The sequence below is a fragment of the Acanthochromis polyacanthus genome, chromosome 18 (assembly GCF_021347895.1).
Source record: "Acanthochromis polyacanthus isolate Apoly-LR-REF ecotype Palm Island chromosome 18, KAUST_Apoly_ChrSc, whole genome shotgun sequence".
Taxonomy (NCBI): Eukaryota; Metazoa; Chordata; class Actinopteri; family Pomacentridae; genus Acanthochromis; species Acanthochromis polyacanthus.
Window position 1 is genome coordinate 35,140,305 of NC_067130.1, and position 71,800 is coordinate 35,212,104.

At 40.8% G+C, this 71,800-nt stretch overlaps 3 protein-coding genes and 1 long non-coding RNA gene across 4 annotated transcripts; 3 read left to right on the top strand and 1 right to left on the bottom strand.

Annotated features, from left to right (window-relative positions):
• Positions 1–9,016: 9,016 nt before the first annotated feature.
• LOC110972519 (uncharacterized) lies at positions 9,017–10,485 on the bottom strand. The gene is made up of 4 exons (XR_002597344.2): positions 10,205–10,485; positions 9,843–9,979; positions 9,514–9,640; positions 9,017–9,425 (listed from the first exon to the last, which is right to left on the bottom strand). It is a non-coding gene; the product is annotated as an uncharacterized LOC110972519 (long non-coding RNA).
• A 19,960-nt stretch (positions 10,486–30,445) lies between these two features.
• On the top strand, positions 30,446–32,666 carry atp6v1g1 (ATPase H+ transporting V1 subunit G1). The gene is made up of 3 exons (XM_022186951.2): positions 30,446–30,646; positions 31,540–31,640; positions 32,073–32,666. The coding sequence occupies exons 1-3, from the start codon at positions 30,565–30,567 to the stop codon at positions 32,244–32,246; spliced, it is 357 nt and encodes a 118-aa protein (XP_022042643.1). The 5' UTR covers positions 30,446–30,564; the 3' UTR covers positions 32,247–32,666.
• Positions 32,667–43,521: 10,855 nt separating this feature from the next.
• LOC127530969 (uncharacterized) lies at positions 43,522–48,612 on the top strand. Its single transcript, XM_051938975.1, has 4 exons — positions 43,522–44,640; positions 44,779–44,883; positions 45,362–45,471; positions 48,325–48,612. Exons 1-4 carry the CDS (start codon positions 44,433–44,435, stop codon positions 48,610–48,612), a joined length of 711 nt encoding a protein of 236 aa, XP_051794935.1. The 5' UTR covers positions 43,522–44,432.
• A 30-nt stretch (positions 48,613–48,642) lies between these two features.
• Positions 48,643–50,138, top strand: LOC127530924 (nucleolin-like). The gene is made up of 2 exons (XM_051938844.1): positions 48,643–48,833; positions 48,915–50,138. The coding sequence occupies exons 1-2, from the start codon at positions 48,711–48,713 to the stop codon at positions 50,007–50,009; spliced, it is 1,218 nt and encodes a 405-aa protein (XP_051794804.1). The 5' UTR covers positions 48,643–48,710; the 3' UTR covers positions 50,010–50,138.
• The last annotated feature ends 21,662 nt before the right edge of the window (positions 50,139–71,800 follow it).

Consider the following 71,800-nt stretch of genomic DNA (forward strand, 5'->3'; position numbering starts at 1 on the left):
GTTCAATCAAGATGGTGGTCATTATCACCCGATAAAGATTACTAAAGCAATCGAGGATGAGATTGGCAAAATCAAGTTCGCGAGGTTCATGAAAAACAAACAAGTTATGATTCATGCAGACAGTAAGCAACAACAAGAGAAAATCCTCGGCATGAACACCTTACTTGGGGAGAGAATGAAAACTCACGTTCCTGGGGTTTTGGCGAGTGCTCGAGGTGTCATTACGGGAGTACCGTTAAGTATGACGGCGGAAGACATTAAAAAAGAAATTAGAGGAGGCAAGGTGGTTCAGGTAACAAGAATAAAAAATAAAAGGGATGGAGTATTGAAAGATACCACAGCTGTGATTCTTCAGTTTGAGAAAGAGTTACCCGGATCAGTGCAAATGGGGTACATAAATTTCAGTGTAAGGGAATTTATTCCAAAACCTCTCAGGTGTTTTGCTTGTCAAAGAATGGGGCATATAGCCAAACACTGTAATGGTAAACTTAGATGTGCTAGGTGTGGAGGACAGCATGAGTATGGGAAATGTGAAAAAGAAGCTAAAGTTAAATGTTGCAATTGTGGTGGGGATCACAGCGCAGCTTATGAAGGCTGTATAGTTCAAAAAGAAGCCAGAGAAGTTCAGAGGGTTAAAATAACAGAAAAGCTGTCATACTCAGAAGCACTCAAGAAAGTCAGAGTGAAGGGAACTAATCAAAACATTGTAAGTGAGCAGGTCCAAAGGAAAACATGGCAAGACAAGACCCATACAAGAATGAGCCAAATTCAGAATCCTGTACAGAGTGACTGTAGTCATAAATGCAATATTGGAGAAAATAACATAGTTGTCAATAAAATCCAGTTTGTGGCCTTTATCTGCCATACCATTAATGTTGCCACACAAATGACGAGGAAAAGTGATAAAATCAAAACTATTGTGGAAGCAGCAGGAAAGTTCTTGGAAATGAAAGATCTAAGAGCTGACCAAATACATGCGTTATTATCAGCAGAGGAAGCAATTGGAAATGGACAAACAGTTGAGTAAAACATCAATTATGGTTCTCTTTATTCTCCAGTGGAATGCGAGGAGTCTTATAGCTAATGGACAAGAACTCAAAAGTTATATTTATTCACTAGAGACTGTCCCAGATATTATATGTATTCAGGAAACTTGGCTGAGACCCCATTTAGATTTTATAATTCCTGGATTTAGTTCAATTAGACAAGATAGGACTAGAAATCAGAGTGGTGGAGGGTGTGCTACTTTTGTTAAAGAGGGATTAGCTTACAGGAGGATACCAACAGCTAGTGATATTGAGGGTGTGAGCCTTGAAGTATGCAGTGGAAGAACTGAAGGAAATATTAAGATAATAAATTTCTACAACCCGTGTAAAAATCTGGAGGTAGAAGTGTTAGAACAATTAGCTGGTAATCCACACAGAGGAGAAATATGGTGTGGTGATTTCAATGCTCATAATACCTTATGGGGTAGTAATCATACGGATAGAAATGGTTCAATAATAGAAGAAATTTTAGATGAAAGGTCACTGGTTTGTCTTAATGATGGACAAGGGACTAGAATTGATGTAAATAGAGGTGCCCTTTCATGTATAGATCTCACAATAGTGTCTGAATCGTTAGCTAATTGTTGTGAATGGAGAGTTAGGAATGAGTCTCTGGTAGGTAGTGATCATTTTCCAATACTAATTAAAATTAATAAAGAGGTATCCAAACAGATGGGCTGCACCTTTATGAGATGGTGCTTTGATAAAGCTGACTGGAAGAAATTTAAACATAGGTGTGAAGTCACAGTAGGCCTCATCAGTCTAGAAGGTGATATAGAGGATAATGCTAAACAGGTTGCAGAACATATTATAGATGCTGCAAACTTGAATGTTGGTAAGAAAACAACAGGGAGTAGGAGAAGGGTAGTTCCATGGTGGAATGAGGAATGCACTAAAGCAATTAAAGAAAGAAACAGGGCTTTTAGAAAGCTAATGAAAAATATGATACAAGAGAATTTAATAGAGTTCAAAAGAAAAAGGGCGTGTGTTCGGAAAATAATTAAAGAGGCAAAGAAGAGATCATGGAGAAATTTCTGTTCCACCATTGGGAGAGAAACCAAGTTAGATCAGGTGTGGTCCATGTTTAGGAAAATGAATGGTAACAGGAACTCAGGTAAATCCTCAGTACTGATTCATGAAGATGAGGTGATTACTTCAGATAAAGGAAAAGCAGAATTACTTGGGAAAACCTTTGCTGCCATTCATAGTGGTGATCATCTAGATGATTTACACAGGGAAAGGAGAGAATTGGTTCTTAGGGAACATGGAAACATCTGGGAAATAAAAGAAAATTGTAGCTCACCATTAGATATGGAGTTCACAATGAAAGAGCTAAAAACAGCCTTGCAAGGCACAGGTAACACGGCTCCAGGACAAGATCAACTATGTTATGCAATGTTCCGTCAGCTTCCTGAAGTAACAATGCAAATAATATTGAATCTTTTCAATAAAATATGGAGAGAGGGACAGATACCTAGGAGTTGGAAGGAGGCAGTTATTCTGCCTTTTAGCAAGCCAGGAAAAGATCCTGGAAATCCAATCAATTACAGACCTATTGCATTAACATCACATATTTGCAAATGGATGGAGAGAATCATAGTAAATAGATTAGCTTTTTATTTAGAGCAGAAAGGATTGTTGAATGTTAGGCAGTATGGGTTCAGGAAAGGGCGATCAACAGTGGATGCTTTAGTTAGAGTGAGTAATGAGATTGAAAAGACTTTAAAAATGAAAGAGGTTATGATTATTGTTTTTTTTGATATTGAGAAAGCATATGATTCAGTGTGGAGAGATGGTCTGCTCATTAAACTTAACCAAATGGGTATTGGTGGAAGAGTTTATAACTGGATAATAAATTTCTTAACGGATAGAAAAATTAAGGTAAAAGTAGGAACAACGCTGTCTCAGGATTTTGAGGTAGAAAATGGTATTCCTCAGGGAAGTGCCATTAGTCCAATATTGTTTAATGTCATGATTAATGATATTTTTTCAAATCTAAACTGGAATGTTAAATCAGCCCTCTATGCAGATGATGGTGCTATATGGATGAGAAGCAGAAATGTGGCTCATGTAACCAAAAATGTGATGAATGCGATTCAGGAGGTAGAGAGGTGGTCATATGAGTGGGGGTTCAAACTTTCAGTCAGTAAATCTTGTTACATGATAATAACAAATAAAAGGGAGATTAATAATATAAATCTAACGTTGTATGGGCAACCTTTGCAGAAAGTGACTGAGTTTAAGTACCTAGGTCTATGGCTGGACAATAAATATACATGGAAAACTCATATTCAACATTTAGAAGCAAAATGTAAAAAATCAATAAACCTTTTACGAGCTGTTGCTGGGTGTAATTGGGGAGCAGATAAACAAGCATTACTGGACATATATAAAGCATTGATGAGGTCAGCCATAGATTATGGTTGTATAATATATGGAGCGGCAGCAGTAACTACTCTCAAAAAAATAGACAGGTTACAATATAGGGCTTTGAGAATCTGTACAGGACTCATTAAAACAACACCAACTAATGCAGTCATAATAGAGGCAGGAGAAGTACCACTGGAGATAAGAAGAGATATATTTGCATTAAATTACTGGGTAAAATTAAAAGGGTATGGAGGTGAGAATCCCGTGACTAATACATTAAAACAGTGCTGGGAGTATTCCACATTTAAAAGGAGAGGCTTTGGATGGGAGATAAATAATAAGGTGAAACAGCTTAACATGGAGAATTTGGATTTTGCAATAGCTAATCCAATAAGTAATGTTCCTCCATGGTTGTACCCAGAAATAAAAGTGGATATGTGCATTTTAGAAAAGAAAAGAGAATGGTGTAGGGCAGAAACTGGGATAAAAGTAAATACATATGTGAGGCAAAATTATTACAGCCACCTTAAAATATTTACAGATGGATCAAAAAATGAACATGAATATGTGGGTGTTGGTATTTTTATCCCAGATTTCAATATATGTATATCTAAAAGAATTTCGAATCAGTTATCAGTTTACACAGCAGAGGTGGTGGCCATTATTGTATGCTTGCAGTGGGTGGAGGAAGTCAGACCAGAACGGGTGGTGGTGTGCACTGACTCTGCAGCAGCTTTACAAAGTATACAGACAACTAATTCAGACAGAGAAGATCTTCTAATGGAAATACAGCATAGCCTATTTAGACTACATCGGGGTGGTGTGGATGTACAGTTTTGTTGGGTACCAGCACATGAGGGGGTGAAAGGGAATGAGATGGCAGACAAATTAGCCAAAGCATCACTTAAGGGAGAAATAGCACTGCATATTCAATTAGGCAGAGGAGAAGGGGAAACAATAATTAAAAGGAAAGGACTGGAAAAATGGCAGAAAAAGTGGGATGAAGATAAGAAGGGTAGGGGATTTCATAAAATTCAAAAATCAGTGAAAGTTAATAGCTACGAAGAAAGGAGCAGGAGGGAAGAAATTGTCATCTCACGTTTACGAGTAGGACACACTGGGCTTAACAATATCATGTATCTGTTAGGGAAACGAGGAGATGATCTATGTGAAACATGCAGAGTTAAAGAAACCGTGGAACATGTGGTGATGCAGTGTAGGAAATTTTCAGTGGAAAGGGAAATGTTGGAGAGGAAAGTTAAGGAGTCGGGTAGGAAGTGGAGTTTAGTTGGAATGTTGGGAACAGAAGGAGAGGGGGAAGAGATAAGGAAAGGGAGGAGGGCGCTACTTGTGTTCCTGAGGGACACAGGGTTATTAAATAAGATATAAATAGGTAAATAGAAATGACTGAATGATGATACACACTCTTGTGCAGTAGGTGGCGGTATGCACCTTAAGTTGTTTGCGACCCGCCATTTAAAAAGAGAGAAGAAGAAGAAGAAGCAGCTGCCCTGTGCTGGCTAACGCCAGTAAGACTGTTTGACCAGGCATGGATGAGAGTTCACCTGGACCCGGGACTTCGAAAACGCCAGTAAGTCCGTTTCTCTTTGTACGTATTATCATATAATATTTTTCCACACAGAACCTTGTGGCGTTAAAACCACTTTAGGCTTCATATTATGCTAATTTAGCAAACATGCTAATGTTCTCTAAGCTAGCTACTGTAAAAGGGCTTTGAGTCGTTTCTACAGACACATTTCCACTTACAGGAGGGATTCTTCAAATATTATTTCACCACAACTTAATAAGGCTGCACAATATATTGATTTTCAAGCAATTATTACAGGAACTCAAAATAACGGATTGACTGCAGTCAGAGCAAACATTTGACCACAAAGTGCCAAATGTGCGTCTAATGACAATAATAATGTTTTCTAGGAATTTGAAGGGTCATAAATGAATGAGTGGAGAGAGATGGCGGACTCACAATCTGAACCGACAACAGTAAGTTCATGAAATTGTTTAGATTGCCTCCATATGTATCTTTACATGTATTTGTTTTTATTACATACTGGTGTGGCTGCCTTTCGAAAAAGCATGCAAACTTGAAGACTATATTATATATTTATTTTGTTCAAATTTTGTTCACATGTTCTAGGTTAATGATTAATCAAATCTGTGCAATGAGCACTCATTAATTTCATTACTGTGTTTCACTGCTGCCTGTAACTGTTTTTAATTACAGGCACCTTCAGTTGGGAGGCAGTTTATGGAGAGACTGCTGACAAGGCTGCAGGAAGTGCTGCAACGTCAGCCTTTGGATTTGGATTGTTTATGCTTTGTTTTGAGCCATGAAATGAGACTCTTCCAATCTTTTGCTGCTATAGTAGAGCTCCCACAAAATGTTGTTCAGTCTTTATCTGAAGTTTTGAGACTACTTCATCTCCAAGAGGAGGAGAGACTTCCAGCATCTACTTGTGTAGAGGTGCAGGGTGGTGGGAGGGGGTAACAGTTTGTTATATCCAAAGAATATCTGCAAAATCTAATTGACATGCAGCTGTCTATCCCCTCTGTAGCTAAGCTTCTTGGTGTCTCTGAAAGGACAGTGTTTCGTCGGATGAATGAATACGGTCTGTCAGTTAAGGGATCATACAGCAATCTAACAGATGAGGAGCTTGACAGTCTTGTACGTTCAGTTAAATTGAGGATGCCACACATAGGCTGTAGAATGATGAAAGGTGAACTGCAGGCTATGGGACACCGTGTCAGCTGGGCGCAGGTTTCATCATCCGTGCACCGGTGGACTCTGCAGGAATCTTGGAGAGAACGGCATCTTTGGGCTGTGTTGCCAGAAGAGTATATTCTGTCAAGGGTCCCCACTCGCTGGTTCATGTGGACACAAACCACAAACTGATCAGGTAAACTGTCATTGTACATATCTAAAAAGTTGCATTTAGTAAAAAAGGCTTTTCAATGTGAATATCTGAAATGAAGATTAGACTTTTTCTCATCGCCTTTTCTTGCCAGATATGGTATTGTTATCTTTGCCGGGATTGATGGCTATTCACGAAAGGTAAACCTTTAACATTTATTTATTATTGATTATTATGTGTTGCACAGTGACTGAGGTATTTTGTCACTGCACTTCAGATAATGTACCTGAGTGCAGCTGACAATAACAAGGCATCAGCTGCTCTTGACTTCTTCATGGGCTCAGTTGAAAGATTTGGTTTCCCATTAAGGTAAGAAAAGAGCAGTGCCTTTGCTTTTTTCATTTCTTCACCACATTTTATAAACTGAAAACATTTTATGTTGTCTGCTTATTGTGTCATAATTTAGGGTTCGAGGTGACCAAGGGGTCGAAAACGTTGGCATCGCACCCTGCATGTTCACTGTTCGTGGTTGTGGAAGAGCAAGCTACATATCTGGAAAAAGTGTGCATAATCGGAGGTAAATATTAAGAGTAACACTGATTAAGAACGTCATCAGGAAATGCAGCAATCGGCACCATCTGAAACATCCCTCTTCCTCTGTAGATCTGCTGAATTGTCAATCAACAAAGACAAAAGGAATTTAAGTCAAAAGGAGTTAAAACTGAAAGAGCGGCGCTTTTACTGGTGATTTAAGGCTGAAACTTATAACCTGGTCCTGACCTGGTCCCCTAAGTGTTTTATTATATTCCTATGACTCCAAAGGCTTTTCTTCTGTCGACCCACAACTTGAGAAGAGAGCCTGAAATACGGGTGGCACACTTTAATAATTGAGACTTAAGGTGGCTTTCTTCTTTTAATGGCAATAAAAGACATCGTAGTACATAAGCATCTGCGTTTTCACAGCATATCAGGGTTTCTCCCTCTTGTGGCGAAACAGAGGGACTACACTCTGCTTCTACTGCATGTCTGTTCAGACTACCACAGCACAGTACTATGATTTTAACATTATTTAAATACATTTTATGTAAAGAAAAGTAGCTACAGAAATTACATTAAGTAAATATTACAGGGGTGGCCCTTTTTAAATGACAATAATCATCTACGAATAGGATATCTCTCATCATTAACTCTATTCCCACATTATGTTGGGCCTGTTTCACAGCCTTGTCTGCCATGAGTTGGTCATGACACCTGCTGACCAACTGCTTATAGCAATAAACACAAACTCACGTCAGACATGCTTTACTGTCACCATGGTAACAGTCTTACGGTTTAATGTGCTGTTAGTCATCCTCCTCGCTGTCTGCTCGCACAACATTGGCTAGTAACTAATGCAATTTGCATGAACGTCACAGCATTCATAAAAGTTCAGTGTAGATATTCAGATGACGTTCATTTGCGGCTATGTCGGGTAATATGTGTTGTTTTTAATGTCACGAACAAATGACAGATATAAACACATTCACTGAAGAGCCATCGCTCCAGTTTGTTGACATCATTGTGTTGCATCTTCCATGGTTGGTGTCACATGACCAATGAGACATAATTTGATTGGCTGAACACTGGATAATTTAGTCAGGGATCGATTGCTCCTCCCTGGTTACCCGGATGTTGTCTTTGACTCTTTTTACGCTGAATTTTTTGATGTTTAATTTTTTCACACTGAATTTTCTGACACTGATTTTTTTTTTATGTTGAATTTTTATGATTTTCATGCTAAAAAAATTCCACCATAAAAATTCAAATTCAAACTGAACATTTACTTCCATAAATGTGACTATTTTTTATGCTGAACATTTCAACATTATGTTAAAAAATCTCAGTGGTGACGTTTACATAATCCAGACTCAGTATAAACAGTCTTGTTGGATGAAATAGTACAGCTTCCATCATCACACAAACGTCTTTTGTGTTTTGTCTATTTCTGTGTGATTCTTTTTCTTCTCGGGTTGAGCGTTTGTGGCGTGACGTGTGGATGGCATTAACAAGTGGTTGCTATGAGTTGCTTCATGGTCTTGAAGAGGATGGCCTGCTAGATCCCTCCAACAGTCTGCACTTATTCTGTGCTCAATACATATTTGTACCACGTCTCCGAGTGGACCTTGACACTTTCAAGGATGGGTGGGACAACCGTCCTCTGCGAACTGAACAAAATCTGACTCCCAATCAGCTCTGGACGATTGGGCTTCTCCAGAGTCCCGTGGCTGCCCCAGAGAATCTGGAGGTAAAGCTTGAAAATATTAAATCAAATAAGTGATTTAAAACTAAAAATGATGAAATATCGCTGAAGTGGCTGAAAGCACAAAGAACTGCGATCATAAAATTGTGTGTATCCTCTTAACATAAGATTTAAATCACATCTAGTGTTTCAATTTGAATGTTCTTTGACGATTACAAACAAAATGTCATTTTCAGAGTGTGCAAAATGTCTTGGATGGCGACCTGGACGACAGTGCTGGTGTAGTTCTACCACCAGTCCATTGCCCTTTGGATCCGCAGGCTATGGTAGAACTGATGACAACCATCAATCCTTTGGCACCCTTTACACAGCGGCACTGGACTTTGTAATAGCTCACTCTTGAATTGTGAATGAACTGTTTACTGTAGATGTTTGAAATAAAACATTCACACAGACTTGGGTGACAGTTCCGTTGTGACTTCCATTATTTATTGTAGGGTGACTGCTGCCTTTTGCAAACATGCAGGCCAAGGAGAAAACTGAACAGTATCTTCTAATCTAACAGATTAGAAAAACATGGCTCCTACACCCTACTAAAAACTCTGCCCATTCTAATTGCCATTGTCAGTACATGTCGAAACTGAGCAGATGTTTGCATGTGTTCAACAGGAAATGTAACAGTGTTCGTGCTGACAACAGGGAAACAGATGCTATGACCAGGCATTCTTTCATTACAGTGGTGGTCAAACTCTACATTTATTTTGAAAGTTGCCCGATCTGATGGAAGAAGAGGCTTGTGCCTTTGACCAGTCAACCATTGCAGTATTGACGGGACAGACAATCTTGACTCCTGTTGTTCCAGACTCCAGTTCCCCTCATCATGTTCTTCATCCAAACCTTAATAAGGGATATATCAGGGTTAAATAAGAAAAAACCATGACATTTATATAAATATGTTGCAAAACCTTTGATAGAGCCAACAAACCTGTGACTTCAAGGTCCTGCAGAAAGTCCTGGAAGAAGTTGATGATGGAATTCTCTTTTGCTCGTTTTGGACTTCCCTTCTCACTTAGCACAGGTGCCAGGATATTCATTATGTAATCAGAATCCGGCTTGCAATGAAAAGGAAAATGTAAATTCACGGAGTAAGAGATAGATACTAAAACAAAAGGCTCCAAGTAATACTCTTATAAAACACACTGAAGCATATACCTACGTAATTTAAAGAGATGGGCCATACAACATGCTGTATGATGTCAGAGAATATAATTTGTAACAGTTAAGCAAATGTAGTGAGATGTGCAGTGGTCTTACTCTGTCATCCTCTTTTGGGACATAAAGGTGTGAGCAGAGAGTTGGATGCATCCCAATCACCTCCAGAAGATTGTAAACCCTCATGCCATCTCTGATTTGTTGAAGCATAGGAGTCTGTAGCATGTAGCACTATGGCTCTATAGAGAAAAGGGATTTACAATAACGATTTAACAGACGATAAAATGTTTAGATATCTGAATGAAGACCAAAACCTGAAATTATGCATTTATCTTTTAATTACATTTTAATTTCAGATATACAATGTGCCTAAAATCATGACTCAATATCTAAATTATTACATCAGCGAACAGAAGAGCTGTGTAACAGTGTACTAAATACAGAAATGTAACTGTTGTACGTACCTTATGATACTGTCCTTCCTGTCAGACTTTAAAAGCTCTGTGTAACCACAACTCACGATTTCATCTGTCAGCTCTGTCAGATCGGTTGCTGCTTCCTCCTAATATTACATCACCAGCTCAGGAACCAGATAGCAATTAAATACTGTACACCATGAAAAGCATTTCACTTGTTACAGCTAGTCATAGCAGATAAACTCACCTTGTCAATGAGTGAAGCATATTCAAAATCATCCACATCATCTTTGGTTAACTGCAGAGTATCAGAGTCTCCTCTTGCAAGGAACTGGTAACAGCAGTTTCTGAAGAAACATGGCGCCGGCCCACCCTGAGCAAGGCTGACGGAAAAAACTTCTCCTGCAGTTCTGTATGTTAACAAACTCAAAGTATTACTTTTACACACTTACACAATAATGCATAAATAGTACAATGGAGAACAACTACAAAATAATGCATACCTGTAGAAGCCATTTTCTAGGTCGCTAATGGAATAGATTGGACTCTTTCCTTTCTTGCCACTGCCCTGGAAAAGCCGGTTCTCAATGCCAAGCATCATTTCTACATAGAAAGAAAAACAATTAAAGGCACTTATCTAAGAGCCTGTTTCGGTACAGTATCATCTACTGTGTAAGAAGTTTCAGAAGGAAACATCACTTCCACACTCATTTAGAAGGATAACTTCAAAGAAAATGAGGAAGTAAAAAAACTACAAAACAAATTTTAAACTAACTAGAAAATCCTACAACTCAACAACAGACACTAAAGCCTGACCATGACAGAATACCTGTCAAGAATTCTTTGCTTAATGCACCAGTATCAACTCCTGCTTCTCCAATGAAAGTCACGTTGAGTTGATTGACCGGGGAGCCCTTCTTCTGTCTTTGCCATTGAATGAAGCCTCTTTGGACAAGGTCTTCCCGGTTGACACAGATCTTAAAATCTCTGCTTGCATCTACTTGACTTGCAAGCCACAGAAGGACATCGTCTTCACTATTAAAAGCCAAAAAAATCCACTATGAATTACCTCTTAAAATGACAAAAGAGTAAGTGAATGAGAGCAATGCAAGCGTAAATGAATTACCTAGATACAGCAGCCACTGGTGCACTTCCCTCTTGTTGTGTGCTACTCTCCTGGTCAACACTGCCGCTGAAGTCAGTCATGCATTTGACACTGTCCTGTGGACTGAAAAAGATCGCCAGTATGATAAATCAATACACAGTTTTCATCCATTTAAAAACATTGTTGTGCTTGGCAGGGACATTAAACTCCATACCTTAGATTTTATAGAACAAAGAAGCAAATGGGTAAAATGCTGAGCTGAAATAAAGGCTACAATAATAACATAATGGCAAACCTTTCACCACACTGGCTTGCATGCAGAGCAATGTCTTCTGATGGAAAGTAGCCACAACATATCGGGCATTTCTTCCTACCCTGTAAACATCAGCTGTTTAAACCATCTTTCTAACATAACTTGAACTATATGCAAAATTGCTGACAGAGCTCACTTAAACATGACCCGTGCCACATTTCTGTCCTCTGTGTTGGGCTGTGTAAGGGCTGTACTTGTGACAGAAACAATCTCAACCTCACTCTCATTCTGCCAGTCCTGTAATTAATGTTACAAAATATGGTGATGGTGCCAAAACATATGATACTCTTTACTGTGCTGTTGGGACATTAGATATTGTGTTACCATGGGCAAAATGTTAATAGTTACAACTAGAGGTGTCCCCAAATATTCAACGATTCGTTGGAAGGAGCCTGATTCGACGGCCAATCACATAGTCGAAGCGTCACAAAATGTGGTTTATGAAACAAGGCTTCTTGTATTCGGATTTAATTCTAAATTTTAAGCCATTTGTTATGCACCTTCTGATGAGCCCTAATCAAGCTGACTTTTATTTTGTTTTATTGTAATATTTTCGGTTATTATTATATTATTTATTACTATATTACTTATTCTATTCTAATTCAATTATTTGTTTTTGGATGGGTGTTGCTCAAGGAAAAAAAAAGTGTTGTTTTTCCTGCCAGATTCAACTATGTAAATTCTTAGTCGGGGACACGCCTCGTTACAACATTAGCTCTATGGAGAGTTAATGGAGAGCAACTCTGGAGTATAACACAACAACAAGCAGATTCCTGTGTACTCGCAATACTGGAAATGATTGTTATGAAGAATGGAAGCTCTCAGGGGACAAACAAGGACCCCCCACCCCACACGACAGATACAAAGTAGATCTAGGAAAAAAAAAATGTTTGGAACTATGGAAACCTTCGCACTAGAGTGCCTATATAATGAGAGTGGCGACATGACGGGTCCAAAAAATCTTGGTCACGTGATCTATAGGAGCCATTTTGTTTCCAATTCATGAACGCCGGTTATGCCTGTTAACATTGTTTACAACGCAGAGAGTAATTCTAGGTCCTTTTTGGCTTCATAAATACCTGAAAAATGACGGGCTGTTGTGCTTTTGGGTGCACAAATCGATCAGAGAAGGGATTACACATGTTTAGATTTCCCAGGAGTAGTGAAAGAATGAAACTGTGGGAAAATAAAGTCCAGAGAGTGGGATGGAAACCGACTTCATGGTTTTTGTGCCAGGTTAGTCCATGTATGTACTTTCATGTTATGATGTATGGGTGAATGACAGATAGAAAAGTTTGATGTGATTTTAGGCAGTTGTGGTTATTTTGACTTTGACCATTTTCATGCATGGAGATGCATGAAATACGGGCCGCTGAAGTTTAACGGGGTAACCCGTTAAACTTCAGCGGCCCATCTGAGCTTCGACAACAGCCTCCCTGTTCATTCACATGATTTCCAATTCAACAAACAGCTGACAGTTTTCTGTTTCCTATTTTCTGTTTTCCGTCCAACCTGCAGTCACTTATCAGCCTCATATGACCCGAACAGGCTCCGTGTTGTTCACCTGTTTCTGGGCTGTTAGCCGCCGTTAGCATGAGGATGCTGTTAGCCATATGCTAACAGCTGCAGCAGCGTACAGGCGGACGGGAAAACGTATTTTACTAAATTGACCGAAGCTGCAAGCTCGATGATAGAAACATTATACACCCATGGAAAGCTTAGATTCTCATGAATCCGCCGGTATAAACCACTTTCAGATGTGATTACCACAGCGGGTAATATAAACACATTTGTCCAACAAACAGCAAATAACGTAAACAGCAGAACTCACCTTTGGAGGCTCAAAACTAGTCACAGATGAAAATATTCCACAAAACGGCCATAATCCAACCTTGGACATCCAGACAAAACAAGCCAGTAAATTATTTTTGTCCAAAACATGTCTTGAAATCAGTAAACAATCCATAGTTTTCGTGAATGTGCACCTCGCGCTGCGCGTCCCATATTGAGTGAATGGAAACAAAATGGCGTCAAATCCCCAGTTGTCGCCACTCTCATTATACAGGCACTCTACTTCGCACTAGAAAGAAGTCAGCTGTTACTACATCGTGACTCCCAGTCTCTGCATTCAAACGTATAGTGTATTTCACAATGTAATCTTAGATATACTCATTCACCTCATTCTCATGTTCTGTAGATCGACATATGACATTAAATTATTAATTAGTATTATGAACCACCATTTCGAATCACATAACTACAATATAAAATCATAATCAAGACCTGGTCATCTCCTGCTGCACAGTTTGTCTTGAATGGTCAGAATGAATGCGCCCCCCAGTTGGGGTCTGTTGAAGATTTTGAGTGAGCACATTTATAAGGCCTTGTGCTGCTGCAATGACATTTGCTTCATATTCCTAAAAAAGAGCACACATTAGTGAGAAGAAGTCTGAAGAAAAATACCATACAAAAAGCTAAAATACCAACAACAGATTGGGACTATTATATAGTAATATACTTTATTAACTTCCAGCAGTCTGTGGTCACGTTTGCTATGAATACCTAGACCCTCCAGAAAAATGCGATTATGTGATTGCATGAATTCACGCATAAATCACCTTTCTGCCGTTGCTTATGCGTGGGTCAATTATTTTCCAAAAGGGCGCATAAGCCCCACAATAATCTGACATTAACCGTGGAAAAAAATATGCGGGTCTCGCTTGATTTCATAATTTCCGCGTAAAATGAGGAAAGTATAACTGAAAGAAAAAGATGTGATGTATGTAAAGAGAGGATGCAAAAAGACAAGACAAAATTGTCACTCTTTTTCAGGTGGTATAGTCTAGTAACAGGGTGTGGGACAAGAATCAACTTTTTCCCCGGTTACATATTCTGCATCTTTTTGCATATTTCACAACTACTCACATACTTGGGAACTTCCCGCAATTTCATCGCATAAAATGATATAAAACCCCACATATTTATGTGCATAATCAAGGATTTAGCCCGCAGAATCAAGGTTTTTTACTCGCAGAATCAAGGTTTTTTGCTCGCAGAATCAAGGTTTTTTGCTCGCAGAATCAAGGTTTTTTGCTCGCAGAATCAAGGATTTTTACTCGCAGAATCAAGGATTTTTACTCGCAGAATCAAGGTTTTTTGCTCGCAGAATCAAGGTTTTTTGCTCGCAGAATCAAGGATTTTTACTCGCAGAATCAAGGTTTTTTGCTCGCAGAATCAAGGTTTTTTGCTCGCAGAATCAAGGATTTTTACTCGCAGAATCAAGGTTTTTTGCTCGCAGAATCAAGGTTTTTTGCTCGCAGAATCAAGGATTTTTACTCGCAGAATCAAGGATTTTTACTCGCAGAATCAAGGTTTTTTACTCGCAGAATCAAGGATTTTTACTCGCAGAATCAAGGTTTTTTACTCGCAGAATCAAGGATTTTTACTCGCAGAATCAAGGTTTTTTGCCCGCAGAATCAAGGATTTTTGCCTGCGTTTTTTCTGGAGGGGCTAAGTTGTGGCGAAATAATATTTAAGTTATTTAATAAATAATATTGAATAATAATATTATTAATATTTAAGTTGATGAAGAATCCCTCCTGTAAGTGGAAATGTGTCTGTAGAAACGACTCAAAGCCCTTTTACAGTAGCTAGCTTAGAGAACATTAGCATGTTTGCTAAATTAGCATAATATGAAGCCTAAAGTGGTTTTAACGCTACAAGGTTCTGTGTGGAAAAATATTATATACTAATACGTACAAAGAGAAACAGACTTACTGGCGTTTTCGAAGTCCCGGGTCCAGGTGAACTCTCATCCATGCCTGGTCAAACAGTCTTACTGGCGTTAGCCAGCACAGGGCAAATCTGTCCCCTTTCCTCAAAACCAAGAAGCCCGTTCTCGTGCTTTAAGCCCCGCCCCCCAGCCCCCGCCCCTCACGCGAAAACACTGCCAGTAAGATTGAAACTTCAATGTTTGTATTTTCACTTTTAATTTACTTTCAATTCAACATTTTTCAATGCCAAAACTTACTGTCAGCATTATAGCTCCATACTTTTTCCCCACACTGACCGGCTCAGATAGTCTCAACGAGTGTCCCACAACATACTAGAGATGAGAAGTGAATGAAAACCTCCACATTACTTGGCGATCGCTATTTGTTGTGGTCTGTATCCAAATCTCAGGACGCTAGAAAGCAAATCTCGTTCCGAAATCGCACGATAGCTCGCACCAAAACTCCGGTTTTGGCGCGAGTCCATTAAAAGGTTTCTCAGTAGAGAAGTTATCATCAGCCAACATTATTTTAGAATAGAATAGAATAGAACTTTATTTGCCCTTGCAACAAGTACAACAAAATTGCAAAAGCCCTTCAGTCAGTGCAAAACAGTGTGAAGAAATACAATAAAAGGTGCAAAATAGCTGCCAATAGCTGCCATATTAGGTGCATTGAATGACATGAGGTAGTTATATTATAACAGAGGTAGGGCTATTAGCCTTTGTTCAGAACCCTTACTGCTGTTGGGTAGAAACTGTCTCTAAGGTCCTTGCAGTGACTGACCTGTACCGCCTGCCTGACGGTAACAGATTAAACATGTGGTGTCCTGGGTGAGAGGGGTCCTGGGTTATTTTTCCTGCCTTTTTGAGGCAACGGGAGCAGTGCAGCTCTTCAAGAGTGAGGAGAGGGCAGTCTGTGATTTTTTGGGCTGTGTCGATGATCCTATGCAGTGAGGCCCTCTGCATAGGTGTACCACACGCACAGACAGAATACTAGGATGCTCTCCATGGGGAACCTGTAGAAAGACACCAGCAGTCTCTGGGAGATGTTGTTCTTCATGAGCACCCTCAGGAAGTGCAGTCTCTGCTGGGCCTTCTTCAGTAGCTCGGAGGTGTTCACAGTCCAGGTCAGGTCCTTCTCTAAGTGGACTCACAGAAAGCAGAAGTCCTCTACCCTCTGCACACAGTCCCCGTTGATGATCAGAGGTGGAATGTCTGTTTTAGTCCTCCGAAAGTCGATAATGAGCTCCTTGGTCTTGGCTGTGTTGAGGAGCAGGTTATTAACCACGCCTGATGTACGTCAGTGGGGTTATTGCATTCGCATCAGTATCTGGCTGGCTGGCTGGGTAAGTATGTATCTATGTATGTGTGTGGCTATGTCCGGTCAGATATCTCTGCAAGTGCTGAAGTCAGGATAATCAAACTCTGCACTGAAGATCAGTCTAAGGTCCCCTGCTCAGTTGTGGAGTTAGAGGTCAGCAGATCTAGTAGGAAGGGATATACGTAGGATGATCAAAACTGATACAGAGTATCATGCATGGGCGTGGTTCTGCCCTCTACTCAGGGCTCGTCTAGTTGTCTCTGCACCACCCAGTCAGCTGCTCCACCTCAGCCCTGTATGCGGACTCATCCCCCCCAGAGTTGAGCCTCACAACTGTGGTGTCGCTGGCGAACTTGATGATGGTGTTACTGGGGTGCGTAGAGGTACAGTCCGATGTGTAGAGGGTGTAGAGCAGAGGGCTCAGCACGGAGCCCTGGGGGGAGCGATGCTGAGGCTGATGGTCCCAGATGTGTGTTCTCCCACCCTCACCCTCTGCCTGCGGTCCGACAGGAAGCTGTAGATCCACATGCAGATGGAATGTGGAAGTCCAAGGTTTTCCAGTTTACCCACCATTTTGTGAGGAAGGATGGTGTTAAACGCGGAGCTGTAGTCCACAAAGAGCATCTCTCTCAGATCCCTTCATCTATAAATACTTTCTCTGCAGCATCTGGACTTCACTTGAACATGTAGAAATGTGAATTGCTTGCTCTCAGATATTGTGACATTCCTTCTATATGCAATATACCAGTAAAGACACTATAACGTACTTGGGAATCGTCATTACTAAAGATAGAGAAGCTAGATGTAATCTGAACTTTCACTTGACAAAATCCAGAAAAAATTGGACCAGTAGTTACAAAGAGATTTGTCATTGAAAGGCAGCATTTTGCAAACCAAAGCTGAGGGAACATCCCGTCTAACATATGCTGCTTAATCTGTCCATGTCAACAAAAAGGTCCGAAAAGATATCGACCAGATGATATATCACTTTATATGGAGGAACAAAAACCACTTTATTAAAAAATCAGTAATAATGAACTCATATGATGAGGGTGGCCTTAACTTTTTAGACTTTTACACTTTAAACAATACTTTCAAAATAAATTGGCTGAAACAATTCATTAAAAACCCACTGTCAATCTGGAACTTCATACCAAATTTTATTTTCTCTAAATTAGGAGGCCTAAATTTCCTTTTATTTTGTAATTAGTGTTGAAAAATCCCCTCTAAACTGTCTAACTTTAACAAACAGATGCTTCTGTCCTGGTCATCAATCTACAAACATCATTTTCCTCACATAGATGCTACATATGGAACAATACAGACATCATATACACAAACAAATCCTGATTTTACCCTTTTTGGCTCTTCATACATCAGCTGTTTAACCCAGATGGGTCACGAATGACATAATAGGATTTATTTTAAAATACAGTATCATAATGTAAGTAAGTAAGTAAAGTTTATTTATATAGCACTTTTCACGGATATAAAAATCACAAAGTGCTTTACATTAAAAGAAAAAGAAAAATAAGACATGAAAATACAGTAAAATAAGCCTCCGTGATGTAAAACCATATTTCTCATAAAATCACATAATATCATGCACATAAAAGTCCTCTCTCAACTAAAAGCCTGCTTGTATAAAAAAGTTTTCAGCTGCTTTTTAAAAGAATCAGCTGAGTCTGTGCAGCTCAAGGAGACAGGCAGCGCGTTCCTCAGTCTGGGAGCTACTGCCTGAAAGCATCGGTCACCTCTGGTCCGATAAAGACAACAATCTCTGACCTGAGGACCTCAGTGCACGAGCCGGTGCACGAGGAACAATAAGGTCAGAGATGTAAGAGGGAGCTTGATTATGCAGAGCTCTAAAAGTAAGGACTACAATTTTAAAATGAATTCTAAAATGAACAGGTAACCAGTGGAGAGATGCCAAGACAGCAGAGATGTGAGCTCTTTTGTGAGAGCGAGTTAAAAGCCGGGCAGCAGCATTTTGTACAGACTGAAGACTCCCAAACTCCTTTTTATTTAAACAGGTAAAAAGGCTGTTGCAAAAATCCAATGTAGAGGAAATAAAAGCATGTAGAATCATTTCTAGTTCAGTTTTGGACACTGGAGCTCTCAGTCTGGCAATGTTCCTGAGATGAAAGAAGCAATTCCTAGTTAGCTGCATTGAATGTAGATCCAGAGACATTGCTGAGTCAAACGTGACTCCTAAATTCCTAAGACTAGGTTTAACAAGTGAGCCTAAGTCGCCAATGTGCCTCTTTATTTCTGGAGCTGTTCCTTTAGCTGCAACTATTAAAATTTCTGTTTTAGCAGAATTTAGCTGCAAGTAGTTGTCTGTCAACCACTGCTTGATGCTGATCAAGCAGTCGGTTAATGAGGACGGTTTATAAAGCTCAGTAGGTTTAAAAGAACACTAAAGCTGGATGTTATCCACATGCAGATGGTAGGAGATATCTCTGAACTGCCCGATTATGTCACCCAGAGGAAGAATATACAGGAGGAACAGAATAGGTCCTAGCACTGAGCCCTGCGGTACCCCACGATAATGCCGTGTCAGACATAATCTGGGTCACACAAACACTAAAAGTTCTGTTTGACAGATATGAGGAGAACCACTTTAAAACTAAACCAGACAACCCAACCCTATCACGGAGTCTGTTGATCAGAATAGAATGATCTACAGTGTCGAAAGCAGATGACAGATCCAATAAGGCCAGGACTGTACAATCTCTAGTGGGCTGACATCATAATGTCACTTGAGACCTTCAGCAATGCTGTTTCAGTAGAATGCTTTTTACGGAAACCAGACTGAAATTTATCAAAGATGTCATGATCTAGCAGAAAATCTGTCAGTTGCTCTGCTACAGCTTTTTCTAAAATTTTTCCCAAGAATGGAAGTTTAGAGATAGGCCTATAGTTCTTAGGATGTGATGGGTCCAAATTGGGCTTCTTAAGTATAGGCTCAACAACAGCATGTTTAAAAAAGCCGGGAACCACACCAGTGGAAAGAGAAATGTTAAACAATTTAACAACACAGGGGCCAATATGCTTAAAAACCTTTTTAAACAGAACAGTTGGGATAATGTCAGAAAGACAGGAGGAGGGCTTAGTTTTTCTAAGCAGGACAGAGACATCATGTAATGTCACAAGTTTAAAGGAGGACCTACTGATGACTTCAATATTGTTATAAATGCAACCCCTAAAGGAGTAATTATGTTATTTAAAGTACAGCAGGACAGAATCCAACATTATTACCCACTGATCCAACCAAACTCCTCAACCAGCAGCAGTAATTATTCCACAAAGGTGTGGTATCAGTGCCACATGTGAGAGCTTACTGATCACCTTTATTAATAACCTTAACTGGAAAAAGACGTGGACCCTGCCAGCTAGATATATGATAAATAATAAAGCAAAAGATAAAAGAATTCACAGATTTTACCCATCAAAAGTCTTTTTACAATGATTCAAAAGAGACAATTTCTCTTCCTGTGAAGGACACCCTGAAGACGTATTTCATTTATTCTGGTCTTTCCCCTTCTCCACCAAATTATAGGAAGATATTTGAATGGACTTGCTCTTATATAGCACTTTACTACTCATCAGAGTACTCAAAGCACTTACACAACAATTGCTTCCATTCACTCACACATTCTCAGTCTGGGGCAGATGGAAGTGTGGCTGCCAATCCACACCTATGGCCCCTCTGACCACCACCAACATTCACACACCAGTGAAGAGCACTGGAGGCAAGGTGGGTAAAGTGTCTTGCCCAAGGACACAACAGCACATGACTAGGCGAGAGCGGGAATTGAACCACCAACCCTTCAATCACTGGACGACCCGCTCTACCACCTGATCCACAGCCGCCCCATAAATTCGCAGCTTGATTTCTGCTTGCACTGAACCACATCTCTGCTTACGCTTTGAACATATATTGTTTGTCTTCACTGACTATCCATCTACCAAAAAAGCTATGGGGGCGGCATGGCTCAGTGGGTAGAGTGGCCGTCTTGTAACTGGAAGGTTTCTGGTTTGATCCTCGGCCCGTTGTGTTCATGTCGAGGTGTCCCTGAGTAAGACACCTAACCCCTAATTGCTCCTGGTGGGTCGTGGTTAGCGCCTTGCATGGCAGCTCCCACCATCTATGGGTGAATATGATGTGTCATGTAAAGCGCTATATATATATATACAACCATTTATTTTACACCATTAATCTTTTTCTATATTTAGCCAAATGGTATATCCACAAAAGAGCATACACTAATCAGAAACCACTTCTTTCTTTCTTTGATAATGAAGTCCAACAATATATTAAACTAGTAGACATTCCACTGATATGAAGTTGTTAACACTCCTGATCTGTGCTCTTTTTAATAGATCTGTGTCGTTTCATGTTCTGAATGTTTGTCGCCCCCTGGTGGACTGTCTCCACACTGTTTAGTGTTGCACTGTACTGCATTGGTTTGTTATAAACGTCAGAGCTGTACTTGTTTCACTGCTTACTTAAGAATAATTAAAACCATTGAATTCATATAAAAATAAGTAGATAGGTAATAAAGACATAGCTATACATACACAGATATGATACTGTCAATCTTTAATATTTACAGTATTCAAACAGACAAAAGAAATAAATGATGATGAATAAATTAGAAAAAGTAATGCTAAAATGAAAAGAACAAATAATGACATTTGAACAAAAAATAAATCATGAATAAAGAAAACTAATAACAGGGTTCCCACTCTTTTCAATAAATCATTTTCCAGGATTTTTACAGTGTCCCATAACCAACTGAAGTTACAGCAGTTTTTAAGTTAATCTCACCTTCTTAAAAAAACAAGATTAAAGGTTGATGACCAACATCTCTAACTAGCTGCACAGCATCATGTTAAGCTTTGGAATTTATTTATTTCTAAATCTGGGGCTTGAAAATTGTCTGCTAGCTGTGTTTTAGTCAAAGCTTATTTAGTGTCGTACTATTCTTAATTTATGGTTTATACTTATATTGTCATCTTTATTCACCCTGCACTTTTATAAATAGATTTTCCAGATTTAAATAGCCTACATTTTATATTGTCATATTTTATTATTTCTTTTAGTCACAACTGTTTTGAGTTTTTATGTTTTGTTCCTTAACTTGCATTATTTTATCTTCTCGGACTTTACGGCTCTTTGTGTTTTAGTTACCAAGTCCACTTTTACCTCATTTCTTCAGTTTGTCTTTCTGTTCTTCACTGAGAAGATTTTTATGAAGAGCAGTCATGTTCTTCTTGGCCCTCTGCTCTGCTCACGCTGCAGTCCTCCACAGTTTTAAGGCAGCATTGAGCTTGGCCTTTAGAGCCGTGGGGCAGGAAGGCAACACATACGGGTGATCAGGGGCCTTCCTCTTCTGTCTCCAGTGACTGTGTGTCGCTATGGAGAAATATATGAACATAATAATAATAATAATAATGAAATTAATAACTAACATTTTAACAATTCATGTTCATCCGTCAATGCTGAGTCCAAAAACTATTTTACATTCTCAAAATCTACAAAAGAGAACAAAAATCGGTGTGCTTTAATAAATGGATTTTAATAGGCTGGTCTATAAGTCCAAAATATGTTTTGTGTCTCTTGTTGTAAAGGTTCCCCAGCCCTTGGTCTACATTTAAATGCTTATTCATCAGTGTATGAGTGAAACAGAGCAGGTGACATGAGCAGTGCTTCTCAGTCCTTTTACACAGAATGCTGGGCTCCAGGGGCGGATTTAGCAATTTGGGGGCCCAAGGCGAATTTAGCTAGGGGGGCCTTTCAAATCCTTACTTTTAACAAGGACCTTTTAAAATGTGAGAAATACGATTCAGATTCCATCCCGTTGTATGCCAAAATGCGAAATATTTATTTTTTTAAATAGTTAAGCAGCGTGGCAGAGTATTTGTGTGAGTGAGTCAATAAGTCCCATTTTATCTATAACTGTAACTGTAACTGAACAATAAATAATAATAATAAAATAATAATAACACAATATTGTAATAATACAATAATAATATCAATCAAGGGTGTGTGAATGAAGGAGTGGGGGGAGTGTCTCTATCCTTACTGCTACTGTCTCCCTGCTGCTTTCAGTGGCGCCTGCAGAAACTGTTCATAGGGGTGGCCAGGTGGGGCCACTTAAAATCTTGGGGTGGCACATCAAAACTGAAAAGTTATAATTTCAGGAATTTTGTTTTACTAGTACTATTGTTACTCTTTTTTTTAAAATAATACTGTAGTATGTAGACTAGCAGAAAACTATCAGAAAGACTTGAGGAAGCGCCTATTGATAAACTTGTCTTGTGTTATATTTAATGTTACTAATGATCTAATGTGCACAGACTAATAACAGTACAGTTAACATTTTGAGTTCATTTGCTCCCTTCCTTCCTCCTCATCACTATCTCTCTGCTGCTCGACCGTTGGCTCTCTCTCCTCCTGTGCTAATTTTCTTCTTGAAGTAAGAAGAGATGTCTTGACTTCTCTTCATGGTCTGCAAATTGAAACTAGAAAAACACTCAGAGCGCAGTACTCCACCAAGGCTGCTGAGTTAATGTATTATTTAGAACAGATGAAATCTGTAATAAAAAATGACCTTGTGCTGAGCACAGGCATGTGTTATGCATGTGCATGTTATGTATGGATACGAAACTGTGTGTAAATTACACTTATGAAGGTGAGTTGATCAGTTCATCATTTTTGGCAAGCTAGTGTTAAAATAACCGTTCCCTCAATGCTTTTATTTTGAAGACGTATTTTAATGTTGCAGGCTTTTATTTTGTTACCATCCCAGCGGCACAGGAAGTGTTGTCTAAGAAGCAGTTTCTTGACATGACGAAGACGCTGTGGAAAAGTCCGAAAATTCACATAAAGATGACAGAAAACGATTCCGCTGTCGCTGTCTAGTAAAGGATGTGTTTAAACTTATAAACACCGAGCGGTTACAAGGTGTTACGGTGAAGAAATGAGGGAAGGACAGAAAGGTGAATCTGTGTTCAAATAAGGCTGATGGCTGAACTTAACTGTCTGGCTGGGGTTTGCTACGTGGCGTGGCTAAAATATGTGGCGGTCGGCAGGAATTGATGGGACTCAGAAACACCCCACAGTTTAACCGTTTGTTCCTTGTATGATTTCCAGCTGATGAATCACAGTCAATTTGTAGGAGGATCACAATCATGTGATGGCCAGCAGCAGGTAGCAGACAGAGTTCGCATCATGGTAACAGCAACCATAGATATCCATAGAAAGGCTAGATAGCTTCCAGACGCTGTGAGCCAATGAGGGCTGACGTCACTACGTGGCGGCCATCTTTCCTTGGGGCTGCTGGCTCACTGATAACATTAATGCCTGTGGAGCATGTACTGTTTAATTCACCAGAGCTTGCTCCATTTTCAATGGTTTGATTTGTCGTTATGTTATTGCATATTTACGGATAATTATAACCATGGACTTTCATATTAAATTAAACAAGTAGCTAGTAGAGCATTAGCTGCCATAGCTGCACACACACAGTGAAATTAAATCCTCAGTGTTTATGTTAACATTTAATAGTTTGATATTTTATATTTCTAATTAATCCATATATCAAATATAAAGGGGTAAGTTGACCCACATGATATTTTAAACTGAACAAATAATGTACATTAAATGAATTGTGATTCATATTGGTTCAGGCTTTTGGTTCTTCTTGCCCCACGGCCATCGTTTTGATAAAACCTGACTAATTTAATGATTCAGAATGATCTTTTGCTAAATGATTCACATAGTTCTATACACTGAATATCACTAACATGAATAATGTATAAGTTTAGACCTGGGTCCATTTGCTTTAGCATAAAAATAATTATACCACAAAAGTCAAAGAGTTCCACAGCCAGCTGGAAATGATGTTTGTGTTCTTATTTTAGGGTCTCGTGACAACTCCTGTGTATAGTTTTAAAGATCAAGGGGATGGTTGGTTCATCTTACCTGTTCTCCCCTACATATATTTTATTATACATTTTAAATAAACACATTCAGTAACATGACATCAAGGTTTCTTTTATTAACAGGTGCGCACAATTAAAAAACAATTCAACATTCACTCCAAACCAACAGTAACACTAAACCATGCAGCATTCACTCCAAATAAACAGTCAAAACCTTAGAGCAAGTTCCTCCTCTTCTCTGCCTTTTGGGGAAACCTTAAAAACGAGAAGATACCAAGATACATGAATTAATGACAGCATTTTACACCCTTCTTACCTTTTTTTTTGCAAACACAAAGCCAGCCAGTTACTGCATCACAATGAATCTAAATCTAGGATATATTTCACTAATGAAACAGCTTGGACATCATGATAAAACGAAGGAGTAATTATGTCTTTCCCACCTGTATGGAATTAAGTCCAGGTTACTTTGTAATAGTCCAAGTGGCTCACATGTCTCATTCACAACCTCTTGTTTCTTTGCTAGCTAATGCCCAACTGCATCCACACAAAGTGTCATTTAGACAAAATATGTTGTTGTCACAAAATTATTGTTGGTCTCACAGAAACCTATATAATAATTGAAACTCCCAGATTGCAGCCTTGCAAATGGCTGTAACAAACACACAACTATGCAGCGATTTTCAAAAAGAAAAACTGCAATTTCAACAGGTCTGCACAGCCTGAATCATAGCCACGTTATTAAGGTTTTTAATAAACCAAACCGTTTGTACATCTGTCAAGAATTCAGCAGGTTAAGTGTGTTTTTGTTTGTGTAGGTCGCTCACCTTCCATCCACTACTATAGAGCGCTCCGGAACATTCCCCCTCGGTAAGATGGCCGACCGCTGACGACGCCGGTGAAAGTCCCATCAGCCATCGAGCCTTTCTGTGTATGTCTATGACAGCAACACTGTGCAGGCTGAAGGAATCTGGTCTGTGATGCATTTACTGGACTGCTCTGGAAAAATGCTAACTTTTTAAAATCTCAGTACCAAATTTAATAAAAATGACAAACGCCAATACAACCACGTAATTAAAGCAATACCTCAGGCAGTCTTAATGGCATCAGACTTACATAAAAACAAAATTCAGGCAAATCTCCCATCGCTCATGCTGAATGAGGCTGAATGATTCCAAACTTACCGACTTTGTTCTTAGAAATATATTCAATAAAGTCATTTTCCCAAATCCATCATCGAGAAACTCAATTCTAATTTTTTTCTCCAAAAAAGACGCTCAAATTTTAAGATCTAAATTCTTCAAATTTCCTGTTGCCCCCAAAATGAAAGAAAATCATTTCAAAATTATGAATAGAATTTATCCCTCAGCTGATTTTTTAAGCAAACGATTTGGTTGTGAAAATAAAAACTGCTCCTTTTGTAATGAACACACTGAAACTACAGATCACTTATTCTATGAATGTGTGTATTCTGAAGCCTTTAGGGATGACGTACATCACTGCTTATCTAACTATGTACCAACTCCTGCTTTTGAATGTCAAAATATTTTGTATGGATTTGTAATTAATAACTTTTTGCCTCACATGTTAGGGAATGTCATTGTAATATTAGGGACATTTTTCTTACACAAATGTAGATTTCTGAAATGTAGACCCATTTTTGGTGTGTTTCATAAAGAGACGTCTCTATTCTTCTCATCACTGAAGAATATGAAAGGGCGGACTGCTGTAAAACTGTTTAACATGATTGAAGATATCAAACTCATGGACAACCGCTAACCATTGGACATTCATGCAGACAGACTCCTGTTATTTTGTTTTTTAATTTTTACTTTATTTACTCTTTTTCTTTTTCATGTCCTCGTCCGTCTTTCACTTTTGAAGCTCTCCTGATCCTGGATGGAATAGTCCATTATTAAAAGAAATGGGAGGGGTGTACACGGATACTTTATTCCTTTGTATTTTAGTTTGTTGTCTTTGTTTCCCATTTAAACATACAAATTTACTATTTAAAAATGCTGTGGCTGGGGATCACTGTCCACAGGGCCCCGATTCCCAGCTGAATGGAGAGTGGGCTGCTGGTCTGGGGGCCCCAGGCAGTTGGAGGGGCCCCTGCAGTTGGAGGGGCCCCGCAGTTGGAGGGGCCCTGCAGTTGGAGGGGCCCCTGCAGTTGGAGGGGCCCTGCTGTTGGAGGGGCCCCAGGCAGTTGGAGGGGCCCCTGCAGTTGGAGGGGCCCCAGGCAGTTGGAGGGGCCCCTGCAGTTGGAGGGGCCCCGCAGTTGGAGGGGCCCTGCAGTTGGAGGGGCCCCTGCAGTTGGAGGGGCCCCTGCAGTTGGAGGGGCCCTGCAGTTGGAGGGGCCCCAGGCAGTTGGAGGGGCCCCTGCAGTTGGAGGGGCCCCAGGCAGTTGGAGGGGCCCTGCAGTTGGAGGGGCCCCTGCAGTTGGAGGGGCCCTGCTGTTGGAGGGGCCCCAGGCAGTTGGAGGGGCCCCTGCAGTTGGAGGGGCCCCAGGCAGTTGGAGGGGCCCTGCAGTTGGAGGGGCCCTGCAGTTGGAGGGGCCCCAGGCAGTTGGAGGGGCCCTGCAGTTGGAGGGGCCCCAGGCAGTTGGAGGGGCCCCAGGCAGTTGGAGGGGCCCTGCAGTTGGAGGGGCCCCTGCAGTTGGAGGGGCCCTGCAGTTGGAGGGGCCCCAGGTAGTTGGAGGGGCCCCTGCAGTTGGAGGGGCCCCTGCAGTTGGAGGGACCCTGCAGTTGGAGGGGCCCCTGCAGTTGGAGGGGCCCCTGCAGTTGGAGGGGCCCCTGCAGTTGCCTACCTTGCCTCTATTGTAAAACTGCTGGACTCTTCTATAACACCATCATAAGCCTTCCTGGGTACCACTGAGATGAACAGTTCAATGAGCAGCCATGTGATGCTTTTATGTGTTGGTGACGTTCCACCTGCAGATCCTCACATCATCATCAGGGGATCCATGCTCAGGCTTTCCTCTGCTCTTCCTGTTACCGGCTAAAATAAACAGTTACATCATCTCAAGTATACAACACATGATTTATTCCTAAACTTTAGGAAAAGTGACATTAAATCACATATCTAAATATTGATTTATTCATCTTTAACACCTTGAATTCTTGCGACCAATGATACCCTTTGAAGATGAGCAGGGAAGTTGAAGATTGTTGGCAGTGCAGCAGCTTAAAGTCTGACAGTCTGTCCTGTCCTGTCCAAATCTTCTTACAGAGCAGTCGTTTACAGTCCAACATCGCTCCCACTGCCTCCTGCGCTCTCTGTTTCTAGGAAACCTTAAAAATGGGATAAAAAATACTCCGATATATTAATTATTGTCAACATGTTCCACCTTTATTTCCTTTAAGGGTAAGGACAAAAGTACAGTACATAATATTTCTGGGCTCACTTTTACATGTACGTTCATATACTTTGTAAGACAATAACAAAAACATCTGAATAAAAGATGAAAGTAGGTGGTAGACACATTCCTAAAAAGCCAGAGTCAAAAGCATTCTTGCAATTTTATATGTCAAAGCCATGCTGTTCCTGCGTAACAGAGCTTGTATTGTACATAACGAGTGACCTGGTTTTAGTCCTAATACTGTCAGATCTTACTTGGGCTCTGGTTTGGAGGCTACGCTCATTTTATTTCAGTAAACACAAAGCCAGCATAAAGAATCCAAATGTTAAGAGGTTTTTAACAAACTTAACTTATGTTGAAACAACAGAGTAATTGTGACTCTGCCGCCAACTTAACATTTCTAAATCAACTTTGTTATAAGTCTAAGGTCTCAATCAAAGTCTCTTAACAAGCAAATAAATACAAACACAACCACAAAGAATGTAATTTCAGCTAAAGATTCGGTTCTCAAAAACGTTGGTCTCAGGAAAACCTAATAATTGAAAATCAGATTGTGTCCTCAGGCAGAAAAGACACAACTATGCTGCATTCTTCAAAACGAAAAGCTGCGATTTCAACATTTAGGCTGAATCATAGCCACGTTAATAAGGCTTGTAATAAACTAAACCGTTTGTAAATCAATCAAGAATTGAGCGAGTTCTGAGTGTTAAAGTGAGGAAATCATCCACCTTACCATTGACTACAGAGCAGTCCCCTGTCCAAAGATGGCCGCCAAGTGACGACGCTGCAGACTCCACCCCAAGAGCGTTCATATATAAATGTGGACAACTACAGGCCTATTGCCCTGGCCAGTGTCATTTCAAAGGTTATTGAAAGTGTTCTGCTGATTCGATTACAGAGGTACTTTGTCATTTCAGATGAGGAGTTTGGTTTTAAGACACACCATGGAACAGACATGCATTTATGCCCTGAAAGAGGCTGTAAGTGTAGAAGGCAGAACTCCACCATGCACCTGTGCTTCTTAGACGCTTCTAAGGCCTTTGACCGTATCAACCACTGCAAGCTGTTTGAAAAGCTCCAACAACGTAAAATTCCTGATCTTTTAATTCGGGTCTTACATTTTTGGTGCACGCACCAAACAGTGCAGGTCAGAGGGAAGCTCAATTTCAGAGCCTTTTCATGTGACCAATGGAGTGAGGCAGGGGGGGATCTGGTCCCCTATGCTTTTTAACCTCTACATGGATGATCTCTCTGTGAGCTTTAAATAACTGTAAAACTGGTTGCATGGTGGGGGAGAGACTTTTGAACCACCTACTCTATGCAGATGACTTGGTCATCATGTCCCCCTGTTCTGCTGGCCTGCAGCAACTGGTCAAAGTCTGCTCAGAGTATGGAGAGCAGTATGACATTAAGTTTAATTCTAAAAAGAGTGTGGTGATGGTTGTGAGGGCTCAAGAGCAGAGTAAAGCAGTTTTTCCTGCGTTCTATCTGGTGGGAGAGGAGCTTTGTGTGGTGGAAAAGGTAAAATACCTTGGTCATATCATCAGGAATGACCTGTCTGATGATGATGATATTCAAAGGCAGTATTGTAAATTGTATGCACAAGCTAATATACTCCTTAGAAAATTTGGATCGTGTACACGTAATGTTAAAGTTGCTTTGTTTAAAGCCTTTTGCACACCACTTTATACTGCCCACTTGTGGTGTGGCTACACAAAATCCACATTTAAAAAGCTGCATGTGGCATACAATGATGCCTTTAGGCTTCTAATGAAGGTCCCTCGGTGGACCAGAGCCAGTTGTTTGTGCAAAATAATGTCAGAACACTGAATGCTCTTATTAGAAATTTTATTTTTAAGTTTATTAAGCGACTCATGGACTCTGACAATAAAGTTATTCAAGCCTTTGTCAAACCTGGGCAGAGCAGTGTCCGCTACACTTCTGTGCTCTGCAGACACTGGAGAGAGTGTTTATATGGTTTACATGTGTAGTCCTCTTTTTCTGTTTTGTTACTGTCTTTGGTATTTGTATGTAATTTTATGGACCATTTTGAGTCTGGAATAAAGATTATATATTCTATGTTTTTCTTTTGACTGATTGGTGCTGTTGCTACCTTTGGTTTCACCTAAACTTAAAACAATCTGTTGTAAGTTATTTAAAAAATAGTTTTCTCATCTTTTTGCGTTGGCCTGGGAGGGCTTAGCCCTGTTAGCCGTCCCTGTATATCTGTGTACCTCAGTAGCTCCACATGATTCATTTTAAATATTCTTGATGGTTCACGTTTGAACACCGGCCCTGATGACGTCATTGTTTCATTTTTTTGTAAAAACAAAACAGACCGTTTGTTTGATTCCAATATAAAGTAAAATAAAAGCTTTTAGTGCGTAAATATCATCGCTGTTTTTTAATGTGATCCTGATCTCCTCCTATCGGGGGCTCGTGACAGGATCACGTGACCTGTCGCAGCTTGACGTGTGATCAGCTGACTGCAGCGGAGCTACTCTGATCCTCCGTCGACCTTCCTCCGGTTCTTTCCTCCGGTTCTCCTCTGTTTCGGTGCCGTTGTCCGCCACTGTGTGACCCAGCATGGCCAGCCAGTCCCAGGGCATCCAGCAGCTGCTGCAGGCCGAGAAGAGAGCTGCCGAGAAGGTGGCCGAGGCCCGCAAACGTGAGTAGACCGACGGCCTGTGGTGCTCCGCGGCCCGCCGCTCCGTTCGCAGCCAGGAGAACCTCGGTGATCCCCGGGTCATGTCTGCAACACACACCGAGATAGAACCGACGTTCCGCAGGCCCGGAGGGAACCGGCAGAACCCGGTAGAGATGAGCCACAGCTCGGTGTGTGGGGCGGACGGGCCGCGGCGGACCTCGGTTTGAAAATCGGTGCTTTTCGAGATTCGTGCTGCTGTTAGGTGTTTCCTGAACTCAGAACCGACCGGTCCGGTCCACGGAGCAGCAACAGCAGCGGGTCTGCTCATCGGCTCACAGCCCGACCTCTGAGGGGGCCTGGACCTGGACCGGGTCGGTACCAGATACCAGATACCCGGAACACCGAACCAGCAACTAACTCTAAAAGTGGCAGAATTCTGAATGGAGTTCGGTCTGACTTCAGACAGATGAGCTGGGTTTGGTTCCGTGTTTGTGTTGTATTATGGGATGCACATCACGTGATTCAGAGTCAGGTGATGATTCAGAGTCAGCAGGACTTCCCAGACCTGAAAGGAACAGATCCAGGGTCAGAATTATGGATTGCTGTCAGTATTCAAACCTCATGTGCAGTACTGTAGTTTAAAACATTCAGATTTATTACCCTGCTTTTACACAGTACTTATTATACTTACACTTGTTTTTTTTATTATTTTATTATTTAGAATTCACAGATCTAGATTAGTATATTTATTGTTCTACTGCTCTCTACACACCAATCAGATTCCTTGTGTGACCTGGCAACAAAAATGGAGCTTCTGATTGGCTGATTCACCTGCTGACGTCATAACCAGCAGAACCCGATTTAACTTGTTCTTTCTGGTTCTGCTCTAACCGGTTCCTTCTGGTTCTCTGCAGGTAAGAACCGTCGGCTGAAGCAGGCGAAGGAAGAAGCTCAGGCTGAGATCGAACAATATCGACTGCAGAGAGAGAAAGAGTTCAAGACCAAGGAGGCAGCAGTAAGACCTGGTTCTACTACTGGTTCTACTACTGGTTCTAATCAAGTTCTACTGGTTCTACTACTGGTTCTAATCAAGTTCTACTGGTTCTAGTGGTTCTAGTCTGGTTCTAGTCTAATTCTAGTGGTTCCAGTCTGGTTCTAGTCTGGTTCTAGTGGTTCTAGTCTGGTTCCAGTGGTTCTAGTGTCTTATTTTAGCCATTTGAGTTTTCTCCTGTCACCAATGAACTTCATGATGTGATTTTTATTTCAAGAACATCTTTGGTGTCATCGTTTCATCTCTAATAAATGTTCTAAACAGAACCAGTTTTCTTCTTTATGATTTGTAGATTTGTTTTATTATTATAATATTCATTAATATTTTTAGTATTCTCTGTTCTAGATTTTTTTCCTTTGAATGTTTGGACTCAGGTGTGTCTGTCTCTACCTGTAGGCCCTCGGTTCCCATGGTAACAGCGCGGTGGAGGTGGACCGGGACACGGCTGAGCGGATGGGGCGTATCCAGGCCAGTTACCGTGGTAACCGGGAGGCGGTGCTGGGAGAGCTGCTACGACGCGTCTGCGACATCCAGCCCGAGTTCCACGCCAACTACCGCGTGGCTGGCTGAGGGGTGGGGCCACGGAGCGGTGTGGGCGGGGTCAGGGAGTGAGGGGCGGGGCTAGCTGAGCAGACAGGATGCTAGTAGTGTTAGCATAGTTAGCTGAAGGTTCTAAGAGGGTTCTGCCCCGCTACCTGTCAGTGTTACTGTTTATTTATAGCTCACACATTAACCTCCTGCTCATGGGTTGGAGGCTTCCCCACCCGTCAGCCAATCAGAGCTCAGTTTAAAGTCAGACCAGGACACCCAGCAGTCAGCTGCTGATTGGCTGTCGGGGCTCTTTGATCTCAGATCTGATTGGGTGGATAAAATGTAAAGGCTTTTATTGTGAAACTCTTGTGCATTCCTACAGTGCTGTTTCCTGTTAGTGCTCATGTGACTTCTTGTTGTTGTCTGTGATGAAACATTAAAGTCAATGATTGGATACAACTGTGTGCTGCTGCTCTGTTTGGCTGATCAAACTGTGACATCATAGCTGCTCTGTGACGTCAGAAGGTCACTCCACCTGGAGAGAGAGGACCGATGAGACGGCAGCAGCTGAAAGTCTGAGCAGCTTCAGGCTGAACTCAGAAACAAACACATTTATTCCAAGGTTTACTGATTGGTCTGTGGGTTTCTACACAGTCTAGTTTCATTTATATTCTTCATCCATCCAGAGGAACAGAGCATCCTGCTGGGGAACATCTGGAATTCTGTTCATTTATTTCACATGAATTCTGTCAGTTTGTTGCTGCTCTCAATAAATCAGGTTCCTCTCAAACTGTAAATAAAGAGGAAATACTGATAAGTAGGGGCAGACTGACGTTCGGGGATACCGGGTTTATCCCCCATAGACATAATAAAGAGTAGACGCCGCATCGACCGCTACCGCCTATTGGGGCTGACGAGAAATACGGCCGCCATCTTGGTCCGCTGCACTCAGCGCTGTTTGACAGCATTTAATCCATCTTAACTCTGAATATTAAACTGATTTTCACTGATTTTTATTTTTATTTATTTGCTGCAAACGTCATACATGTAGCTATGATACACGACAAATGGTTCAGCGTATTTTAATATTCATAGCGGGAATAATAGATAATAATAATAATAAAATATTCTGATATTAAGCTCGACTGTAGACAGGACACTATATACACATATATAAACAAAATACTGACTAATGAACACATATTTCTATATAAAACAATAGAAGTTATATATTAGAGAAAATGAATATATACACACGTGGACAAAATTGTTGGTACCCCTCAGTTAAAGAAGGAAAAACCCACAATTCTCACTGAAATCACTTGAAACTCACAAAAGTAACAATAAATAAAAATTTATTGAAAATTAAATAATCAAAATCAGCCATCACTTTTGAATTGTTGATTAACATAATTATTTAAAAAAAACAAACTAATGAAATAGGGCTGGACAAAAATGATGGTACCCATAACTTAATATTTTGTTGCACAACCTTTTGAGGCAATCACTGCAATTAAACGATTTCTGTATTTGTCAATGAGCGTTCTGCAGCTGTCAACAGGTATTTTGGCCCACTCCTCATGAGCAAACAGCTCCAGTTGTCTCAGGTTTGATGGGTGTCTTCTCCAAATGGCATGTTTCTGCTCCTTCCACATATGTTCAATGGGATTCAGATCTGGGCTCATAGAAGGCCACTTTAGAATAGTCCAACGCTTTTCTCTCAGCCATTCTTGGGTGTTTTTGGCTGTGTGTTTTGGATCGTTGTCCTGTTGGAAGACCCATGACCTGCGACTGAGACCAAGCTTTCTGACACTAGGCAGCACATTTCTCTCCAGAATGCCTTGATAGTCTTCAGATTTCATCGTACCTTGCACACTTTCAAGACACCCTGTGCCAGATGCAGCAAAGCAGCCCCAAAACATTACTGAGCCTCCTCCATGTTTCACCGTAGGGACAGTGTTCTTTTCTTCGTATGCTTGGTTTTTGAGTCTATGAACATAGAGTTGATGTGCCTTACCAAAAAGCTCCAGTTTGGTCTCATCTGTCCAAAGGACATTCTCCCAGAAGCTTTGTGGCTTGTCAACATGCATTTTTGCAAATTCCAGTCTGGCTTTTTTATGAGTTTTTTTCAGCAGTGGTGTCCTCCTCGGTCGTCTCCCATGAAGTCCACTTTGGCTCAAACAACGACGAATGGTGCGATCTGACACTGATGTACCTTGGCCTTGGAGTTCACCTTTAATTTCTTTGGAGGTTGCTCTGGGCTCTTTGGATACAATTCCAACGATCCGTCTCTTCAATTTGTCATCAATTTTCCTCTTGCGGCCACGTCCAGGGAGGTTGGCTACTGTCCCGTGGGTCTTGAACTTCTGAATAATATGAGCCACTGTTGTCACAGGAACTTCAAGCTGTTTAGAGATGGTCTTATAGCCTTTACCTTTAAGATGTTTGTCTATCATTTTTTTTCGGATGTCCTGGGACAATTCTCTCCTTCGCTTTCTGTTGTCCATGTTCAGTGTGGTACACACCTTTTCACCAAACAGCAGGGTGACTACTTGTCTCCCTTTAAATAGGCAGACTGACTGATTATGAGTTTGGAAACACCTGTGATGTCAATTAAATGACACACCTGAGTTAATCATGTCACTCTGGTCAAATAGTTTTCAATCTTTTATAGAGGTACCATCATTTTTGTCCAGGCCTGTTTCATTAGTTTGTTTTTTAAAATAATTATGTTAATCAACAATTCAAAAGTGATGGCTGTTTTTGATTATTTAATTTTCAATAAATTTTTATTTATTGTTACTTTTGTGAGTTTCAAGTGATTTCAGTGAGAATTGTGGGTTTTTCCTTCTTTAACTGAGGGGTACCAACAATTTTGTCCACGTGTGTATAAATCATAGATGGAGTATCAACATCATTCACATATATATATATAATAGATAAAAGTTATATATCAGAGAAAATCATACTACATATATAAATCATGTATGGAGTATCAATATAATCAATATATCAGAAAACTGACTAATGTGTTCATTAGTCAGTATTTTGTTTATATATGTATTTATAGTGTAATCATATATTGTCTCTTCAAATTATTAAAATAATTGACTTTACTGCCATTATCTGCTTCTCTTTCTTCTTTTTTTTTATTTCAAATCAGTACTGGGGTGCAATAACATAGTTCATACTTTTTACAACAAATAATAATAATAATAATATATAGATATAAGTACAAATTTACATTCCTGTGATTTGAAAAGGGGATGGAAGAAGCTTACGCTTATAAGGCTCCAGCCCCTCACTCGACATCACTCACAACAACAAACAACACAATATAACATTATTACAATCACAATCAACAAACACAAGACAAAGACAAGACAATGACAGGCCCACACATACTCCGACCCCACACCCCTCTCTCCCCAAAGAGCACATGACAAACACACAACCAAAAGAAGCAGGCAGCAAAACTTGCTGGCTGCTCCCCTTGAACAAGTATTTATATGTACAACATCAAAATAAAGTAATGTGAGCCATACCCAGGCCCATGCACACACAGTGAGCATGAGTCTGCTCATGGCTGCCTTATTAGATCGTTTCCTCTTGGTACTTTTCCATTATGTATCTTTTAAATGTGATTTTAAACCTAACTAAGTTTTTACAAGCTTTAATTTCTTCAGATAGGCTGTTCCATAATATAACTCCCTTCACCGAGATACACATAGACTTTAGGCTTGTCTTTACTTTGGGCTGGTATAATTTATCAATTCCTCTCAGATTATATTTATGAAGAGCATCTCTGTTTTGACATAAATTTTGGATGTTATTGGGCAATGAATTTTTTGATGCTCTATACATAATTTGAGCTGTTTTAAAATTTACTAAGTCTTGTAATTTTAAGTGAAAGGTATTAAGAAACAGTGGATTAGTGTGATCATTATACTTCACTTTATGAGCAATTCTGATGACTCGTTTCTGCAGCGTAACTAAAGGTAACAAATTAGTTTTGTAACAATTTCCCCACACTTCAATACAATAGCTCAAGTATGCCATAATGAAGGAGTGATACAAGATCAGATACAGCTCCTTCAGGTGTTTGAATGTGGTAAGACCTGGCAGTGTTAGCAGATTGGACAACTACTGCAGGCTTCCAAAGTCCATTTTCCTGAAAGCGAATACTCTGTCCTTCGCGTAGAGTGGAGAGTGGCTTTGAAGATCTGTCGTAGTACTTCTTCTGGTGACTTTGGCGAAGCACTCGTTTGGAGTAAGTATCACAACAACAGACAACTTTTGGTCTGAGCTGCTGGTGCGTGCAGGATATGATGGAGCGAAGCCGACGACTCATCAGCAGCTGAGCTGCTGTTTTGAAGTTGTCAACAGGGGTATAGCGATACTCAAGAAGACTCAGATAAGGGTCCTTGTGGTCAGCTTTGGCCTTTTGTATGAGCGTCTTTGCGATTTGGACTGCTTTCTCAGCCAAACCATTGCTCTGTGCATAGTGAGAGCTTGAAGTTATGTGTTTGAACTCCCACGTGTTTGCAAATGTTTCAAACTCTTTGCACTTGTATTGGGGGCCATTGTCAGAGATCACAGTTTGAGGTATGCCGTGTCTTGCAAAGTTTGCTTTGAGCTTGTGTATTACTGCAGTGGCAGTTGTGCTGCGAAGCTTGTCCAACTCAAAGAACCTGCTGTAATAGTCAACAGTCACAATATAGTTGTCAGTGTTCCAGGTGAAGATATCAGTGGCAACTGTTTGCCATGGCCTGCTCGGGATGGGGTGACTTATCATGGGCTCTTTGGTGTTTGAGCACCTGTGCTCCTGACACAGTGGGCATTTACCAACCAAGTCCTCAATGTGCTTGTTCATCCTGGGCCAAAACAAAACATCACGGGCTCGCTGTTTGCACTTTTCCATGCCCATGTGGCCTGTGTGGATGTGGGAAAGCATTTCTGTACGTAGTGCTGCTCGAACTATTATCTTTTCCCCTTTGAAAAGGATATTGGTAGGTAGAAGAAGAGGAAGACGAAGAAGATGACTATGTAAGTTTTGCTTATTGTGCTGAATGATGACAGATGGCATAGAATGTTTAATCTAAGACTGAACCCTATGGTTATGTCAATTTCAGACCCCACCCATAAAGCAGCAAAAGAAGACAGCCCTAGAAGAACTTTTTGAAGAAGAGGACAGTGAGCTTTTGTCTGTGCAGCAGCAGCCCCCTGTCTCCATAGCCCAAAGAGTTCATCAAGAAGTCCAACTATACAGAACCCTTCCTCCCATCCCAACCAAAGACAGCGCCACCCTCTGGTGGTGGATGAAGAGGGACACTTTGCCAATGGTGTCAGCTTTAGCTGAGAAGTATCTCTGCATCCAAGCCTCCTCCACACCATCTGAAAGGGTGTTCTCCACAGCTGGAGACACCCTAAGTCCAGAACGATCTCGTATCCTTCCTGATAAGGCAAACATGCTAATTTTTCTGCACAAAAATTGTTAATATAGCAAAGTTTATAAGCATATCTGCTGTATCTTCTGCACAAAGTTGACAATATTAAAGAGTCAAAGCAAACAAACCCATCTGTATTTTTTCATGCCCTCACCCAATGAGAATCGATAAGGAATCGGATCGATAAGCAGTATCGATAATGGAATCGGAATCGCTAAATTCTTATCAATTCCCATCCCTACTCTTCTTTGCTCTTGCCATAGATGAGAACATCATCTACTATGGCTGTGACACCCTCCAGACCTTCGTAGGTCTCATCCACTTTGCGCTGAAATTCATCCTGTGATGATCTGAGTCCAAATGGTAGGCGCAAAAATCTGTACCTGCCAAACACAGTGTTAAAAGTGGTTCGCTTTGACGATTCTTCTGTTAGCTTTATTTCCCAATATCCAGACCTAGCATCCATTACACTGAAGTAAGAGGCTCCTGCTAGTTTGCATGTAATGTCCTCAAGAGTTGGCAGCGGATAGTGTGGGCGCTTAATCACTTTGTTAAGATCCTTTGGGTCTAAACAGACTCTGAGCTTGCCTGTACGTGGCTTTTCTGTTGCAACCATTGAGTTTACCCATTCTGTAGGTTCTGTGACCTTAGTGATGATCTGCTGTTTCTCCATATTTTTCAGCTCATCCCGGAGACGATCACGCAGAGCAAGAGGTACACGTCTTGGTGGATGTATCACTGGAACAGCATTAGGGTCGATATGAATTGTGCATTCCCCAGGAAATAGTCCTATTCCTGTAAAAACATCAGAAAACTCATCCATTATGGTCATGCCTGGAGTGTTTGAAACAGACATTATCAGCTTTATGAGTTTAAAGTCAAGACACGCTTTCAGTCCCAGCACTGGTGGTGCGTTTGTGTCAACTACATGTACTTTCAGGGGTAGTTTACAGTCTTTGTACTGGCATTCCACGTTAAACTTGCCTTTTACTGCTAACGGCTCACCTCCATAGCCATAAAGTGGGCGAGATGGGAGTTGCGGAGTGTGCTCTATTCCTAATTTTCTGAAAACGCTTGTAGGAATTACATTGGCAGAGGCACCGGTGTCTAACTTAAATCTTACGGCACTTTTGTTGGGACCAACCAGAATATTTGCAAAAACTTGTTCTTTGTCTTTATTGTCATTATCTTGTGTGACTGCGTCAATAAACAGATCTTCCTCGTCTGTGTACTTGTCTGGTTCATTTTCACTTACTGTGTGTACTGCTTTCCACTGTTTGGAGCGACATACTTTTGCAAAATGCTTCCATTTATGACACACTTTGCACTGCTTGCCTTTTGCTGGGCAGTTCTCCTTTTGAGTATGTGCTTTATTCCCACAATAGCCACATGTGCTTTTGAACTTTTTGTCACCGTCTGCTTTGGCGAAACTTGCTGCGCCGCCATTTCCTTTGTTGTACTGGCGCGGTTTCCATGGCGCCGTCTTTGGTGGCTGTCGGCTAACTGCACGCACCGACTGTTCACTGCTGCCGCCTGATATGGTTTTGAGTTGCTCCTGAGCGATTTCATAGGAACGGACAATGTCTATCGCCTTGTCGAGGGTTAAATCCGACCCAGCATCGAGCAGCTTCTCTCTGACTCGTGGAGAGCGTATGCCGAAAACAATGCGGTCTCGTATCATTTCCTCACTGTTAGCATAGTTGCAGTCTTTCACTAGTCACAAACTGATCAAACGGCTCACTTTGTCCCTGTACTTTTTCATTAAACTTGTACTGTGCAAATATAACGTTGCTCCTAGGCATAACATAGGCTTCATATCAATCATAATATGTTTGTATTGCCTTACACTCTTCTTCGGTTAGCGTCCAAGTGTTGTAAATGTCTCTGCGTTTTTCTCCAACCCAGAGTAGTAGGAAGCTGCATTTTTCGTCTTCCCCTTTCTTCTTTAGAGGTCCGGAAAACATTAGCTCAACGAGCTGTTTAAACTTTCGCCATGCTTCGGGCAAGTTTATCGCATCCCAGTCCATGTGGGGTGAAGAGACTCCCGAGTTATCCATCTTCTTTCAGATCCGCGTTTACTCTGACACCATGTTGTGCTTCTGAGTGTGTACAGTGCGTACATAAACGAGGGAGGCAGGTATCCCGTGTAGCAGGAGAAGAAGAACGTTTTACTGAGCAGAGCTTGTAATAAATAGAGCAAAACAGGCAGGTGGAGCTAGTACGTCACAATACAGTGTGTCCTTAACCATGTGACACCATTATCCAATTAGGTGACTACAGTTATAATTAAATGATGCATAAGGCAAAATAAAATATATTCTTGTCAGAATATTACAATTAGAATGCCGACCGTTCACACTGTAGTATACTGCTCCGTTTCCCATAATGCATTTCAAACCTCAGACGACAAAAACCGGAAGTACGGCTATCAAATATCTCGGCTGAATGCCGGCTTCAGGTCGATTTTACGCTAACAAACAGTCGCATAATTAATGTGGTAATTTCAAGCCGGCACTCCTCATGCAGTTATTAGCCAGATTATGAGAATCGTTTCAGTTGTAGCTGCAGGCTACTGGAGGTAGCTGCTACTTGTTCTGTATGCAAAGCGAGCTGCTGCAACTAGCTGCTAGCATTCAGTAGCACGCTGTGAGGCGTCTGACAAATTTAAAACGTTGGTCAGAAAACGCCTATTTCTCAAATCTGTGGGGTGATTAGGATGACTACTTAACCACATAAAATAAAATAAAAATCGCCCCGGTCCGGCCACAGATCCCACGGAGGCTTGCATTTTGGTGGATAGCTCGCAAAGCATTATGGGGCGGCTGAGTATGACTAGTGTGGTCACCGCACATACTTAAAAATGTTCCGGATATAGTATACATCCGGGTATTTCTTGCGTACTCAATCTATTCATACTATCTAATGTGAACGCACTACATACTTATTTTGACGTCACACTTAGTATGAGTAGTACGTTAGTATGCCATTTCGGACACAGCCTATGATATCCTCGGTGGGCTGGTCGGACCACGAGAAAAAAAAAGTCTAGCGCGACACCGCCAACAGCGCTGTGGTCCGCTCCACAAGGAGGCTGGGCTGGACAGCTCCTGATACCATAGGCTGGTTTACCTGTGATTGCTGCTGATAGCCAATCACATTTCATCCCTGTGGAGGCTAAGTCCCACCCACTCCCTCACTCTGCAGCTGCTGTCACCTGTCAATCACACAGCCGGCAGCTTTGGATGGGTGCGAGTCGGTGCAAAATATGGAAAAAAAATCCCAAAAACAAAAAGGTGGCGCTGAGAAGCTGAGGGACAAAAAGAGAAAATCCCTTCAAGACCACGCAACAAAGAGCATGAAAACAACTGATTTATTTGGCGGTCGCTCGGGAGAAGCTTTTGGAAAGAGTCCAGAACTTTCCATCCCAGGCACAAGCACGAGCAGCGTTAGGGGGAGGAGTGACGTGCAAGTAACTTATGTTTGGTACTTGTTGATGCTTTGGTGAAAATGTCAATTTGGTTAAAGTGAGTTAATTCAGCACAGCGTTAGCTAGCCTGTTAGCACAGTGCTAGCTAGCCTTTGGAGTCCAAAATAGCCACCATTTACTTACCAGACATCTCCTGTAGATGTGAACCTACCAAGGACCAAGGACTACAGATGGAAATTAGCTTGAAGCTAAATCTGGTGCAACCATCTTTTAATGTAACTGCACGCTGTCCTTTTACAAATAAACTTGAAACTAACTAACTAACTAACCTGTACTGTTGCTAATTATGATGGGATGGGGTCTTTCACCTTTGTAGCCACGTTGTCATCTGGTTGAAATTAACCTGTTATTATCAATGAATTGACTCTAATACTTAATGACTATAAATTAATGAATTGTTTACTTGTTTGTACAAGTTCGCTATCAGAATAATTCAGTAATACCATCCCAGAATTTATTTAACTTTTTTTTAATGTAAAATACCTCCTGATGATGATGTAGTATTGGTAAACTAGCATAATGAACAATATTAATCTTTTATCTAGATTGAAGATAACCCAGATGTGGACAGAGGAGAGGCACTTCTAGACCCAAAAAAGCTTCAACCAGGTAACAGCTCAGGCTGGTGGTTTCCCAGAGGCAGCGCTCCAGCAGCTGAGTAAGCGCCTGCTGCCATTTGATGACAGAGCAACGGTCGCCAATTTACAGAGCGAGCTCATCAGCCTGGCAGGACAGTGGAAGAGGTTAAAGACATCTGTATTTGAGGAATACACAAATAAGACAACAGAGGATGGTCCAAAGGGTGCTGAAGATGAGGTGGAGATGGTCTACAAAAAGTGCTCATCTTGCAAGGACTGTGCGCTGTGTTGCTACCGTGTCCTGAGGCAGGACAACCTCCTCACAGATGCATACCATGTCATTGGTCTGGCATACAAGTTCCTGCTTACCCTGTCTGTCACACAAGTAGCTTGTGAGAGAAGCTTTTCAACCCTGAAATACATTAAAACAGGCTGAGAAGCTCTCTCTCTCTCAACAGCACCTGGAGGCTTTCATGCTCACGGCTACTCAACCAGATATTTTAAAGATGCTGGATACAGACAAAATAATAAACGGAGTGGCAGAGAAAAGTGAGCTCCTGCAGAAACTGTTCACTGAATGCGGTAATAATATTTCTATTCACAATGCTTTTAGTGTGTGACTTAGCTACTTACTGATCTTTACATTAGTGAATGACTTATTGTTACAGACTCTTGAACTAACATTTAAAATGTGACCTATTAGTTTTAACCAAGGTTTCAGGACGGGATGATGTGTTATTATAGCTAATGTAATGTTTTGTCTCTTACCCATATAGGCCGGCATGTGTTCCAGAGGAGACCCCGGAGAGGACTGTAATCCACATTGTGGAAGGTGGTGAACATTTTAACACAGCTGACAAAGGTTAAGGTATAACTAACTATAAGTTTCTATATTGTATAGAGTTGTTTGTATAGTTGCTGTATAGTTGTTATTTTATATAAAGGATAAGTTATCACATTGTATACAGTTGTTTGTATAGTTGCTTGCTGTGTAGTTTGTTATTTATCTATAATATATATAGAAATAATATTTACATCTATATTGTTCATCTATTTTTAAATAAAACAAACTTTGTGAAATGAACTTGTTGTCATTAAGCTGCCCTCTAGTGGTTAACTCATGTATAGACAGGTGGTGTCACTAACAGACTGGCAAATAGGTAAGCTAAATTCTATTGTATCGACATGCTATAAAATCACAATATACCTGCAATTATTTTACAGTAACCTACTTAAAGCTTAAGGTTATTTATTATTATTATAATAGGATTATGGTCCAAACTGCTTCTTTTTTCAGCGAGGAACTCAGGAACATGAAACTTGTGCTGCTGGCTGGTTGGTTGCCACACCACGCATGAAGTGGGCCGGTCTGTCCATGCCGGGCCACTTTTACCCCCCAGCAAGGGCGTCAGCTTGTTTTTAAAAGGGGGGGGGGTGAAGACCACAGACATTGTCAGATGGAAATGCACACCCTGGGTGGTGTTCTGGGTAATCGGGAACACCGGGGATATCCCCGGTGGGCCGCTTTATTGTTGGGCCGCTCCAGTCATAAAATAATAATAATAATAATAATAATGCTTTAAATCATGGGTCTCAAACTCGCGGCCCGTGGGCCGATATTTTGTGGCCCTCTACTTGAGATCAAAGTTTAGCATTGGTGCAGCACGCCTGCTTTTCTTAGATGCTTCTGTGTCGTTGGTAAGACAGCACTTTGAGAAAATGTCGAAGAACGGCGGCAAAATACCACAAACTGGGCTCAAACTCACAACCACCGTATCAAAGGCTGAACCTGTTGAGCTATCAGTACATGCAGGTAGAGGGGTCTGTGGGCCGCTATAGCACTAATTCTCCCGGGCTGAAATTTTGCCCCTGCACGCCTCTGGTCGGAGCTTCCACTTGGCACGGGCGCAAATTTAGCATCTGCACGTTTTTTTTTGTTTTTGTGTGCTGCATGTCTGTGGAACTCTCGGCCGAGTGCGGATGGTGCGTTCAGGAGCGTCGGAATTTTCTAAACTACTGAAAATAACTGGGTTTACAACGGCTTATATGTGAAGAATTTGAATGTGTTGGAGACAAAATGACCCCTGACAAAAAGTGGGGGGGACACGTCCCCACCGTCTCCCCCTAAACTGACGCCTATGACCCCCAGTCCGTTCCTGCTGATAAGAAGACAAAATCAATAGAATAGAGGACAAGAGCTTTAACTAGTGATATGTCAGATATTCACTCGTTATTTGAACCGTTCTCAGCAGAAAACATTAATCAGTGATAAAAACAGAACATCAACCTGGAGGAGAAACCATCACATCTGAGCAAATTAAAACCTCCATCAAACGACTAAAATGAAGAGTTTGCTGCATCCTGCTGTGGTTCAATGTCCGAGGTTTCTTTTGAAAGTTCTCTGTTGGTCTGTAGCAGTCTTTCTGTTTCATGTCTGCACTCTTTGGGCCACAGTGAGAAGGAGTTTCCTTGTTGCTGTTGTTGGGATGGTGACCCTGTTTCACCGCCAGGACTTCAATAAAGTGGACAATTAGAAGTGAAAGAGCTTCAGCTGCTGAGAGCAGCGGCTCAGGTTCCTCCTCTAATTATCCAATCAGCAGGCGGCTCCAGGTGCTGAGCAGCTTTATCATCCTCAGGTGAGGCAGCAGTCTGCAGCAGCTTCCAGCTCTTCGGTGCTTCCCGGCGGGCAGAGAGCAGCTCAGTGGACCGGAGCATGTCGGCGGCTAACGGGCGGATGATGATGGCCTGGGTTTGGCCCGCTTTGGTGCTTCTAGCCCGGCTCACCACGGCAGAGGAACCGCGTCGGGACGCACACGGAGCTTTGGCCGGCTCTGAGGCGCTGTTCTCGGACTCCGAGCCGCCGATGGAGACCCGCAGCGGAGGAGGCTTCCTGCCGGTGCCGGTGTGGAAGTTTGTGAAAGGTAAAAATGCTGGTGCTTGAGCTGAGCTCAGGTAAGAGAGGGCGGGACAAACAGCAGGTGGAAGTGAGCAGAGAGCAGAGCTTGGAGGGAAATGTGGCCACATGATGAAAGTGTAAAAAGTGAACATTTGTGTTGCAGATGCTGCAGACGAATCAGATTTGGGCCGACCACAGTTTCTCTGCAGCAACACGTCCCTCTCTGTTCGCTTGTCGCTCATCCGACACTCTGACCTGCGTCTGCAAGGTGAGTTTGATTCATCCACCTGCTGCTGTTTAAAAGCTACTTTTTCAAGGAAATGAATTCAAGAACAGTTTGATTCCTGTTTCAATGAGGAAATGCTAGTTTGAAGAAGTGAGCTGTGAGGAATGAGCTTCAAGTTGTTTCTGCTACAAATGCAGTAAATAAAATGGCTTTGCTTGGAGAGAAGGAACTAATTCCCTGAACTCAGTGTAGTTTGTTGGTTGAAGATGATTTCATTAGAAGTTGTGGTAGCTCCAAGATGAAGGCAGCTGTTGGGTTGATGTTTCTTGGGGAGTCTAAAGAGACTTTCAGAGCACTGAAGCCTCGTGCAGCTCCATCAGTGGATCCACCTGTTACCTTCAGACTGACTCACCTGGAAAGTCTCCAAGGTGAACTGTTTGTCTGGAACCACGTCTGCCTCATGCAGCCGCTGTGTTTCCATCTGAGATAATGTAACCTGTTGGTTCTGATGTCTGTGCAGATGGGAGGAGGTTGCCGTCGCTGCAGCAGGGATGTGGTGGTTCTGTTGGGACCGTGGGGCCGTGGCTGCTGCTGAAGCTGCCTTACACCAGCTGCCATGTGGCATCACAGGTAAATCCCTGGAAACTCAGTTTGTCACTGAGTTTATACTCGGTGAAAAGTTTAGTTTATTTCAGTCAGCATCCAAAACAACAAACTGACAAACAATTACTGTTGTGCAAAGACTGAAAAGGCGTAGGCTGAAGCACAGCTTATATCGCCTACCCTTATCACAACTTATGTTTTCACACGGAAAGGAAAAATGAAAACAAAGATCCAGAGAAGAATTTTACAGAAGCTTATATTTTTGCCTTACAATAAATTTCTTAAATAAGATTCCGTTAACTTAGCTTTAAGCTTTCTCTTAAATATAAATAATGAAGTGCCAGACTTCAGTTCGTCATCTAGAACGGGTCGGCAACCCGCGGCTCCGGAGCCGCGTGCGGCTCTTTCAGCCCTCTGTTGTGGCTCCCTGTAACTCTGGAAAATTGTTCTGCCTTTCAGGCGCGTTTCACTGCATTTTAATGTGGAGTTTTATTGTGAAATTACCGCTCTTATTTTGACGCGTCTCTCCACCGGATGTGCTGCTGGGGTTTTCCTCTGGCTGGGACATGAGAGCATAGATATATACAAACACTAGATGGCTCATGAGCGCTGTCAGCCTATGGGGAGCGACGTCGCCACATGGCGGCCATCTTGGGACAGGGCTGCTCATCACTCATAACATTAAAGTCAATGGAGCATGGATTTTAAAATCACTGTAGATTGCTCAATTTTCAACCGATTTTAGAACAGCTTGGTTTGTTATAAACGTCAGAGATGTACTTGTTTTACTGCTTACATAAGAATAATTAAAACCATTGAATTCATATAATGAACACAGATCAGCTTTTTTCAGCATAAATGGATGTAAATGTAATTTTATTATTTAGCATTGCACTTCTTTATTACTATCAGCTTTCTAATGCACAGATAAAAACAAAGCTCAACCAAAATCAATGCACAACAAACAGATGTTGTCTTTTCATGAACCTGGTGCCTACATTACCCACAATGCATTTCGGCTGCAGGCTAACTAATCCAGGCATAGATGTATACAAACAATAAGTCTAAGGTCTCAAAGTCTCTTAACAAGCAAATAAATACAACCACAAAGAATGTAATTTCGCCTAAAGATTCGGTTCTCAAAAAACGTTGGTCTCAGGAAAACCTAATAATTGAAAATCAGATTGTGAGTAACACCATCTTCAATGTGAGTAGCCAGGCAGAAAAGACACACAACTACGCCGCATTTTTCACAACGAAAAGCTGCGATTTCGGAATTGAGCCTGAATCATAGCCACGTTAATAAGGTTTGTAATAAACTAAACCGTTTGTAAATCAATCAAGAATTGAGCGAGTTGTGAGTGTTAAAGTGAGGAAATCATCCACCTTACCATTGACTACAGTACAGTGTGCCAGAGCAGTCCCCTGTCCTAAGATGGCCGCCAAGTGACGACGCCGCCGACTCCGTCTTGAGACATCTAGTGTTTGTATAGATCTATGCATGAGAGCGCAAGGTTGATGCAGAGGAGATGGAGAAGCAACGCCTGTAGTTTCACATCGTTTTGTACTCCAGAATGGCAAGTCTGTATATTAAAGCTCCACTCCAAGAAAGACGTCTTTGAGTCAAAAGTACTCATGATAGGGTAATACACGTTACTGCAAGAACACGGCTCGATGTCACATCCAGGCAGCAGGTCAGAGAGTCAGAGGAGTGTCGTCTTGGAAAATAGGGCAGCGACTTACCGGAGAAAAGTTATTAGATTAAGATAAATAGATTTTACAAGATAGACATTCGCAAAATATTGATTTCCAGCTAACATTACGTAACATATGAGGTCCAGGAGCAAAAATGACATTAACCAAGTAAGATAAATATTAGTGGAAGGACACAATTAAAAAATGAATAATTAGAGGCTTTGTAATTAATTAATCACAACTGATTAACAAGGGCATAGAGGTAAAAAAGTGATATATGCAGCATTGTCTTCATTTTAAATGCCAAAAGGATTTTGCGGCTCCTGGTGTTTTCTTTTCTGTGGGAAATGGGTCAAAATGGCTCTTTGAGTGTTAAAGGTTGCCGACCCCTGATCTAGAGCGTTCCACACATGAAAAACTTAACTTTACATCAGTTCTTGCTTTAGGCTGAGCAAACATAAATAATCCTCTAAGTTCATATGAGGTACATTTCATTTTGAACAAGTTCTGAACAGTTTGGAGCTCTGTCATTTTTAAATTTAAACATTCAATTGGCAATTTTATGATCTACCAACTCATTGAATCTTAAAATTTTTGATTTGACAAAAGTTATAGAATGCAACTATACATCTCTCTATTTATGAGACGAACTGCACGTTTTTGCAGTATAATCAGCTGAACAATAGTTTGGTTTTCCCCATATCTCCACACATGTCATATATATATATATATATATATATATATATATATATGGTAGTATTAAAGTGTTATAAAGTAGATGCAGGGACTTGGAACTAAGTATAAATTTTAGTTTTTGGAGTAATCCCAGTGTCTTATACACTTTGGATTTAACATGTGCCACATGGGATTTCCAACACAACTTATAATCAATGATTATTCCTAAAAAGGTATTTTCATCCACCTGTTCTAACTGGACATTGTCAATGGTAACTTCCACAGGCTGGCTTATTTCTAAATTACTAAAAATACATTTTTTTTATTTAGATTTAATGAAAGTTTATTTATGTCAAACCAGCATTTTGAAATTTTTAGTTCAGCTTCCACTGTGTTAAGAAGTTAAATATTCTCTCCAGAACAAAATATATTGGTATCATCTGCAAATAAAATAAAAGGTGGAATTCCTGAGATGATGACCAACTGGTGACGTCTTGGTTTGTTCCACAGGTTTCAAACGGAACGTGGTTCCACCAGCTGAAGCTGCGTTACTTCGACCACCTGCTGCGGGAGAACATGACAGCTGTGGTCACCTGTGAGGATCCTGCAACGTTGAGCCTGCCAGCAGTGAGCTGCCAGAGCACAGATGTGGCTGTGAAACTGCCTCTGGGAAGCAGACTGCAGAAGGTGAAGGCTCTGGGGAAAGATGTGGTGGTTGGGAGGGTGCAGACCAGCACTACTCCAGGACCAGTGTTGGTGCAGATCTCCACACCGGCAGACAAGGTAAGGAGAGATTGATCCACCATCCAGTTTATTTAAGTTGGATGGAGAAGTAACAGCTGAATGTTGTGCAGGACTCCACGTTTGAAGTGATCTATTTGGACTCGGCTGGGGAGATGTGCACGATGCTGGCGGCTTGTTTCAGTGCAGCCAGAGGAGATGGGCCAGATCGTCAGCGTAGAGCTCTGCAGGACCAGGTGGTGAATCCTCGTCATTGGCACAGTGTGGAACCCCGACAGGTGAGAGGAAACTGAAATGTGAGGAGCAGAACCTCCATGTTGGAGACTCTGCTAATGCAGCTGTCAAATGTAATCCTACAGATGGCAGACAACTCCTCAGAATACCTGGATGACTCTACTGATGAGGATGAAGAGGACGATGAATATGAGGAGTCAGATGATGAGTTGGGTGACTACTTGGATGAAGAGCAGTTGGATGACCCCAACAACACAACAGCTGACATGACTGATACCCAGATGAACTCCACAACAGTAACTGAAGCTGAAGAAACGATGAACACCTCAATGCCTGTAAAACCCAGACTGGGGAGAGGGTTGGCTGACATGGAGATGTCTGGTGACATGGAAGAAGATAATACTGAGGGTGACTCCTTTTCATCTTTAGAACCTGGACTAGGGATGGGGATGGAGATGGAGGACATGAAGTCATCTGATGATCCAGAGGACATGGAGGAAGATGAGGATGACTATTCTGAAGATGACACCTTTCCACCTTTTGAACCCAGACTGGTGAGAGGGATGAATGACATGGAGGCATCTGATGACCCAGAGGACATGGAAGATGACATCTCTTCTGAGGAAGAGGACTATGCTGATTCTGATGAAGATGACTCAGATTCCGAGGATGAATCTGATGACGGCAGTTCCACAACAGCCAAGATGACTGAATATCAGATGAACACCACAGCTGTAGATGCCCACGTAGCACCAACGGCACTGAACACCTCAATGCCTTTAGAACCCAGACTGGGGAGAGGGATGGAGGACATGGAGATGTCTGGTGACCCAGAAAACATGGAGGAAGATGATTCTGGTGACTATGACATGTCTGGAGCTGAGATGAATGCTTTATCTTTTGAACCCAGACTGCTGAGAGGGATGGATGACCTGTTGGCATCTGATGACCCAGAGGACATGGAGGAAGATGAGGATGATTCTGAAGATGACTATGATTCTGAGGATGAAACCTCTTCACCATTACTCCCTAGATTGGTGAGGGGGATGGAGGAGCATGAGGATTATGATTATTCTCAGTATGATGACGCCTCTCCCCTCTTGGTACCCAGATCGGTGAGAGGGATTGATGATGATGATGCTTCTGGGGATGAGGACTACAATGACTATTCTGGGGATGACAAGATGTCTGACGGTAGCGGCGAGGTCTCAGATGATTGATGTTCCACAACCTGCACCTCCAGTCCACATCTGGACCAGTGGCACCTAGACCACACAACAGCAGAGGTCCTTGGTCCACCCCTTGTATCTCCTCACTCTCTCTATGAAATAAAGTACAGTTTTACATCAGATCCAGTCTGCTTATTTCTCATGTAGGACTTTTCTGCTTCCACATAAAATGGTCAACATCTGGAGGTGAAGTGACTAGATTTGGAATGATTGACCAGCTGTCAGAAGACTTGAACTCTTCCCTCTAAAGCCCTTAATGGTCCCATCTGGTGTAAATCTATTTCTGTTGTAGTTCCTGACCAATAGCAGTCCAGGTGAACTATCAGACTGAGTAGCTGCCTCTGTCTTAATGGGTTAATTTACTTCCTACAGCTAACTAATTTGCCAATCAGAAAATGCATTTCCAAATAACTGGAAAAACTCATCATACCAGTCTTAAAAATGGGTGACTGATCTGGTCAACAATTACCACCCTATCTCTATTCTCCCTGTATTGTCAAAGGTACTTGAGAAAGTTGTGGCAGAGCAGGTTATAGAATTTGTAGAAACCAATTAACTTCATCCTAAACAGTTTCACTTCAGACCAAAGTATTCAACAGAAACTGCAAATACTTGTTTTGTTGAAAGCAAAAGTCTCTTGACTGTGGTAATGTTGTGGGGGTAGTGTTTCTTGACCTAAAAAAGGCATTTGACACTGTCAACCACAACATTTTAGCTTTCATTTTTCTAAAAACAGTTGGTTGGTTCAAATCTTACCTCCTAAATAGAGAAGTGTATAAAAGTTGATGGACAAACATCACCCTTTCTCAAAAAAAAAACACAATGGGAATCTCTCAAGGGTCAATTGTTGGCCCTCTGCTTTTTAGTCATTTTATAAATGATATGCCCAAAATGTGTTCAGACAATGGCATCCAGCTTTATGCTGATGATGCAGTCATTTATGCTCCTGTCACCTAGCAAGGCAGCAGAAATCTTGACTGACCATATGTATGGAGTCCAGCAGTGGCTGGAGCTCAATCATCATGTTTTAAACTTAAGACTGTCAATGTGCTTCTCCATTAGGAAATGGTGCCAACTTGAAAGATTTTGTGTGAAGATAGGCTCTAGAAATACAAGGTCAATGAATTCAAATTCTTGGGAGTCATTTTAGATCCACAGCTCAGATTTGATAAACATGTGAAGAAAATCTCCAAATCAGTAAAAAGTAATCTGAACTGTTTTAAATAAGGCAGTACATACCAATTCAGGCAGCTCAGATATTTATGCACTCTGATCTTTTCTCATACTGTATGACAGTTTGGGCCCAGGGTTCACCTTCAACAATCAAGTCTGTCATCCTTGTATAATAAAGCACTTAAAGTAATGGACAAAAAACCCATCTGTTGCCACATTTTGAAAAAATACAATCTATTGAGCTTTGGAAGCTTCATGCAGTTTTCATTCCTTAAATTAGTTTTCAAATGTATGAATCTTGCCCCCGAACCCTTATCCAAATTTATTCAAAGACGAGAAGAGTGGCACTGTGAGGGAACTGCCACTCCACAACCCCCTCCCTCACCCAGGACAACGCACGCTGGTAGGACAGGGTGGGGGGTGGGGGGGCAGTCAGGGGGAGGAGTTAAATCCGCTTATTTTGTCATAAGCGGACCCAAATCAAAATCGGACATTTGAGCAGGCATTTTCACAAGATGTGGTGTAGCAAGGCAGGGAGGAAACTGTTCAAATTCGAACCTCATAATGAGCTACTGCAACACACACTACTATAAGAACACTTTCACAAAGTGAGGTTTGCATAATATGTCCCCTTTAAAGGCCCATCTAGGGACAAGAGTTGGAAATTAGCATTTGCTATAAACTCTCTGTGCAGCACATCAGATTCACGCTTAGTGATGGAACTATGTTAAACTGCATCGTCCCTATCAAATAGATAAATTCAAATCAAAATCAAACTAATGCCACCAAATGTCCTGTTAGCAGCAAGAGTGAACATAAGAGTCTTCATGCACTGCAGCGTCTGAGGATCTGAACACTCGGTGGATTACTGATGGTCCCTCACAACTACAGGGATTCCATGGTTGCGTACACAGGAAAACAGATGTTCAGAGATTCTGAGGTTTGAGGATTCCTTAAATATTCCAGGACTGAGCAGCTCCTCAGTGAGGTTGAGTTGGCTCACATTCCTGGATTGTCACTGAGCTCCAGTGTGGCTCAGGCTTGATCCAGTGATCAGTTTGGGTCTGATCAGTCTGCTCTTTATCTTTGCTGGTCCAGTCTTGGTCAGATCTGGGGGATCCACCATGCTTCCTCTTCATAGCAAACTTCCGTTAAGTGTGTGAAGTTCTGGATCCACAACCATCCTAGATCTTTGAAAGTGGGTCAGAGGCACTTTGTTCCCCATCCCTGGAATGACCAGTCAAGACCTGCACAGACGGGACCAAACAATTTGACCCAGATGGATCCAGATCATCTGACTCAGACAGGACCAAACCATTTGACCCAGATTACCCTAGACCATCTGAGATGGACCAGATCATCTAACCCATATTGGACCAGACCATAAAACCCAGGCAAGACCAGGTTATCTGACTGAGATGGGCTAAACTGTCTGACCCAGATTCCACCAGACCTTCCAACCCAGAATGAAGCAGAACTGGGCCTCCTTTATGAATGCCGTGTACACACAGAACTGGAACTGAAGCAGTGCAGAAGGGTGATCAGTGACTGGTCTAGATTGGTTCAGTTGGTGTCACTCATTCTAACTCACATTTGTCAGTTTGTGTTTTTGTTGGCATTTGAAGTTAGAATTCAGTAAATCTGACATCAAGCTGGATGAACAGAATAAATCCCTCAGCATGGTTCACTCCAGCAGAAACCCCGACTCTGTGATGAAGACCAAACACAAATGTAACCTTTCTTATGTTGGTCTGTTGCTTGTGTGACACGGTGGACATGAGGCTGGGTGGATGATGCTTTTGGTCTGGTTTATTTCCTCTGTAAACATGGGACAGCAAACACACAACCACAGGGTGAGGGATAAACAGCAAGTTGCTCAGGCATCTGTTCCCGCTCAGACCACAGCATAGGATCGGTTTGCTACTGCAAATGTGATCGTATAGTGGTATAATTTTTCCAGGCAAAGGCAGGTTTTACATTACAAAATCCACGAATGGTAACAAAAAAATATTTCTAACATAGTGAAATACCTATGCATTCAAAATAAATAAAACAGTGTCAAAATAACAATATTTTCCCTATATCATGAATCATAATACCAGTTTTTAGACCAAATAGCACAATTTTTACAGTCCAGAGCCCATTTTAGCATTGTGAAACCAACAATGAACCAACAGTACCACCTAGTGGTGAAAATACGCCACAGCAAACATGCTGCAAAAGTGCAGTAACTGTTATTTTAAACAGTAAATACAGTTAAATATGACAACCGGCTCAAACTAAACATACCTGTAAACATGGGACAGCAAACACACAACCACAGGGTGAGGGATAAACAGCAAGTTGCTCAGGCATCTGTTCCCGCTCAGACTACAAGGAAAAGCTCCATGTTAAAAGACGTATCAGAGCTAGCGGCAGCTAGCTAACATTATTAGCTCCAACAAACTGGATCAAAAGTAATCAACAAAGCAACAAAGCTACCGTTTCTTCCAGTGTTCTGTTAAACATTCATGTGAACAACAATACTGATGAGCTTTATGCAGTATATCATCAGAATTTACATATAAAACCAAATTAATGTCTGAGCGAACAGAGAAGCAACTTACCCACAGCATAGGATCGGTTTGCTACTGAGCGCACGCTAAAGTGCACCGCATTTAGCACGAGGCAAACGTCCGCTGTGGAGTTTCAAAATAAAATACAAAAGAGAAACCCTATAGTCGTGGTCCCAGTTTAACAGGAATTTAACAATAATTATAAGTCAACTTTCTTACACTGTTACATACACCCCCCTTAAATTCTGTTAAACTCAAGTCAAACCCAAGCAACAGTAAAACATGAGGACACAGCCATGCACAGAGGGGAGAGAAGAAAAGAAAGAAAGAGGAGAAAAGAAAGAAAGAAAAAAAAGAAGAAAAAAAAAAATAGGGTCGCACAATGTGAAACCAAATCACTGACGTACCACAGTCGAAATTCAAAATCCTCCCCAAGGGAGTGCAAGAGAACCGGGCGGTACCAGTCCCAGTACCTCATACAGACCAGAAGAAGATGCCATATACACCTCCTAAACATCATACTGACGGCAACACGCAAAGCATACCCCAGCTGCATAAAAACTAACAACAAAAAAACACTGAAAGTCAAACCCAGACAGCACAAGGGGTGAGGAGAGAAAAAGAAAAAGAGAAAAAGAAAAAAAAAAAAATCCTGACACTTAGACTTCAAACAAGGTATTGAAGAATGCAATAATGGAGCTAGTAACAGGGATAGCTTCCCTAACTCTCTGAGCTGACATCTCAGAAATCAGCCTACTAGGAGGTCTCACATGTCTCCCTAATCTGGTAGTTACAGTACCACCAAAACCTGCTTGAACACTGGGAGGCTGCGTGCAGATAACTACATTCTCAACATTATCTGCAGGAGCTAGGGTAGGCAAGCTAACTGAGGCTGGTTCAGGTAAGTGAGCTACAGGGATGGGGTCTGCTCCAGATAAGTGAGCTACACTGCTGGGTTCTGCTTCAGGTAAGTGAGCCACGGGGATGGACGCTGACTCCAATGACCAAACTTCAGTGGTTGGTGCTGGTAATACTCTAATGTCCACTTCCAGTGAAGGTTCTGGCACAGAACCAACAGCTGCACAGCTGGGGACACTGTCTGAGAGGGAATCGCTCCTCGCACAATACTCCTCATCTGCACTCACATTTCCACTGACTGGGTCGGTAAACTCAGCTGTTCGCATGAGCCAGTCCAAAGTCCTGTCGTGACCTTCAATGTTGTCCTTCTCCACAGGATCCCGGTCACTTCCACATGTCGCATCCCTGTCTCCTGAGTTGTCAGGGGGGACAGGATTCTCTACATCCAAGGTAAGAAAATTAACTGGGAGGAGAAGGTTTCGGTGCACCACTTTCTCTCTGCCAGTTCGTGCGTCTCTTATCCTGTACACATTAATGCCAGACCTCACCGAGACAACATCATAGGGAGTAGAGTTCCACTTGTCAGCAAGCTTCCTTTTGCCTCTTTCACCACGATTAGCCAGCAAGACACGATCACCCACAGCCAGGGGAGAGCCCTTGACTTTACGATTGTAGAGCCTGGCATGACGTGCTTGTTCACTGAGGCTGTGTTTGAGAGCAATCTGTGAGGCTTCACAGAGGTCTTGCTTCAGCCCGGAGACAAAGTCATTATGGCTGACCACTCTAGCATCATGAAGCACATGCTGGAACATGATGTCGATAGGAAGGCGTGGAACCCCCCCGAACATGAGGTAGAACGGAGCGAAGTTGGTAGTCTCATGTTTTGTACAGTTATAACTGAAGGTTAGTGACCTCAACAGCTGGGGCCATCTGGCTTTCGCATTTGCAGGAAGGGTTCTTAACATGTTCCCTAACGTTCTGTTAAAGCGTTCTGTGACACCATTACCCATAGGGTGATAAGGCGTTGTGTGTGACTTTTGGACCCCCGCCATCTCCAACAGTTCTTTCAGGAGTCGGCTTTCAAAGTTTGGCCCCTGATCCGAATGGATCCTCTTGGGAAAGCCGTACACACAGAAGAAGTCATCCCACAATCTGCGGGCAACATGTTTTGCAGATTGACTGCGGCAGGGAAAAGCATGTGCCATTTTGGAGAAATGGTCAGTAATGACTAAGACATCGACCGTTTTCTTGTCACCCAGTTCGGCGGTCCAGAAGTCGATGCACACAAGCTCCATCGGTTCAGACGTCAGAATGTTTTCAAGCGGTGCACGTGCTTCAGGTTCTAGTGTTTTTCCCACAATACATCTCTCACAATGTGCTACATGGTAGATTATGTCTTTTTCCATGCCAATCCAGAAAAACCTTTCTCTGGCAAGGGAAAGGGTTCGTGCACGACCCTGGTGGCCAGCATTGTCATGAAGACTAAGGAGAATCTGGGGCTTAAGGTCATCTGGCACGACAAACTGGAACAGTTTTTTGTTAAGAAGGTGGTCCTTCTTCACCCTGTACAGAATCCCATTCATTATTTTCAGCTTTTTCCAGTGTCTCAAAAGCTTGTTGACACAGTCCGGTTCAGAGGCTGCCTCACGTCTGGTGGCTTTTCTTTTCCGCCTCATGTAAAACAGGGCTCTGCTTATCACACCATCTCGTTCTTGAAGACTCGAGAGCTGACTCTGAGGGATAACAGTGGTAGAGTCTCCCTCAGGTAACTGAGGCAGCGGTAGGTTGAAGCTCGTCAAACCACAACCAACATGAGCGCCTAGTGCAGCCGACACCTCATCTGAGCTAATGGAACCCTCAGGCTGAGTATCAGGCATAACCCCTGGGTCTGGTGGCTGTGACCCTGCACTTTTAACAACCTGGCAGTTGTTTGTCAGCCAGAAAGCATCCTGCACCGTACCATTGACAACACCATTGACTTCGTTCAGTAAGGTAATGTACGGCTCTTTCAGCAACCGATGACCAACACACGACTGAACAAATGGTTCTCGGCTCAGAGCGTCAGCGACAGTGTTCTTCACTCCTGGGACATACTTAAGATCAAAGTCGTATGCTGCAAGCTTAGCCACCCACCTTTGTTCACATGCATCCAAGCGTGGCTTTGTCAGGATGTAAGAAAGGGGGTTATTATCTGTCCAGGCTGTGAAATGTCTGCCTTTCAACCAATGACTGAATTTGTCGTAAATGGCCCACTTCAGCGCCAAGAACTCCAGTTTGTGCGCTGGGTAGTTCATCTGAGAGCGGGACAGCGTCTTGCTGGCAAAAGCGACTGGTCGTGCAATTGTCTCACCGGGTGACACTTGAGACAAGACCGCCCCAATGCCATCGAAAGATGCATCAACAGCAAGGATAAAGGGCTCACTGAAGTTGGGATGAGCCAAGGTGACACTATGAGTCAGTTCATTTTTGAGGGCTTGAAATGACTCTCGACATGCAGCTGTCCAGTCACTTGGTCTAAGAGCTGGTGGTGCAGAGGACTTTTTCTTGGACCTCCTGCCTTTCCTCACATGAGGCTGGGCTTGCCGACCAGAAATGAGTCTGAACAGAGGCTTGGCTTTAGCAGAGCAGTCAGCAATAAAATGCTGGTAATAGAAGATCATGCCCAAAAAAGAACGGATCTTTCTCCAGGAAGGCGTGACACCATCACTCTCCATCAACTCTGTCTCTCCCACATCTGCTATGGCTCTTACTTTGTCAGGGTCTGTTCTCACACCATCTGCACTAATGATGTGCCCAAGAAACCTGACTGACCTCTTTAAAAGATGGCACTTCTTGGGAGCCAGCTTAAGTTTATGGTTCTTCAGACGAGAGAACACCGTTTCAAGACGTTCAAGGGCCTGCTGCTCCATGGGGGCGAAGACCAACAGGTCGTCCAAGTAGCAGAGTAAACTGCTGAAGTTTTCATCCCCAAAGATTGACAGCATCATCCGCATGAAAGTCGCGGGGCTATTACACAACCCTTGGGGCATTCGATTGTACTCATGAAGGCCAAAGGGTGAAGAAAAGGCAGTGTACTTCTTGTGTGCCTCATACAGTGGTACATTGTAAAATCCAGATGTCAAATCCATGGTGGAAAAGAAGACGTTACCACCGAGAGCAGCAAGAGCATCTGCTTGGTGAGGCAGTGGGTGTGCGTCTTTAACAGTCTTAGCATTGAGCCATCTGAAGTCGGTACAGATGCGCAGACTGCCATCTTTCTTCCACACTAAGACCAGTGGTGATGCGTACTCACTGTGTGACTTCCGAATAATGCCCTTTTCCTCCATTTCATTGAGTGCAGTTCTCAGCTTCTCATATTGACTGGGAGGTACTCGACGGTAGGGTAGGCGAAAAGGTCTCTCATCTACAAGGTGTATTTTGTGAACGAAGTCTGTGGTCTCCCCACAGTCCATCTTGTTCCTGGAAAACACAGACTCATATTTTCCAATTAGCTGCAAAAGCCTGTCTTTCCAATGATCAGACACTTCACACCCATCAAGATCCAAGTCATGCAGCCCCAACTCACTCAAAGTTTCCTTTCTCTGCTCTGGAGATTTTGGAGACACTGAACTCTGAGTGACACTTTGGCTGTTGACAGAAACCTTTTCAGGTAAGGACAGTTCTTCAACTGCAACACATGGAAAGACGTCAGCAATTTTACAGTTTCTCCTCAGAGTTACTGCCTCACTGGTGGGATTTATTAGTTTAAGGGGAACCCACCTGTCACCCCACAGAGGTGTGACAACCCGGCCAACTAGTACATTTCTAGGCCTGGCTCTCGACTGAGTTGGTTCAACAATCACCGTGCTCCCCACCGACAAGGGTGCAGATGCAGGAAGTTTGCCCCAGACAAGATGTTCACGAAGGGGTTCAAGCGTAACACTCTTTTTTAATTTCACTGTGCCAATCCTGTCGGGCATGGGTCCCCCCTGCCACCTCTCAGAGTTGGAGAGCACGGACAGGAACTGGCTGCTCTCATCACCCGCAGTGTCAACAGGTGAAGCAAGAAGCCTCCAGTAATCATCTGACTGTTTCATCAAATGTATGAGCATTTTGATAGCATTACTTCCAACTATCATGTCATCTGTCTGACCAGGAATGACCAGTGTCGGAATGAGTAACTGGAATCCATAGATTGTCACCTCCAAATCATAGACTGCTGTTGGATAGACATGGTGACCTCCAGCTCCAATAACAACTATGTCATTAGCAGGGCTAGCCTTCAAGTCGGGGCAATTTTGCAGGAGCCGTGCAGCAGCAACTTCACTTAAAGAACATGACATGGAGCCGCTATCTATCATAGCTTTTAGCTGAACACCACCTGCAGCACAAACATCAGTGTAGAACAAACTGTCTGACTTATGAAGTGTTTGGACCATTTGCAAAATGACAGTCTTATCAGATGGCGCAGAAGAGCAGAGAGATTCATACAGGGACTCTAAGTCGTCACAGTTACAGCTGGGAGGGTCACTGACTTGATCCACACTGTCCTCCCTCAAGTGCGGATCCACTAGTTTTCCTGCTGTTGAGTGTTCGCTGGCATACGGCTTGGACAAGCACCTCTGGAGTGACTGGGTGAATAGCACAGAAAACAGAGCTTATGATCACGGCAGTGGGTGAAGGTAGAGTGAGTGGCATCATGACAAACGGAGCAAGGCATGTTGTGTAACCCCTCTACCCTAGGACGGCGAGAACCAGGAAGTCTGTTCTGAGCTGGCTGAACAGGTCTCTGCAGTAGCACTTTCTCCAGCATGTTGATAAGGCGTTCCAAGGTAGCAGAATCTGAGGTTTGTGGCTGAGGTGGACTCTGCCCATCACTAGATGGCACCGGTGGCGGAGTAGCAGTGTGCTGAGTGCTTATCTTAATGTTCTCCCTAACCACCTTGTTGTCAGAGGATGTTGCCATCGGACGGTACTCGTACAAAATGTCCTGAACCTCATGAGCAGTCCACTTATCAATGGTCTTAGATCTGAAAGTCACAGAGAGCTCAGGGGAGGGACAGTTCCTTATAAACATGCGTGTAACTTCAGTGCTAGGGCTATCTAGTGTCTTGCCCTGCTCCTTCAGTCGTTCACCAGCTAGATCAACAGCACGATGCAGCCTGAGCCAGTAATCAAACGCATTCTCACCTTTCTCCGGCAAAGTGGTGTAGAAGTCGGCTAATGGGAGGGGTGAGCATGGGGCAGAGTCAAAGTGCTTTCTCAGCAAACCATAAATGGCCTCAGGGTCACGGCCGATGTCTATGTTACTGTTCCTGGTACCAAATCGGACAACATCTCTAGCTTTACCTCTGAGATGAACAAGGATCTCCTCTGCTTGTTCCTCTGGCCTCAGGTTACTCTTCTTAACAAAAGCTCTCATTAGATCCTCCCACTCTCTAACAGAAACTGTATCAGGGTCGCCCCCACTGAAGCATGGAGGGTCCTTCAGATTTCTGTGGGACACGAGCTGCACATGAGAGGCATCAGATATGGCTGAGGATGAAACAGCACGAGGAGATGAAGATGCAGCATTCGACAGAGGGGTACTAGCAGATGGGCTCAGGTGGGCCATAATTTCATGTACTACTTTCTGACTAACCTGCTGAATGACATCCCCCATCTGACTGACAATCTCTGTAGCAAGGAAATTGGGGCTGGGAATCATGGGACTGATGTCATTAGGCTCCTGGGAGACACCTACAGGGCGGTTAAGGGGAGGGGTAAAATCCGTGCTGACTGAGGGAAGCCCTGGCATTCTCTGACTGTCTCCTACAGTAATACCACGTCCCTGAGCTGGAGTGTCAAACCGCAGAAACATAGGAGAATTCAACATCCCCCTTCCCCTACCAACACTGAGAGGAGTGTCAAAACCCCCATTCATGGTATTCATTATAAATGCACAGGAAAATAAATACACAATATCAAAAACAGAACCAATATAATCAAACAACAAGAAGGTAAGCAGAGGTGAGTAGCAAAAAAAAATGACTAAATCAATTTCCAGTCATCAAAGTCAACACAGCCCGGGCAACACGTCCACCTTAACACATGGGGGGTACCGGCAACAAAACCATCCCCGGGTCGCTGGAGACACCACAAGCCAGGAGAAGAATCGACGGGTCACGGCACCAATGTAACCTTTCTTATGTTGGTCTGTTGCTTGTGTGACACGGTGGACATGAGGCTGGGTGGATGATGCTTTTGGTCTGGTTTATTTCCTCTGTAAACATGGGACAGCAAACACACAACCACAGGGTGAGGGATAAACAGCAAGTTGCTCAGGCATCTGTTCCCGCTCAGACCACAGCATAGGATCGGTTTGCTACTGCAAATGTGATCGTATAGTGGTATAATTTTTCCAGGCAAAGGCAGGTTTTACATTACAAAATCCACGAATGGTAACAAAAAATATTTCTAACATAGTGAAATACCTATGCATTCAAAATAAATAAAACAGTGTCAAAATAACAATATTTTCCCTATATCATGAATCATAATACCAGTTTTTAGACCAAATAGCACAATTTTTACAGTCCAGAGCCCATTTTAGCATTGTGAAACCAACAATGAACCAACAGTACCACCTAGTGGTGAAAATACGCCACAGCAAACATGCTGCAAAAGTGCAGTAACTGTTATTTTAAACAGTAAATACAGTTAAATATGACAACCGGCTCAAACTAAACATACCTGTAAACATGGGACAGCAAACACACAACCACAGGGTGAGGGATAAACAGCAAGTTGCTCAGGCATCTGTTCCCGCTCAGACTACAAGGAAAAGCTCCATGTTAAAAGACGTATCAGAGCTAGCGGCAGCTAGCTAACATTATTAGCTCCAACAAACTGGATCAAAAGTAATCAACAAAGCAACAAAGCTACCGTTTCTTCCAGTGTTCTGTTAAACATTCATGTGAACAACAATACTGATGAGCTTTATGCAGTATATCATCAGAATTTACATATAAAACCAAATTAATGTCTGAGCGAACAGAGAAGCAACTTACCCACAGCATAGGATCGGTTTGCTACTGAGCGCACGCTAAAGTGCACCGCATTTAGCACGAGGCAAACGTCCGCTGTGGAGTTTCAAAATAAAATACAAAAGAGAAACCCTATAGTCGTGGTCCCAGTTTAACAGGAATTTAACAATAATTATAAGTCAACTTTCTTACACTGTTACACAAACATACAGCCAGACAAGCACTGAGACCTCAGTCCTCCTCCAAGGCTGCTCATTCCCCTGTATGTCAGAAATGCTGCATTTATTGATGATCAGAATGTGTCCATTTAATATAGATGTACCCACAAACACAATGACCTGAGCAAAGGCGTGTGTTCTTTGTTTTTGGGTTTGTGGCTCTCCATTTAACGTTTGATGGTTTTCCACAGAGGGCTGCACAGTGGAGTGGTGGTTAGCTCTGTCGTCTTGCAGCTCGAGGATCCCTGGTTTGTGTCCTGGCCTTCCTGGGATCTTTCTGCATGGAGTTTGCGTGTTCTCTTTACATGCTCTCCTGTACATGTGTGGCTTTTCTCCAGGTGTTCCAGCTTCCTCCCACAGTCAAGAAACATGCTGAGGTTAACTGGTGATTCTAAATTGTCTGTAGGTGTGATGTGAGTGTGATTGTTTGTCTCTATGTGTAGCCCTGTGATAGACTGTTACCTATCCAGCAGTCCCCTGCCTTCACTTACAGTCAGCTGGGGTAGACTCCACCCATGGGCGTAACGGATGCGGGGTACACGTGGGACATGTCCCCCACACTTTCCACATCTGTCCCCTCTGTCCCCCGCACTTTTTTCAGCCGTTACAACAGCAAAACCCGTTATTAGCATCCAGTAACGTGTTTTCCCGAGCCGTCTTTGAATGCACCATGAGCGCATGCTAACGCAGGTGTTCCACAGGAGACGTGCTGCTGTGCTGAGCAGTGCTGAACTATGGAAGCGAATGTGACTCAAAACTCAAATTCAAAAGCATTAGCAGAAATGCTTTTGCATTTCAAAGTCATGGCTGCACTTTTTGACTCAAAACTAAAATGAAAAAGCAATATTCCAAAATGCAATTTCATTTTCTTCTTCAGCACTGCTCATTCTGTGACTAAATGAAAAAGCAAAAGCAAACTCAGAAATGCTTTTGCATTTTCATGCTCGCCCCGCAAAAAGTGTCTCATAATTCAAATGCAAATGCGTTCTCAAGTGGCGCAGGAAAGTGACGTCACGGACCCCCCCTCGTTCTGGCCCCTTCTGCTTTTTATGGCATTTTAACCAATGGCGGCTCATTGCGCTGCATTTAACTGCACACTACGTCGAACATTGGAGACAAGGAAACTTGGAATAACTTTCCATAGGTAAGAATTTTTTGGTTCTTTTTCATTGTTAAATCTTGTTCAGAGTCTATGAGAGCTAACCAGTTAGCCGCTAGCAAAACACGAACGCAAGCTAACAGCTGGACAACCAAACACCAGACGATTATTAGTAGCTGTAGTACAGCTGTACAAGCAGTAGTAGTAGTAATACTAAAAGTACACTCAGCAGTAATAGTAATCCCAAAAGTACACGCAGCAGTAATAGTATAAATAGCTGTTAGAGTAGTAGAAGTGTCAGCAGCAGTAGTTGGTGTATTACCACTAGTAGTCGCATTACTAATAATACCACCAATACTACCAATAGTAGTTATAAAGCCTAACTCACATAAATCCAGATTAGCATCTATGTTCTTCCTCCAAACCCATTTTATGATTGGGATTACAGACAATTCTTTAGGACTGCTCTCACATAATTGAAATGTTACTAAACAATGTTATACTGATCAAATTAAATAACTTTGGTCTCCAGAATATTGGCTACTTCTGTTCTTTGTCCTTAATTTAGTAGCATGATTTATTTGTAGATATGCTGTTGTGTACAGACTTGTATACTTTTTTGTCTATTGTTTTTACTCCATGTAGGTTTCCCAAAGACTTTCTGAGGAGGAAGTCACATAGTGTCAGAGTCACACCCACCCACTTACTTAAAAATACAGACAACTGAACATCTGACTGTAGAATAGTTTGCAAACAAGGTTATTCACAGTTTAAGCAGTTTTGGTTCATTATCAACAGATATGCATCAAAATAGGAGTTTTGTTGAAGAAAGGTTGGAAGAAATTTGAAGGAAGAAAACCTCTTGACCTCTTTTTCCGTTTTGATTTTGAAGGTGATGTGATGTGTGCCGTTCAAGCTTGGTCAGAGATGCTGTACCATCATTTAACGAGAGCTCCCACCTTCTAGCTGTGAAAAACAATGGAGGCCTACTGATTCATCACACGGCACAGTGAAGGTTTGATTCTATAGTCTTGTTTTTTTATCTTTGCATGTTAAAGTTGCTTTGTTCTTTGTTTTCTCTGTACTGTAAACTGTCTTTTAGCACAAAGCGCTATATAAATATAATTATTTTATTATTGAGAGTTGCAGAGGGTGATTCTCCAGGCATCAACAAAACAAGTTCCAAAGGTGTCAACAGTCACATCGTCCGGGAGGAGATTGGAACGGAGGATGTTTTTCTGCTTGGGGAGCACATTGAAGAAACACATCTTTCCAGGTTGTTGTCATTGGTTGTGTTTGCCAAACTTACCCGTACCTTGACCTGCAGAAAGGGAGCAGGAGAAAGAAGCTCTGCAAAACAGTCCTTTCATCGGTTTTAGCTGTAAAACGTTTGTACATGTGTACATGTGGTTTGGGGCAGGGATGTCATGTTCTTAATACAATAACATCATCATCAAACAACAAAGCCATAAAATTTCAGACTTGTTTATTAAAGTACTGTTTGAGTTCATTTTCAAAGTATTTTCCATTTGGTTTTTCTTTGCCCATTTCGTTTTGTGAATATGAAATTTGCCCAGCATGATGATAGTCTGCAACAAAAGGGAAAGGCTGTAAGGTATGGAGGGATTTTCAAAGTAAAAGAGGATGTGGCTCTCCTGGAGGCTGATCCTGTGTCTGGTTTTGTTCTGGATTAGGTTTTGTAGATGATTCCAGAGGTTTTTACTGTATGAGCATTGATAAAAGAGGTGGATGATGGTTTCTGGTTCTGTTTGGCAAAAGTCACAGTTATAGTCTATTTAATTTAAACCTCTCCAGGTTTTTTTTACGGATATACATTGTGACAGATTCTGTATGATATTTCTTTGACCTTATTGTGAACGAGCAGCTTCTCTCCAACCAGCCAGTTTATTTCCCCGTACAGTGAACTCCAGGAAGAGTTGGCTGCCGGTCGATTGGAGGGTTGAATGAGATTCCTGATGAATTTATTTGAGCAGACTTTGGTTGTTATCTGTGTTATGGATGAATAATTTGGCCTCATTTTTCTGAGTCAGAGGGTGGAACCTTTCAGGAGCTGCAGAATTTCTATTGGTATTGTGTTGGAAATTGTATTCTGTTTGTGAGATTGTGAGATGGTATTTGTTAATAAACTGGTTGTACGGTAAGATTTGTCCTTTTTCATCGATTAACTGATTGATCCATAATAGTCCCTGATCAAAGCAAGATTTGTAAAATACGGTTTAGTTTCTGTGCATGTTGTGTTGTTTCTGTATGTGTTGTGTTGTTTCTGTACGTGTTGTGTTGTTTCTGTATATGTTGTGTTGTTTCTGTATATATTGTGTTGTTTCTGTATATGTTGTGTTGTTTCTGTATATATTGTGTTGTTTCTGTATATATTGTGTTGTTTCTGTATATGTTGTGTTGTTTCTGTATATATTGTGTTGTTTCTGTATATGTTGTGTTGTTTCTGTATATATTGTGTTGTTTCTGTATATATTGTGTTGTTTCTGTATATGTTGTGTTGTTTCTGTATATATTGTGTTGTTTCTGTATGTATTGTGTTGTTTCTGTATGTATTGTGTTGTTTCTGTATATGTTGTGTTGTTTCTGTATGTGTTGTGTTGTTTCTGTATATATTGTGTTGTTTCTGTATATATTGTGTTGTTTCTGTATATGTTGTGTTGTTTCTGTATGTATTGTGTTGTTTCTGTATATGTTGTGTTGTTTCTGTACATGTTGTGTTGTTTCTGTATATGTTGTGTTGTTTCTGTATATATTGTGTTGTTTCTGTATATGTTGTGTTGTTTCTGTATGTATTGTGTTGTTTCTGTATATATTGTGTTGTTTCTGTATATATTGTGTTGTTTCTGTATATGTTGTGTTGTTTCTGTATGTATTGTGTTGTTTCTGTATATATTGTGTTGTTTCTGTATATGTTGTGTTGTTTCTGTATGTATTGTGTTGTTTCTGTATATATTGTGTTGTTTCTGTAGATATTGTGTTGTTTCTGTACGTGTTGTGTTGTTTCTGTATATGTTGTGTTGTTTCTGTATATATTGTGTTGTTTCTGTATATGTTGTGTTGTTTCTGTATATGTTGTGTTGTTTCTGTATATATTGTGTTGTTTCTGTATATGTTGTGTTGTTTCTGTATATGTTGTGTTGTTTCTGTATATGTTGTGTTGTTTCTGTATATATTGTGTTGTTTCTGTATATGTTGTGTTGTTTCTGTATATGTTGTGTTGTTTCTGTATATATTGTGTTGTTTCTGTATATGTTGTGTTGTTTCTGTATGTGTTGTGTTGTTTCTGTATATATTGTGTTGTTTCTGTACGTGTTGTGTTGTTTCTGTATGTGTTGTGTTGTTTCTGTATATATTGTGTTGTTTCTGTATATGTTGTGTTGTTTCTGTATATATTGTGTTGTTTCTGTACGTGTTGTGTTGTTTCTGTATGTGTTGTGTTGTTTCTGTATATATTGTGTTGTTTCTGTATATGTTGTGTTGTTTCTGTATGTGTTGTGTTGTTTCTGTATATATTGTGTTGTTTCTGTATATATTGTGTTGTTTCTGTATATATTGTGTTGTTTCTGTATATGTTGTGTTGTTTCTGTATATGTTGTGTTGTTTCTGTATGTATTGTGTTGTTTCTGTATGTGTTGTGTTGTTTCTGTATATGTTGTGTTGTTTCTGTATGTATTGTGTTGTTTCTGTATGTGTTGTGTTGTTTCTGTATATGTTGTGTTGTTTCTGTATATGTTGTGTTGTTTCTGTATATGTTGTGTTGTTTCTGTATATGTTGTGTTGTTTCTGTATATGTTGTGTTGTTTCTGTAGATATTGTGTTGTTTCTGTACGTGTTGTGTTGTTTCTGTATGTGTTGTGTTGTTTCTGTATATATTGTGTTGTTTCTGTATATGTTGTGTTGTTTCTGTATATGTTGTGTTGTTTCTGTATGTGTTGTGTTGTTTCTGTATATATTGTGTTGTTTCTGTAGATATTGTGTTGTTTCTGTACGTGTTGTGTTGTTTCTGTATGTGTTGTGTTGTTTCTGTATATATTGTGTTGTTTCTGTATATGTTGTGTTGTTTCTGTATATGTTGTGTTGTTTCTGTATGTATTGTGTTGTTTCTGTATATGTTGTGTTGTTTCTGTACATGTTGTGTTGTTTCTGTATATGTTGTGTTGTTTCTGTATATGTTGTGTTGTTTCTGTATGTGTTGTGTTGTTTCTGTATATATTGTGTTGTTTCTGTATATATTGTGTTGTTTCTGTACGTGTTGTGTTGTTTCTGTATGTGTTGTGTTGTTTCTGTATATATTGTGTTGTTTCTGTATATGTTGTGTTGTTTCTGTATATGTTGTGTTGTTTCTGTATATATTGTGTTGTTTCTGTATATGTTGTGTTGTTTCTGTATATGTTGTGTTGTTTCTGTATATGTTGTGTTGTTTCTGTATGTGTTGTGTTGTTTCTGTATATATTGTGTTGTTTCTGTATATGTTGTGTTGTTTCTGTATATGTTGTGTTGTTTCTGTATGTATTGTGTTGTTTCTGTATATGTTGTGTTGTTTCTGTACATGTTGTGTTGTTTCTGTATATGTTGTGTTGTTTCTGTATATGTTGTGTTGTTTCTGTATATGTTGTGTTGTTTCTGTATATGTTGTGTTGTTTCTGTATGTGTTGTGTTGTTTCTGTATATATTGTGTTGTTTCTGTATATGTTGTGTTGTTTCTGTATATGTTGTGTTGTTTCTGTATGTGTTGTGTTGTTTCTGTATATATTGTGTTGTTTCTGTATATATTGTGTTGTTTCTGTATGTGTTGTGTTGTTTCTGTATGTGTTGTGTTGTTTCTGTATATATTGTGTTGTTTCTGTATATATTGTGTTGTTTCTGTATATATTGTGTTGTTTCTGTATGTGTTGTGTTGTTTCTGTATGTGTTGTGTTGTTTCTGTATATATTGTGTTGTTTCTGTATATATTGTGTTGTTTCTGTATGTGTTGTGTTGTTTCTGTATGTGTTGTGTTGTTTCTGTATATATTGTGTTGTTTCTGTATATATTGTGTTGTTTCTGTATATACTGTGTTGTTTCTGTATATGTTGTGTTGTTTCTGTATATGTTGTGTTGTTTCTGTATATATTGTGTTGTTTCTGTATATATTGTGTTGTTTCTGTATGTGTTGTGTTGTTTCTGTATGTGTTGTGTTGTTTCTGTATATATTGTGTTGTTTCTGTATATATTGTGTTGTTTCTGTATGTATTGTGTTGTTTCTGTATATATTGTGTTGTTTCTGTATATGTTGTGTTGTTTCTGTATATGTTGTGTTGTTTCTGTATATATTGTGTTGTTTCTGTATATATTGTGTTGTTTCTGTATGTGTTGTGTTGTTTCTGTATATGTTGTGTTGTTTCTGTATATGTTGTGTTGTTTCTGTATATATTGTGTTGTTTCTGTGCTGTATATGTTGTGTTGTTTCTGTATGTGTTGTGTTGTTTCTGTATATATTGTGTTGTTTCTGTATATATTGTGTTGTTTCTGTATGTGTTGTGTTGTATCTGTATGTGTTGTGTTGTTTCTGTATATATTGTGTTGTTTCTGTATATATTGTGTTGTTTCTGTATGTGTTGTGTTGTTTCTGTATGTGTTGTGTTGTTTCTGTATGTGTTGTGTTGTTTCTGTATATATTGTGTTGTTTCTGTATATATTGTGTTGTTTCTGTATGTGTTGTGTTGTTTCTGTATGTGTTGTGTTGTTTCTGTATATATTGTGTTGTTTCTGTATATATTGTGTTGTTTCTGTATATATTGTGTTGTTTCTGTATATATTGTGTTGTTTCTGTATGTGTTGTGTTGTTTCTGTATGTGTTGTGTTGTTTCTGTATGTGTTGTGTTGTTTCTGTATATATTGTGTTGTTTCTGTATATATTGTGTTGTTTCTGTATGTGTTGTGTTGTTTCTGTATGTGTTGTGTTGTTTCTGTATATATTGTGTTGTTTCTGTATATATTGTGTTGTTTCTGTATGTGTTGTGTTGTTTCTGTATGTGTTGTGTTGTTTCTGTATATATTGTGTTGTTTCTGTATATATTGTGTTGTTTCTGTATATATTGTGTTGTTTCTGTATATATTGTGTTGTTTCTGTATGTATTGTGTTGTTTCTGTATATATTGTGTTGTTTCTGTATATGTTGTGTTGTTTCTGTATATGTTGTGTTGTTTCTGTATATATTGTGTTGTTTCTGTATATATTGTGTTGTTTCTGTATGTGTTGTGTTGTTTCTGTATATGTTGTGTTGTTTCTGTATATGTTGTGTTGTTTCTGTATGTGTTGTGTTGTTTCTGTATATATTGTGTTGTTTCTGTATATATTGTGTTGTTTCTGTATGTGTTGTGTTGTTTCTGTATGTGTTGTGTTGTTTCTGTATATATTGTGTTGTTTCTGTATGTGTTGTGTTGTTTCTGTATGTGTTGTGTTGTTTCTGTATGTGTTGTGTTGTTTCTGTATATATTGTGTTGTTTCTGTATATATTGTGTTGTTTCTGTATGTGTTGTGTTGTTTCTGTATGTGTTGTGTTGTTTCTGTATATATTGTGTTGTTTCTGTATATATTGTGTTGTTTCTGTGCTGTATATATTGTGTTGTTTCTGTATATGTTGTGTTGTTTCTGTATATATTGTGTTGTTTCTGTATATGTTGTGTTGTTTCTGTATATATTGTGTTGTTTCTGTATATATTGTGTTGTTTCTGTATATATTGTGTTGTTTCTGTATGTGTTGTGTTGTTTCTGTATATATTGTGTTGTTTCTGTATATGTTGTGTTGTTTCTGTATATATTGTGTTGTTTCTGTATGTGTTGTGTTGTTTCTGTATATGTTGTGTTGTTTCTGTATATGTTGTGTTGTTTCTGTATATGTTGTGTTGTTTCTGTATGTGTTGTGTTGTTTCTGTATATATTGTGTTGTTTCTGTATGTGTTGTGTTGTTTCTGTATGTGTTGTGTTGTTTCTGTATGTATTGTGTTGTTTCTGTATGTGTTGTGTTGTTTCTGTATATGTTGTGTTGTTTCTGTATATATTGTGTTGTTTCTGTATATATTGTGTTGTTTCTGTATGTGTTGTGTTGTTTCTGTATGTGTTGTGTTGTTTCTGTATATATTGTGTTGTTTCTGTATATATTGTGTTGTTTCTGTATATATTGTGTTGTTTCTGTATGTGTTGTGTTGTTTCTGTATGTGTTGTGTTGTTTCTGTATGTGTTGTGTTGTTTCTGTATATATTGTGTTGTTTCTGTATATATTGTGTTGTTTCTGTATATATTGTGTTGTTTCTGTATGTGTTGTGTTGTTTCTGTATGTGTTGTGTTGTTTCTGTATGTGTTGTGTTGTTTCTGTATGTGTTGTGTTGTTTCTGTATATATTGTGTTGTTTCTGTATATGTTGTGTTGTTTCTGTATGTGTTGTGTTGTTTCTGTATATGTTGTGTTGTTTCTGTATATATTGTGTTGTTTCTGTATGTGTTGTGTTGTTTCTGTATGTGTTGTGTTGTTTCTGTATATATTGTGTTTTTTCTGTATATATTGTGTTGTTTCTGTATATATTGTGTTGTTTCTGTATGTGTTGTGTTGTTTCTGTATATGTTGTGTTGTTTCTGTATGTGTTGTGTTGTTTCTGTATATATTGTGTTGTTTCTGTATATGTTGTGTTGTTTCTGTATGTGTTGTGTTGTTTCTGTATATATTGTGTTGTTTCTGTATATGTTGTGTTGTTTCTGTATATATTGTGTTGTTTCTGTATGTGTTGTGTTGTTTCTGTATATGTTGTGTTGTTTCTGTATATATTGTGTTGTTTCTGTATGTGTTGTGTTGTTTCTGTATATGTTGTGTTGTTTCTGTATGTGTTGTGTTGTTTCTGTATATATTGTGTTGTTTCTGTATATGTTGTGTTGTTTCTGTATATGTTGTGTTGTTTCTGTATATATTGTGTTGTTTCTGTATGTGTTGTGTTGTTTCTGTATATGTTGTGTTGTTTCTGTATATATTGTGTTGTTTCTGTATATGTTGTGTTGTTTCTGTATATATTGTGTTGTTTCTGTATATATTGTGTTGTTTCTGTATATATTGTGTTGTTTCTGTATGTGTTGTGTTGTTTCTGTATATATTGTGTTGTTTCTGTATATGTTGTGTTGTTTCTGTATATATTGTGTTGTTTCTGTATGTGTTGTGTTGTTTCTGTATATGTTGTGTTGTTTCTGTATATATTGTGTTGTTTCTGTATATGTTGTGTTGTTTCTGTATGTGTTGTTTCTGTTATATTGTGTTGTTTCTGTATATATTGTGTTGTTTCTGTATGTGTTGTGTTGTTTCTGTATGTATTGTGTTTGTTTCTGTATGTGTTTGTGTTGTTTCTGTATGTGTTGTGTTGTTTCTGTATATATTGTGTTGTTTCTGTATATATTGTGTTGTTTCTGTATGTGTTGTGTTGTTTCTGTATATGTTGTGTTGTTTCTGTATATATTGTGTTGTTTCTGTATATATTGTGTTGTTTCTGTATATGTTGTGTTGTTTCTGTATGTGTTGTGTTGTTTCTGTATATGTTGTGTTGTTTCTGTATATATTGTGTTGTTTCTGTTGTGTTGTGTTGTTTCTGTTGTTGTGTTGTTTCTGTATATGTTGTGTTGTTTCTGTATATATTGTGTTGTTCTTCTGTATATTTGTGTTGTTTCTGTATATGTTGTGTTGTTTCTGTATATATGTGTTGTTTCTGTATATGTTGTGTTGTTTCTGTATATATTGTGTTGTTTCTGTATATATTGTGTTGTTTCTGTATGTGTTGTGTTGTTTCTGTATATATTGTGTTGTTTCTGTATATATTGTGTTGTTTCTGTGCTGT

What these genes read in the sequence shown, in the direction of transcription:
- atp6v1g1 (XM_022186951.2), top strand. Translation starts at nt 30,565, where the DNA reads ATGGCCAGCCAGTCCCAGGGCATCCAGCAGCTGCTGCAGGCCGAGAAG. An exon ending in GGTGGCCGAGGCCCGCAAAC is followed by an intron (nt 30,647 to 31,539) that starts GTGAGTAGACCG and finishes GGTTCTCTGCAG; the next exon opens with GTAAGAACCGTCGGCTGAAG. An exon ending in TCAAGACCAAGGAGGCAGCA is followed by an intron (nt 31,641 to 32,072) that starts GTAAGACCTGGT and finishes CTCTACCTGTAG; the next exon opens with GCCCTCGGTTCCCATGGTAA.
- LOC127530924 (XM_051938844.1), top strand. Translation starts at nt 48,711, where the DNA reads ATGTGCACGATGCTGGCGGCTTGTTTCAGTGCAGCCAGAGGAGATGGG. An exon ending in ACAGTGTGGAACCCCGACAG is followed by an intron (nt 48,834 to 48,914) that starts GTGAGAGGAAAC and finishes GTAATCCTACAG; the next exon opens with ATGGCAGACAACTCCTCAGA.
- LOC127530969 (XM_051938975.1), top strand. Translation starts at nt 44,433, where the DNA reads ATGTCGGCGGCTAACGGGCGGATGATGATGGCCTGGGTTTGGCCCGCT. An exon ending in GGTGTGGAAGTTTGTGAAAG is followed by an intron (nt 44,641 to 44,778) that starts GTAAAAATGCTG and finishes TTTGTGTTGCAG; the next exon opens with ATGCTGCAGACGAATCAGAT. An exon ending in GCTGCCATGTGGCATCACAG is followed by an intron (nt 45,472 to 48,324) that starts GTAAATCCCTGG and finishes TTTGTTCCACAG; the next exon opens with GTTTCAAACGGAACGTGGTT.